The sequence below is a fragment of the Photinus pyralis genome, unplaced genomic scaffold (assembly GCF_008802855.1).
Source record: "Photinus pyralis isolate 1611_PpyrPB1 unplaced genomic scaffold, Ppyr1.3 Ppyr1.4_LG2, whole genome shotgun sequence".
NCBI classification, from domain to species: domain Eukaryota; kingdom Metazoa; phylum Arthropoda; class Insecta; order Coleoptera; family Lampyridae; genus Photinus; species Photinus pyralis.
The window spans coordinates 44,305,789-44,377,064 of record NW_022170403.1 but is presented as its reverse complement, the minus strand read 5'-3'; the positions used below and the strand labels follow the sequence as shown (position 1 = coordinate 44,377,064).

General features: G+C 35.2%; 5 protein-coding genes, 1 long non-coding RNA gene and 2 other non-coding genes across 18 annotated transcripts in view; 4 read left to right on the top strand and 4 right to left on the bottom strand.

Annotated features, from left to right (window-relative positions):
* The window catches only part of LOC116163323 (RUN and FYVE domain-containing protein 2-like), a 13,225-nt gene extending 1,837 nt beyond the window's left edge, over window positions 1–11,388 (top strand). The window contains exons 1-12 of one of the 6 annotated variants that reach the window (XR_004143721.1): window positions 905–1,219; window positions 1,286–1,464; window positions 1,672–1,781; window positions 1,837–2,044; window positions 5,853–6,016; window positions 6,063–6,375; window positions 6,433–6,573; window positions 6,747–6,782; window positions 7,341–7,438; window positions 10,534–10,750; window positions 10,793–11,024; window positions 11,069–11,206. Coding sequence is in view for 4 of the 6 variants with exons in the window: in XM_031477206.1 (XP_031333066.1) it covers window positions 1,006–1,219; window positions 1,286–1,464; window positions 1,672–1,781; window positions 1,837–2,044; window positions 5,853–6,016; window positions 6,063–6,375; window positions 6,433–6,573; window positions 6,747–6,782; window positions 7,341–7,438; window positions 10,534–10,750; window positions 10,803–11,024; window positions 11,069–11,206 (2,040 nt within the window). In the remaining 2 variants the exon portion in view is untranslated. Of the gene's footprint in view, window positions 1–904; window positions 1,220–1,285; window positions 1,465–1,671; window positions 1,782–1,836; window positions 2,045–5,852; window positions 6,017–6,062; window positions 6,376–6,432; window positions 6,574–6,746; window positions 7,745–10,533; window positions 10,751–10,792; window positions 11,025–11,068 lie in introns of those variants that run through there. The other 5 variants (XM_031477206.1, XM_031477207.1, XM_031477208.1 and 2 more) reach the window with 5 other exon arrangements.
* Window positions 11,389–14,573: 3,185 nt separating this feature from the next.
* LOC116163735 lies at window positions 14,574–15,674 on the bottom strand. The gene is made up of 4 exons (XM_031477828.1): window positions 15,509–15,674; window positions 15,282–15,419; window positions 15,082–15,235; window positions 14,574–15,028 (listed from the first exon to the last, which is right to left on the bottom strand). Exons 1-4 carry the CDS (start codon window positions 15,558–15,560, stop codon window positions 14,902–14,904), a joined length of 471 nt encoding a protein of 156 aa, XP_031333688.1. The 5' UTR covers window positions 15,561–15,674; the 3' UTR covers window positions 14,574–14,901.
* Window positions 15,675–16,620: 946 nt separating this feature from the next.
* LOC116164897 (forkhead box protein N4-like) lies at window positions 16,621–38,926 on the bottom strand. The gene is made up of 9 exons (XM_031479147.1): window positions 38,673–38,926; window positions 38,338–38,602; window positions 38,006–38,115; window positions 31,566–31,747; window positions 19,140–19,302; window positions 18,967–19,092; window positions 18,833–18,914; window positions 17,311–17,319; window positions 16,621–17,221 (listed from the first exon to the last, which is right to left on the bottom strand). Exons 1-9 carry the CDS (start codon window positions 38,901–38,903, stop codon window positions 17,034–17,036), a joined length of 1,356 nt encoding a protein of 451 aa, XP_031335007.1. The 5' UTR covers window positions 38,904–38,926; the 3' UTR covers window positions 16,621–17,033.
* On the top strand, window positions 23,142–23,764 carry LOC116164898. Its single transcript, XM_031479148.1, has 3 exons — window positions 23,142–23,300; window positions 23,360–23,480; window positions 23,539–23,764. Exons 1-3 carry the CDS (start codon window positions 23,210–23,212, stop codon window positions 23,639–23,641), a joined length of 315 nt encoding a protein of 104 aa, XP_031335008.1. The 5' UTR covers window positions 23,142–23,209; the 3' UTR covers window positions 23,642–23,764.
* Trnag-gcc lies at window positions 26,139–26,209 on the top strand. The gene has a single exon. It is a non-coding gene; the product is annotated as a tRNA-Gly (tRNA).
* On the bottom strand, window positions 28,452–28,522 carry Trnag-gcc. The gene has a single exon. It is a non-coding gene; the product is annotated as a tRNA-Gly (tRNA).
* A 1,824-nt stretch (window positions 38,927–40,750) lies between the features above and the next one.
* LOC116164966 (protein ILRUN-like) lies at window positions 40,751–41,955 on the top strand. Of its 6 annotated transcripts, XM_031479227.1 has the most exons (7): window positions 40,751–40,908; window positions 40,962–41,059; window positions 41,115–41,168; window positions 41,217–41,414; window positions 41,465–41,584; window positions 41,638–41,864; window positions 41,918–41,955. In XM_031479227.1, the coding sequence occupies exons 4-7, from the start codon at window positions 41,233–41,235 to the stop codon at window positions 41,938–41,940; spliced, it is 552 nt and encodes a 183-aa protein (XP_031335087.1). In that variant the 5' UTR covers window positions 40,751–40,908; window positions 40,962–41,059; window positions 41,115–41,168; window positions 41,217–41,232; the 3' UTR covers window positions 41,941–41,955. The 6 variants fall into 6 exon arrangements, with proteins under 6 accessions (XP_031335087.1, XP_031335089.1, XP_031335088.1 ...); XM_031479229.1 differs by lacking the exon at window positions 40,962–41,059 and having other exon boundaries at window positions 41,129–41,168; XM_031479228.1 differs by lacking the exon at window positions 40,962–41,059.
* Window positions 41,956–49,836: 7,881 nt separating this feature from the next.
* On the bottom strand, window positions 49,837–50,590 carry LOC116164382. The gene is made up of 2 exons (XR_004143885.1): window positions 50,302–50,590; window positions 49,837–50,259 (listed from the first exon to the last, which is right to left on the bottom strand). It is a non-coding gene; the product is annotated as an uncharacterized LOC116164382 (long non-coding RNA).
* Between the last annotated feature and the right edge of the window lie 20,686 nt (window positions 50,591–71,276).

The following is a 71,276-nucleotide window of genomic DNA, read 5'->3' as shown; positions in this document are numbered from 1 at the left end:
AAAAGTGTAATTTAAATGCTTTGATAAATAAGAAAGTTGGCAGTGCACAAGCGCAAAATCAAACTTTGATATGGGGATAGAGTTGCTTTTATTCCAAGTGCCTATGTATCATATTTCATTTAAATGCTTTTGTAAATAAGAAAGTTCGCACTGCGCATGCGCAAAACAATATTTAAAAATCGTCGTTTGTTTTACTTATATTCGTAGTGTTACATACAGTGTGTCAATTTAAAAACACGTCAACTTTATTTTAAAGGGAGACATTTTATAGGCTGGTCATACATGAAATTTGATCAACCCTCTAATAGGGGTAGTAGTATAAACCTAACGTAGGCTTTGCAACTAGAAAAGTGATAGACAGAGTTGAGAGCAGTCATAGGAGTAGTACTGGTGTAAACTTCGAAAATGTATTAGGAATTTTTCCAAGGCTATAGTTTCGAAATTAAGGTTTGGGGGCAGAAAACTATTTGTTTTAACATGTAACCGAAAAAATATAAAAATCTTTGTAATTGTAGTGTAAGTATTGTAACTACATGCTTTATCAATTAATACCACAACTGCAGTTGGTAAGTTATGATTCTAACATTTTTTCTTGCTCACTTTTGGTTAATCTACATGTGGTGGTCAAGGCTTTGTTGAGAATTGGTACTATATAAAGTAAAAGAGTAAAAGGTTATTCAATGAAATGGCCAAGTATAAAAACAGCATAAAATGTGTCCTTTAAAGGAATAATAATTAGTGCTTTTGCACTAATGGTGAAGGCAGATTCCTAATGGTGTTTTAAAATTAAGGGTACTGGTGTTAAATCTCCTAGATGGCATTGTGTTGACATTGAAGTCAAGGTATTGATTTTTAACCCCCCACCTTATCTCGAAAATTACCTATTGCTCAATATTTGGTTGTTTTTAAGGTGGCTTGTTATTGCCAATACGCATTACTGTGCAGATAAACAATGTTCCTTTCAGACTTGGTCTTTGAAGTTAATACTTAATAAGTTATGCATCTATGAAATCGCTTAATATGATAGAAGGTGGTGAATCTGCCATGGAACAAGACATGGCAGGTGCACAAGATACCATCTATTTGTGCAATTTTCGAGTTTCTGTGGACGGCGAATGGCTATGTCTTAAAGAACTTCACGATGTTGAATTTAATATGCAAGATTCTTTCCCACGACCACTTTCAACACCGTCACCTGAAATCTCCCCATATCCTTTTGGTAATTCTAACCTTTTTTAGTTTACCTTTCCCGATTGTTGTTTTATTTGATTTTGTTGTGTTGCAGGACGAGACCCGGTAGTCATAGAAAGAAGCAACTTAGTTAACATAAGTAAACTAGTCGTAAAAGAATTAATTGAGCAGTCCTTACGATATGGCCGAATGTTGGACTCGGATCATATGCCTTTGCAACATTTTTTTATTGTGCTAGAGCATGTTTTACGTCATGGATTGAGGCCAAAAAAGGTATGCAACAACTCGTTAGTTGAAATTATTGTTCCTTGCTTTGTATTGTCAAACTATAATCTTAAATAAATAACATTTTTTGTGGCAAGCAGTTTACAGTCCCAAGTTTCATAATCTGGCTTAGTTGAATCAAAACCCTCACTGGCGGAACTACAAGAAAATTGTACACCTAATTATCAAGATTCGTATAAGATGTTTTTATTTCAGGGTTTACTTGGTCCAAAAAAGGAACTATGGGATATATTGCAATTGGTTGAGAAGTTCACCTCCGAGGCACAGGACATCACAGCCAGTGTGCGTGACTTACCAACCGTACGGTAAAATTTAACATTATTTCTAAGTTTCAACATCATTAACAATGTCTGCTTTTAGCACACATTTGGGCAGAGCAAGAGCGTGGTTGAGGTTAGCTCTAATGCAGAAAAAACTGGCAGATTATTTAAAAATCTTATTGGATCATAAAGATGAGGCTTTAGCCGAGTATTTCGAGCCAGATGCACTGATGCTTAGTGATGAAGCCATAGTTATCATAGGATTATTGGTTGGCCTGAATGTCATCGACTGCAATTTATGCGTTAAAGTAGGTCACTCGTGTTTAATTAAATGAGAATGCATTTACTTGCAAACCATCTAAGAATGTTAGTGGTTTTATGACAGTGTGAACTTACAAATGTTGAAGTGGACATTTTTTAATAAGGAAGCATTTTGCACTGTTGTACTGGGTGAGGGGCTACAGCTCAGAAAGTAGCGAAGATAGGGTTTTTTGGGGTAACATTTTTCTGTGAAATATGACTAGGAGGAAACGCTACTTTGAGTTTAATGCAATAATCAAGGGGCCGGAACATGTATTCCAAAATAGAAAAACAGCATTTTCTCTAAAACATGACAAAGTGCTTTCTATATCTTGTAAAATAGGGAGTGGAGGACAATTAGGTGTGATTATTAAAGAACTTTTAGTTGTTATTTGTTATTTATTCAGATTTATTTGTCTTCTCCTATATAGGTAGATGTTGGTGTATTTCTCCAAAATACTTCCAAAAATGTGAACTCCACTTATCATGAACACGAATAATTTTATGAAACCAGGTAATTTTTTGACTTTAATTTTGAAATAGTTGAACTATCGTTGGATCACACTTTACATTCATCACAAGTATAAATTGTGCACAACTCTTGTGCAGATAAAGCTCATTTTTTTAAACTGAAATAGCTTAGTAAATGGTTGGGTTATAAGGTAGTAGCATGCTATCGATGTTTACTTTCTTGGTAGATGATTAATGGAGAGGAGGCTCTTATACATAAACATTTAAAGGCCGCCTGGCATACATTCAAAATCCTCCAACTCTCCATTCTGCAGATATTTGCACTGAAAGCTTTAATATCACCAATAGATATGTCTTGTCCTGACATTCCACTTGCCTTTTTTGAGTACCTCTTCCGACACATCATTGTCAAGGTATTTGCTTTGACTTCACAAAAGATATGTATCGTCCGGTCGATTCATTTTGCCTTGGAGAGTACTTTCCTCTGAGAAACCGTTTTTGAGATATTCGCTGTTAAAAGTTGTGACATGATCAATGGATATATTTCTTTCAGACCTTCGCCCTTTGTGAGTGCCCTCTACAAGACAATCCGTTGTAGATATATAATGGCATCACGATAAGGGGTCGAGGAGGAGGACTATGGTTGGTAGAAATTAATTCCTTTCATTGAGACCTTACATTAGAGTACCATGAAGGATAAAATAAGTTCCACCCCCACCCCCTCTTTTGATAGTAGGTCAGAAAGAAGGACGGTAGTTGATTTGACTTAGACAGGCCAAGTTTTTCCTCTACCACATTACCTCAAATTGAATGAAAGGGAAATGGCATAAATTTAGTTCCTTCCCATGAAATCAAAATGTCCAAACCTTTGCACATGAAATTTGTGACTAAATGAAGTTTTTGCTTTACCACTTAATCTCAAATTTAATCAAAGGGATGGCATAAAATTTAGTTCCCTCCTATGAAATCAAAGTGTCCTGCCGTTTTTCCCTTGAAATTTGTGAATAAATGAAGTTTTTGCTTTACCACTTAACCTCAAATTGAATAAAAGAGAAATTGAGTTTATAATTATAAAGATGAATTGGTATAGTTTTAGGTGTGGTCCACTGTGATAGGTAAGCTTTGGCATGTCCTTGCTCAGCTGCGTGTTGGAAGTGCACCATTATTCTGGTGTCGGCTTCTTCGTGCTGGCTTGGAGACATAGTTGATATACCTTTTCTATTGCTTAACATTTGATTATCCTGTGTCGTGAACAGTTCCATGAAGAGTGTCCACTGCAGTTGTCACAAACACTTTCCTTTTGCTGTAGATACAATGACTATCTTCATGCCACCGTTTACAGACAGCATGTGCAAACTGCTTCCTAACTTCCATAACACGATCATATGAAGCTGAAATGCCCATAGCATGTAATGTTCGGATATGTTCTTTCTGCCTGTCATTGAAATGAAGCTTCAAACCCAACTAACGGGTAAAGGGTGTTTCTCTGTCCTTTTGCTGATACAGAGTGATTGCTTGACTGGATTAGGTTCGTTGTTGCTACAGATCAACTGAGAAATGGTGCACGCCCCCTGAACTATAATTATACTGGAACGCGCGCTCCGTCGGCCAGCGCGATCCGAGAGAGATGGCCACCAGGGGGATCTCTGTCCTACTCTCGCGCATGCACAGAGCAGCCCATTTGATATGGTTTGAATTTATATTAATGGTCAGTTTCTCAATGAGTGACAGTGACAGAAATCCCCCTTGCACTATCTCTCTCGGCGCGCTACGTTTCTATGGCAGAGACCGGCAATTTTTAAATGACGCTTTATTATTAGTCAATTAAGAAAATACCGTTCTGGCAGACATCTCGCGGTTATGTCATCATCTTTTAAATGTTTGAAGTTTACAATGTATTTCTTATGGCAATAATTCCATGGCTGATTGTGATTGAAACCAATTTTCAGTCGTTTATTGTCTCGTATAGTCACCATCGACACATGTCTAACACAGAAAAACAAACATTCTACCTGGATTTCTAATTGGGATTCAAATTGATATAATGAATTGATAAAAAGAAATTGCAAGAATATATTCTAACACACATCATAAAAAGAAAATCAAATGCAAAGAATCCTGTATGAAAAATTTAAGTGCCTTTTGAATACAAAACACCCCGTTTGCAAAACGGTCTAACGGAAAATAATTTAATATATCTCAAAAAGTGCTCACAGTTTTGTTAATAATAATCCAAATAGACTGTCAGAACAAAAATGCATGATGATCGGTAAAACACTCACTTTCACACGAATCTGACAGATTCTTAGCAAAGAAAAACTTACTTTTAATACGCCAAAACTGGCTTGAAGTCACAAAACACTTAAATTTGTGACTGCAAGGATGATAATACTTGTCCTATATTACAACAATTATTTCTTAATTCTTGATACACACAGACTGTACGCTTTCTTTCAAAATAACCCGAGACAGCCGCCTTCGCCTCAACAGCCCCCTTTACTCTCCATTCTTGCTATTTATGCTTCCCCTAATACATTCAACATCGTTGTTCCTCGGCAACACTCAGAATTTCGCATTGTCGCCAGACAGATAGACACATGCGTTGCTTATCTCGCACGTGGCATTGTTTATCTCAAAATCAATTAATTTTTGTCTGATAAAAACTTTTTACTAACATCTGACTTTACCGTTAAATGTTTCCTTATTTATGCATTTTAAATTTTTTATACAAACTAAATACAAGAAATAGAATTAAACAAATTAAACAATTACCTACTAAATTTACAATAAGAAACTAATATTAAAAATTAAAATTCAGCAAATTTTTCCCATTCTGTGTCCATGTGAAATAATAAAATTTCCCAGTCCAGGGTTATGCTCGAAATTGGAAATAGAAAATGTGTAAGGTTATGTTACTGCTTTGAGTCTTTACGACACTGTTAAATTGTATCTTGTGAAAGTGTAAAATATACAGCAACTAATAGGACGTTTTAGATTATGCATTATTATTATTATCCTGGGCAAGGTGACCTTGGTAAGTAGAAAGGTTCGCTGGTTACTTGAAAAGCCCTCTGTGAGCGGCCGTTTAGTAGTTTAAGGTTGCCAATCTAGGTACATATAAAATAAAATTAAAATTTACTGCAAGGTCAGTTTTGAATCACTTGTTAACCACAGTGCAGGTAATTAACAATCTCTGAACTTGGTTTGATTACTTTCCTAGCTCAAAACTAGGGGGCAAGTGTTCAGGGCTAGAATGGACCCTTATGACTAATTCTATTTTTAAATTTAGACTATAATGTTCTCAAATATGCCTATGAAAACTAAAACATTGACATCTCTTTTCAGGAGGAAGATTTGGATTGTCCACAAGGCGTGATAGATTTCTCTCTGTATCTTCGTTCGTCCAATCAATTATCTGGTGAACAAATGGATGAGCAACTAGGGGAAGATAATATGACCACGGTTTTGGACCAAAAGAATTACATAGAGGAATTAAATAGACATTTAAAGTGAGTTGTTGATGTTAACTGCTGATATCAGAACCGATAATTTTAGTGCGACAGTAACGAACCTTCAAACCAAGGTGGAATCTCTTACAACAACTAATGCTTTAATGAAGGAGGATTTAGCGATTGCTAAAAATAGTCTTCTAGCCTTGTATGATGAAAATCAACAATTGCGAAGAGAACTTGGAAGAGAGGAAGTTACCAATAGCGATTCGTCTAAAGACCACATTTTAAGTAAAGCAGTTCGAGAAGATGGCGGTGAAGGTATAAAACCTTTTAGTGGAGATGCATCAGAGCTTCAACAAAGACTAGACGAAGAGCGTAGACTAAGACAGGAGGCAGACAAAGAGCTGGAGTTACAAGTAATATTAGATTGTTTGTTAACATTTTTAATAGTTACAATGACATTGTTTGTTTAGTTATGCATTAAGGCCGAAATGGAGGTCGCAATGAAACTCCTTGAAAAAGACATCCACGAGAAGCAAGATACCATAATATCACTAAGAAGGCAATTGGACGACATTAAGTTAATTAATTTAGAAATGTACAAAAAATTGCAGGTAAGTCGATAATTTCAGTTGTGTTTAAATTATATCGTTCTTTCTAAAACTTAGTTATAGCACCCATTACTAAATCACGGCACAAGTAGTCATAGTTGATCATGTGTGGACAATTTTAAGTGCATGATTGATTTATTTATTTGAATTCTTGTTAATTTTACTCCAAATTATAGGAATGTGAAATGGAGTTAACTCAGAAAGGAGAAGTGGTGAGTCGCCTTCAAGCCAAAGCTGGTCAGATCGGCAAAATCCTCAATAATTTAGAGAAATATAATCATTTGATTAATGAGACTAATCGTGACAAGAAATCTTTTGAAAAACGACCCTCGTCCTTTGACAAAAAATTTACATCATCCACTTCCAAAAATTTTATGAAAAATACAAAGAGCCAGGAGTTCTCTAAAGGTGGTACAAGTGAAAGTACTACAATTGATGAAGCTGATGCCAAAGCTATGAGCATGAGTCATTCAGAGAGTATTGAACAAAATTTCGAAATTGTCGATCAGGCGGAAATAACTTAAATGTCTTGCAAAACAATTTACTTGTCGTGACACAAATGCTCTATATCACAACTGTTTAAATTTATTTTGAATACTTTAAGGAGTGCATATTCAATTACGCTTGCTCCTTCATCGGCAACTATTAGGGGGGATGGGGGTGTTGTAAATTTTTTGTTATACGAGATAGTATGTTAGTTAAGTGGTAGTAATGAAAGAATTAGGAACCATAGGAAGACTGAGGATTGTGTATAAAGTGGCTTATTTCAGGAAAACGAGGGGTCCCTTAAATATAAGACCGAACTGATTTCCAAGCTAGAGGTTAAAACGCAGTCTATGTCAGATACTATCCAAACACTTGAAGAAAAGTAGGTAAATTCTTTTGTTACACATTTCGGCTTTAAATAATCAGAATATACCACATGTCGTGAAATATGGTCACTTTAGCTGTGAAAACAAGTTGAGATTTTACTCTTAATAACTAAGCATAGTGATTTCGTTAGTGTGGTTCCAATGCAACTTAGTGCAATTAAGCTTTGGAGAAGACTTACAAATAAGAATTAAACCAGGAATTAAATCTGAATTTCAGTTGGATATGTTACCGTTGATGTGCTGAAGACAGTTAAAAGTTCAGATTATCACGTGTTTGTATTGCTCTTCTTAATATTTCTTCGCACTTTTGTGTTAATGTGCATATTATTAACTAGGTAATTGACAGATTGCTACCAATTTAAAGCAAATTTCGCACTTTAACGGATCAAAATCGTTAATCTGCAGATTAATCTGTTAATGCGTACATTAACGTTTTTCTAACATTACCGGTAACAGATATACTACTCTCCTCCGAAGTTGAATAATATTGCACTTAGTAAATATATCACTTTATAAAAGCCATTAAACAATTTGTTAATGACCAAATATATTTTTATTACAAATAGGATTTCCACTGCATTTTATAAGTTATGGTTGTGCTTTTAATGTGGCTATCGAACTTATATGAATGTAGCTTTAGGTGATTAGCGGAAGTATTGGCAAACCTTCACTACAACAGCTGCTATTAGAAATTATATTGGAAATTATTTATTCGTAGTTAAGTACATTATACAATTGTAATACTATTGTTAATTCAAAATTTTTTTGTTAATTTTATATTGCCATTTGGCCTTAATATTGTAAGCAATTTCTGCTGTTTTGACATTTATTAAACCTTTTTTATAATAAAATTATTTAAACATGTTCAGGTATTTTATTGTCTTAATGCCCTATTATTAGGTTTTAAATGTTTTTATAGTTTTCACTTTTTTGTAGTTTGTAGGTTTGCCATTATTTTCGTCTAATTTTATGAATTTTATTCCTGGTTTAGTTTTGCATGCGTATTTATATTATTTAATTTTTTGTTTAATTGTACTTTTGTTGCGGTGTGTGGGTGCATGGTATTGTAATTTTTTGCTTTACAGTTGGTGTTGCAGTCAAAAATTGTGGTGTAAAAAGGTTGCAAGTGAATCATTACTACTTTCATTTTTTTATCAACATCAAATGCCATTATTATTATTATTTTTCAGCAGCAATACAAATCATATAGAGACAAGTGCAAATTCTGATGCTATTGTTAAACACAGTTTCTTACCCCATTACTTTTTATGGATTTGTTTATGGAAACTTCCGTAACTAGTCTGAATTTACCCAATGTAACAGCAGCATTATGTGCTTTAAAATACACGAAAAAGGGCGATAAATAGTTAATTTGTTAACCTGAGACCCTATTTAACTGGTACAACAAATTTATCTAAATGATTGCCTTTAAATTAAAAGTAAACGTCTTGAAAGAAAGAAATGTTTATACTCAATTGTGAATTGAGTACTGAGTAAATTGCTGGGTTAAAGATGAATATTGCAATAAAAACAATGTTCGATAAATAAGCTCAAAAAGTAAAAATGCAGTCTCAAAATGTTGGTGGTGACGAAATGCAAAATTCAAAAGAATTAATCACGTGCAGATGCGCGCCATGTACTGGTTTTAAGTCAATTTCTGCTTTGTATGAATTTATTTTCCCATCGAAGGGTCTCCTTCCCATAAGTGGAATAGTACCCTGTTTAATAGAAATAAGACTGTTCAGCATACCTATTATTAAGCAAAGAACAGATCTTCTTGACAGAAACATGTCTGTTGAACAGCTTTGCTCAGAAACGCAAATCTGTCACATCCACGAACTTATAAATTAAGATGGACTGCTGATCAAACAGTTGCATAGAGGTAGAAATGGCCCTAGAATGGGCGCGGCCATGATGTGCACGTTTTAGTTATTTTCTAGAGGAATTTTCCTAGTGCTCAAGTTTTGAGATTATTGCAGCCTTGGAAGATGACATGTGTCACAGTAATTTATTTAGAAAACGTGAGGTAAATGCTTGTTTATTAGTTGATTTGAATTTCGCGCCAATGAGTGCCCCCATGTAGGTGTCATTTGTCAATTCAGCATTAGCAGTCCATCTTAATTTATAAGTTCGTGGTCACAAATAATAGTGGCCTGTCTCTGTGACCATTTCTGTCGCACGTTTTATCTTTATCCTACTTAGTTTTAGATGGATGATGCTAATTCCCGTTTGGGGTTTCCAGAAAGACATGGTTCTGAACAATGTTTGCAGTGCTCTTTAGTGAGTTTTGCCTGAATTTCCTTTTTGGCTGTCTAATTAATTCTCTTCCGATATTAAACCAATGAGCCTTTTTAGAGCCAACTTTTTTTGCTTTTTGTCGTCTTTCTCTCCAGCTGACATCTTTCCTCTTTAGTATTTTGAACAGTTTTTCTCAGTTTGCCCAATCGAATGCCTTTATAATGTCAACAAACGCTACAAAGCAGGTCCTTCGTTTTTTCAAATATCTTTTGCTGATTATTCTCACCACTCCCATTGCATCTCTCATGCCCATTCCTCTTTTGAAACCAAACTGCTGCTGTCCTGTATTTTCCTCCATCACGTTGAGCACTTCTATTCAATATTTCTATATTCTGAACATGACCACTTTTATTTCTCTTCTATTTTACATTTTTACATTTCTTATTTTACTTACATTTACATGCTGTTTCATCCTTGTCCAATTCTTTCAACTTTTGGAAATTCCATTTTTTACTATCAGCAGCTTTCCTCACGCTTTTCGGTTTTGTCTCTAAATTTGCAGCTAGGAGAATATTAATACCCTGATAGCCCACAAACTGTATACAGTTGTGTATATTCTAAAAGAGGTGCATGAGTGAGTTGCATTTTGAAGCTTCATTATTGTTATTTTGCAACTGTTTCAGTTTCAGAAGAATTATTTGCATTCTGATTATTTTTAGTTTCGTTTTGCTACCGTTTTTAAATATTCACGGTTGTTATCGAAGTTTAATACTATGATTCGATGTGAAATTGTAATTAACTGTACTTAACGTTGATTTTTAAATAGAAACTATGTCAGATGTATATCTTCTAGGTATCGTGAAAGTGAAATTGAAAGATCAAATGCCGAACAAAAAAGACGAGAGTTAGATATACAGGCGACGCTCAATGAAGAACAGGCAACAACAGTAGAGGGCGATTTGAAAGTAGAAAGAGAGTGGCGAGTTGCCCTACAGGAAAACATGCAACAGGATAGGGAACGTATATCGCAATTACAAATCGAATTAACCCATTTAAAGGCAATCGCACAAGTAATTTAATATGACATTTGGCGCTTATTGGCTTTAATCTAGTTTCTTTTAGAAATATGCCTCACTTCAGGAAGATTATTACACTTTGAAGGAAAGATGGTTGGAACAGGAACAGACATTAGAAGAATTAGGTGCCCAGTTAAGTGTTAGTAAGCTTCAAATATCTGATTTAAAAGAGGAAGCAGGTCGTAAGGTAGAGGGTGCTTGGGCGGATGATAGTAGTGCAACGAACTGTAAAGGTTGCTCCAAAGAGTTTAATATGACTAGGCGGAAGGTATGAATCGTTGTTAATATACGTTTTAACTAGGTTTTTTTTAGCATCACTGTCGTAATTGTGGCGAAATATTTTGTAATGCTTGCTCGGATAACTCTATGCCTTTACCTTCGTCTGCAAAACCAGTCCGTGTTTGTGACGACTGTCATGTGCAATTAGTCGGTCGATTTTCTGTGATGTAATTTTTAATAAGGTGATAAAAAATTGATGCTTCTATTGTATAGAATGTTTTAATTGTAGATATATACATATATTTTGTATTACATTTGCACATTTTTATGTGTAATGCATTTTTAATGAAGTTGTGTGAAGTGTAGTAATAGAAAGGTGAAAATATAAGATACTGCTGTATTTGTTTTTTTCATGCGAGCACATACTTATTTCTAATAATTTAAAGACACTAGGGTTTAACGTATATAGATATGTATTCTTTCCTGATTTTTTTTCAGTTGTCACACAGAGAAATATGGCACTAACGGTTTTACTACTTGCGGAAGTGGGAGCGGGGGTACAGATTATCCAATCTTTTCGTAACTAAATTCAGGCACTCCCATGCTTCATTTTCTACAAACCGAAATATTCGCCCTATTTTAAATTAATCAGCACGATATCAATGTGGCCATTAATAACTTGCTTTGTATGTATTGTAAATACAATGGTTGTATCTATACCTTTAAGAAAATTCAAAACCAGCATTAAAAGCTAGCAAGGTCGCTGTAGCATGCAGTTTAGGCAGATGACAAAGACCCTGCATTTACAATAGAGCTGGGTCGTTCATGAACGAATCGTTCATTTTGAACGACTCATGTACATGAATGAATGAATCGATTCATGTGCGGCGCTGCGAATCGTTCAGACGTTCATCATAAAATCGTGATTCGTGCGCCACTGCGAATTTCGAAGCCGAACGAAAACGAATCGTTTGAAATGAATCGCTGCCACCGTAAATTGTATAGGTCTAGGTGTAGGTGTACACATCCTGTCGTATACGGTTACGGTATAAGATAATAAGATGAGTCAGAGGGTAAGGTTTCATTTTCAACCTTCCGTCGACGGCAACGCGACATAAAAAAGTGTTATATTAGTTTCCTCAACACAACACCCAATTGTTTGAATGTGAAAATGTCGGTCATGAACAGTAAAATACGATTTGGTATGTAAGATTAACTTATTCAGCGATTCAGTCGCATATTTCCAATTCGGTAAAAAGAATCGCCACGATTCATGAACGAATCGTATGAATCGATGCACACGTTAAAAAAGAACGATATGAATCGATTCATTCAAATGAATCGGATTGCCCACCTCTAATTTACAACCTATGACGATGCATATATTTTTGAGAGCTGGCAACCACGCAATTTTTTGAACCAGAAAAGTTCTCTGCGCCATCTGGTTTTTTAATGGCGGTCACAAAAGCATCGCTCAGTAAATGTTTGTTGTTTTTTTGTATTACTTAATGCAGGTAGCATTTCTTTATAATGTATTTGTGTTTTGTATGCTGCCATGTATATTTTTCGTGAGTTTCAAACTGTGATTTTGGAGTTAACTGTATTCAACCTTAATGCAGGTTCATGTGTTTGATACCGCGTTCATTTTTGGTGTTATTCTTTTCTAAATTTTTTTTATGTTTCGATTGCATGGTCTTGACTCCAACTTAGATGTATATTTATATGTGATCATTCTTTTAAACATGGAAATTATCGTATTGTTTGATGTCTGTATGGGTATACTAGCTTGTTGTTTGTAAACTAACATTTACGCCGTGAAGAGTCAGTCACACGGGTGGTACAAAATTGTAACCAAGTGAGTTACAACACTCAATGCTGGGATTGCTCCTGAGTGTCAACTATAGGCTGGGAAATCCTGATCAAGGGCCTATAATTTGTTACCTAGCCGAGATTCTGCTAAAAAAATTCTTCGGTTAGGATCTATGTGTAACATATGAGCTGCGATTCACTGATTTCTACATATTTTGTTATAACATTGAATTTGTCCAACAACGCCATGTTATTTTCCATCTTACTCTTAACAGAAGGATCAAAGATGAGTCCCATCCTTAGTATTTCACCCTTTCTTTGAATGTTTGCGACCTGCCCCAGAACAAACCACTACCTGGTTAGGTATCCTCTAAACTTGTTTTTAACTTTGACTTCAACCATCTTGGATTTATCAAGGTCAAGATTGTTGAATATTAATAATATACTGACATTGTACTATGCGATCAAAAATGTACGAAGGCGTAGAGAAGAGACATCAATTAAAATTTTTCTTTCCTACCACAATATTATTTATTTCGTGTTACTATCTCGATATTAATATTTATTTTGTGCTATATCTCGAAATTCACATTTATTTTGTGTTACTAGCTCGATATTAATATTTATTTCGTGTTACTATTTCGATATTAATATTTATTTTGTGTTATATCTCGAAATTAACGTTTATTTAGTCATACTATCTCTATTTTAATATTTATTTTGTGTTATATTTCGAAATTAATATTTATGTCGTGTTATATCTCGAAATGAATATTATTTTCTGTCGATATTGCGTAATTCATCTGGGACTCAACTACATCCTGTTTTTTTACATATTAATTAACTACTGTTCATATACCATAATAAAATTTGAAGGGATTTGGTTGAGTAATTTTATTTTCAAGGAAGTTTAAACTTGGCTGTGTGGCAAGACCTAAAAAAAAAACGGTCAGTTTTAAGCATTCTCACACTGAAATCATACTTTTAAATGTTATTTAAAAAAATATTTATTAGGCTTAAATGACGTAGAATTAAACAGGCTTTAATTTGATACCCGCGGTTTTGAAATCTCAACTGCAGTTGCAGGTAAAAGTGCAAGTAAGCGGCCTGTACGCCAGATATATTTATGTGTGCGCGTTTGTTTTTATGTTCCTTAGAAAAGAGCCACCTTGCGGATACCCTATTGCTAATCTGGTGAACCACTCGCTCAACTACCACTTCACAATAAGTAAAATCAGAAGCGATATACCTATAAGCGCTACTTATGAGCGGTAAGCGTATACTTGGAGCCCTTCAGTCTGAACGCGACAAACGTTAAAACAGAGATCATACCGTTACTATGGAAACTATTCCATTTTTGTCGCAATTTTCCTTCGTTTTTATCATATTATGATATTTTTATTAAATATAACAAGCCAAAGCCAGTATGATTATGAGGTTTATTTTGTGAAATTTAATTTTCTAGTTTGTCTTCTCCAATGCTGGATAATACATGCGTGGCGCCCGTATCAAATTGTGCAAAGCGGTCCCTACCTTGAAAATATCACCAGTAATCTTTATACACGAATTTTTTTTTTAGATATAATGGTTTGAAATTTAAATGATTTGAGATAGGATCGTGGTTTGTTTTCCTTAAGTAAAAAAATCACTTTGCTACTTCCCTTTGCAATCCAGCTGGTCATTTACAATAAATGTTGTTGCAGTACATTTAGCTATGGATTTTGGAACATTAGATTCACCTTAAGTTTTCAAAATTATCTTGAAAAATTTAAATTAAAACAAATGTAGGTATAAAATACTTTTATATTAATATTGTACTTTAAAAGCTACAATTGAATGGACGTCATAATAGAGTATAACTGTGTATAATTACTAATAAGGTACATGTCACGATCGATCAATACTGAATAAACACCAATATAAAAACTGGATACTACAACAATGGACGGATGTATCAGTATCACAATATTAAAATACTTAATGCCTATATTGGATATAGCCAATTTAAGAGGCAGCTTCAAAACTTGGAAGCATTCTGTATGTACAATTAAAAATTTGTCAGAGTAGCTGTAAAGCTACAGTGATTTTGTTAGATTTAAGTATAAAAATATCAAGTTTCAATGTAAAAAATAGACACTAAGTACACTAAAAACTATTAAAATAATGGACGCAATCATCGAACCAGATCCATTACACCAATTATCCAAGAAACAAAAACAGAATGTAGTAGAGTCGTAGTGGTTTCTAGAACAAAATCTCAATTAATTTATGTAAGGCTTAAGGCTGTAAGTACATACCGATAAATATCAAGTTCTTTAATGGAATTATTAACATAATTTCCTAGAATACTCTGCTTGGCAGCTGGACGACATCCTTCGTAATGGTCAGCAGGGATATCTTTACGTAAACCCTTCAATGAGCTTAGACATGTTCTTGTTATTACGACGTCGGCTGTAAATGTTTCGTTAAAAATGGATAACATTCAAATGGCCAGTACCGTCTTTAGTTTCCAAAATTTTTACACACACATCGTCTTGCTCAGGGCACACCCGTGTCCAATGCCACAGCCAATTTAATTTTTCTCCACATCCCGGCTGTGTACTTATGCATTCATAACACCATAGAGAGCAAAATGCTAAAAGATTTATGGTTAAATGATGTCCAGAGACCCTAAGAGCTAGATAGCCACACCCACCTGTTAAGTTAGTTATTATAAAGACCTACCTGAAGAGATATAACTGGTAAATACAAACAAACATATAAATATTTTATACATTATTCCAAAGGCACGAGAATTAGGATCTTAAGAAGTTATTTAAATTAACATTATTTTACAAGACATGAGTCACTTTTACATTTTAGGTTAATTAATAACAATAACAAATGCAGGTGCAATGCGCAAGCGCCTACACTTCTTGGTTATGTGGGGCAATATCGATATACAGCATGGACCATTTGTAACTGTGTTCTCACTTCTGCCAGCTCTTTCAGAAATAATCATTTTTTAATAGAAGACACGTCGACTTTCTTTTAGAGATAAGAGTATATTGTAGTCTTTGCTATATTTTTTAGTGGTGACTGATCGCTCATTGAACAGAAACATTAAAAAAATTACTGATGATGGCGTGAGGATGTGAAAGAATCTGATTTCTACCAAGGTCGTTTTTTGAACGTCAAAATAATAAATCGTAAATTAGTTTTTTAAAATCAGACAAAGATAATAAGTTAAATTCTGAACTAAGGAAACGCAGGTGGTCGACTTTGATACTATATACCTGTAAGACTGTACTAATTAGATAGTAGGTAGTAGTAGTTATTTTAATGGCGCTTTGAATGTGAGTGCATAGTATCTTTTTCGACATCGGTCGCGCACATAGAAAAAATGTAATTTGTTTGTTTTACAATATCCTGATCCCGGATCCCGCTTGTTTTTTTCAAACCACGGTGTGGGAATGGTCGGCGTTGTATGCCTTGCCCACTTATTGTCGATGATGTGGGCACGGTCGGCGTAGTGTCCCTAGTCGGCGATATGGACCATCAAAAAATAGTGTCGACGTTATGGGTATTCGGCGAAGTGTCTCGGCCCCGGGCGAGATAGAGTTAAATATATAATAGCATAATTTGTGTACAACTCACAGGCGACCAGTTTTGCGGTGGGCGACTATTTGCGATAATTGCAGGCGGTACTGTTTTTATACTAGAAGAGCAATAGGTAGGCATACAAATACAATAGAACTTATTAAATTATTTAATAAAACTGTAAGATTATAATTGTAATGGAATGGATATAATAGATATTATTGCAGGCACTACGGCGTATAACTAAACTAGATTAGTAAATACCGTAATGTACAAAAATACTTTAAATCTATTTTCGACAACAATTTTTACTATTAAAGATCATATACCACAATACAATACGATTTCATTGTGTCATTTCCAAATGAGCTGTAAATTTATACAATGGACGGACTTGACTTACCTACCATTTGACAGTTGACTTAGGTACCTACCTCCTTATGTCTAGGTCTACTAAGTACACTTTTGAAGGGTCTACATTAACATATCTTACGTTTAATACATTTTCTCTAATCGAATGCCACGCTTCATTAGATAAACTGACTAGACCATTTTTCTTCTCTGGGACTTGGTAGTACAAAGCATACAATAGAGATAATATGTGTGAGTTAAAAATTACACTTCCCAGATGAAAACATACGATTTGTAAAAACATTTGGCTAAAATTTATTTAGTGATCATTCTGTAATTCGTAGCACTGAAAGTTTAAGTCATCGTACAGATTTCCATTGGTAATGATTTCGGCGTCAGTTAAATTTATGCCCAGTGTATTTGGATTTAAATCTGTTATTAAATAGTTTCCACTAAGTCCGCACTCTTCAACCATTTGTTCTTTCGACACAGGAGGACAGAGGAAATCTGAAATTTATTTTTATTACTTAAACGGTACAATCATCAATTATCAGTTACACAAAGTATATATGGAAAGCAGTGATTTACAAACATACCCAATGAGACTTGGTATCGACATAGAATAAAAAGAAATATTCTCATTAGTACTACAGTTGTACCTACTCTGATGATAAGGTTATTGAGTCCTTTGTATTATTTATACGCGTATGTCAATGTTACAGGTACCGGCGGGTGATCAAAAAAGAATTGACGTCGAGTCACCTTTGGAAGTTCAAGTTAAGTAAATATGATTTCCCATGTAAGTAAACAAAAATTCGCCAAAAGTGACTCGACAGTAACTCTTAGTATTTACCAATGGTTATCTGTGTGGCAGTTGAGCCTACATATATATAATTAGGGTAATGAATTCTGTCTATATGAAATTGAATCATGGATAGGTACTTGCATCCGGGACACTTACGTAAATTTGAGTAGCGATTTTATTGGAATTTACGGAATTTGATTGAGGCCTCCGTAACTTCTAAGTTTATAATAGTTTTATCTGTGTGTTAAAATGTAGAAACATCTGGTCAATTTGCTTGCATTACAAAAGTTTTTATCTGGTTATTTTGCGCTAATAGTTTGTATCGGACGTAGTTTAATTAACGTACGTCTTTTGGTGCTAATAACAAGAGAGACAGGTGTACAGCGTTGTGCGCATTCCTTCGAAGCTGGCGTTATCAAGCTTTGTTGTAATTACGCATTATTTCTAAATACTGGAAGAAGGAGCTGTTTGTTTGGTGGAGGGTGTTTCGTTAAATACTGCAGGCAACGAAAAAACCGGGCTGGTTCGCGACGGTTGGATAAGAGAGTATACGTCTTTTTACGTTATTTATTCGGGTTGTCCACCCGATTTGATTGATTGAAGACGCAGTTCGTCATTAATTTTGTAATATTTCTGTGAAAAGTTAAAAGCGTGTTCCGTTTTACGGAAAAAGGTAGTCAAGTTGAAGTTAAAAAAATAAACAATCAATTTAGTACACCGTTAAGACCATCGGTCAAGGTTCTTTTTTAATAAAGTTAAAAGTTTAAACCCTTCGCACAGCCTCCGATAAATTTTTGTCATCGTCTTCAACAAACCAGTTCGTTTAGCAGTTTGTGCGTGTTGTGAGGAAAGTACGCTCCCGTCATTTAGATTTATATAATGACTTTTTAAATTGTGTATATCTATGCGCGTTCCTCTGGCGGAAATATCTCAATCCATTTTAAATGACAACTTTCAATAATATGTTTTACTAACTAAATCTCCTAAGTTTGTCGGATTGAGTTGAAGTCTAGGTTGAAGGTTGAAGTCTTGGATCCGATCGAATTTCAACCCTGCATCGTTTATACCTTATATGTCAATCGGATCTGCAAAAACCGGATAGAACCTCTCCACTAAGTAGGTACGTTCATGCGGCGTAAACGCAGTCTGTGATTCGAAATTGCTGAGAGTGTACAGGTAGGTACCTATCGGCTATCTTTATCTTTCTGACAATGTATAAGTATTTTATTCCGGGTGGTATTAGGTATATTCATTTCAAATAGAATCGTAGAGATCATTATTATACTCCCTTATAGGTAAGTGTTAATAAATACCTTCAAGTCCACTTGTGACATCGATGACATTCACATATTCAATTTCAATATTTTGCTCCGTATGCTCCGTTGACAAAGATCTCTAAAATAGTAATAAACCAATAAATTGTTTAGACTAAAGCAAATTGTTTTACGTGGCAATCATCGACATTCTCTGGAAGAATACTAGCTGTGGCCGTTTCTAGTTCCAAATCTCTTTGCTGATTTTTGTTATAATCGTTCAAGGAGGTCTGTATAAACTGTTGCATTCGTTGCTTTTTCTATAAAAAAATTGTGTACAGATTTAACAATTCGAATGTAGCCTTACGATATTCCACGTTTTTCTATCTTCGCGCTGAGCTATAGTCCACAGATGTCCCGCTCCGTGGACCGCCTTACTGCCTTTTCTAAAGTGAGGATTGATAGATAAATTATGTCTAACGGAATTCTTCCACCTGTCATCGTTTTGCTTGTAGAAAGGAAAATGGTCTCTAAAAAAGAAAATGATAGAGATTAATCATTTTATTGTAGGTAGGTAAATTCTTTCGAGAAATGCTTAAAACGCAAATCAGACATCATTTCCTGAATTGTTGTTGTCCACGTATTTGGGGAGTCGTGCCAGGTACCTAAAAAGGACGTGTAGAAAATTCAAATTTTACGAGTTATACCCGGATATGTATTTGATAGGGATAACTGTTCACATAATTTTACAACAGCCACCTGTGTGTAACGATCCGTGTCTTACGCACACGATGTGATAATAGGCTAGCAATTATTATAATTGTTTTTGATGGTTGATATAGTCATGGTACATTTCACGGTTTGCTGAAGTTAAAGGGGGTTTTATTTACGATCAAGGGGGCGTTTTGTTAATTTTAGCTTTGGGAACTAAAAACGTGATTCTTTATTCAAATGATTAATCGTTGTGACATTGATTTATTTTATCCAATTTTGAGAAATGCAATTATAAAGCTTTTACTGTTATTAATGACACGAATAATTTAAAAGTATTTTTTTGGCGATTTTTGGCCAAAATTGTGCATACATTAGGTAGGTACCTATATTATGTTTTGCTATTTTGTCCCTTTCGTCCAGAGTGGCTGTATAGACATCACACCATACAATAAATTATTATTATTAATTAGGAATAAAATACAATGGTATAATAGGTATGTACCGTGATCATCATCTTTCATAGGGTGTAAATGTTATACGAGGATATACGGATATACAGTGCTATTTATTAAGAAGTAGACATAGGGATTTATGCTAGGATTTATGTGGTCATTTAAAAGTCGACATAGGGAAAAAGAATACACATAAATCCCTATGTCTACTTCTTAATAAACGGCACTGTATAGTGCATTCGAGATAAGATGATCATCTCCTCAACATCTCTTTTATTTGGTGAGATACGAAAAATTTGTTAAATATCCAATATGACGTGTATATGTGACATTACAATCTATCCAATCGCATATTGGAACTTCCGGTATCACGTTCGGTTAAATCGGAAATCGATGCAACTTTTGTTTTTCAAATGCAACGCCTATGTTTGTTTAAGCTATTTGAAAAGGGCAAGCAATATGCTATACGACAGCATAAAATATACATATGGTTGATATACTCAAAATGGAGAAATTCGTGATTTAATATTTAGAAGACTTATGAAATCTAGCATGTCATGTCACACAGGTGAAAAGGAAAGACCTACATCAACTTGTAGAATTGAAATTTTTCATGATGACATAAAATACACTGTTGACCCTTTATTTTCAATCAGTGGTTAAACTTGGTACTGACGTGGAAAGACTAAAATTTATATCTTTCAATTAGAATTACGTATTACCTATCTGAAAAATGTGATGTTGTTTTGGTTTTTAATTCAAGATTTGGATTCAGCAGAAAAACAATTTTTACCTTTACAACTAAGAAAATTAGAAATAGAGCCAACTTAATTGGAAACAGACTGTATATCCTACCAAGTGGTGCCAACAATTGTCGCTCATTCTCGGAAGGTTAAGGGAAAATTTGCGAGTCTCAAATACAGGCCCGTAGCTGTTGGTATTGACACCTACGTGAAATACATCTGGAGGCGCTCCCCTCCCTTCCATTACGATAAGATCTACCTATACACAAAAACTTTAGGAAATAGTATTTCATAAAACAAAAAACTAATTTTACTATCATTTCGGGATTTATTACTTCTTATCTAATACAATTTTTAATAATGAAAATTACAGGTCTTGTAATCTTTTTATTATACAGGGTGTCAATTTTAAAACTTGCACTATTTTCCAAACTAAAGAAGATATTGAAAATCGCGAAAAACCGTTTCGAGGGTATCGAGGGGGAACCAGAATGACGTTATGAGTGACACCCCCACCCCCCTTAACCCCCCAGCCCCACCTCGTAGAAAATCCTAAATGGCAACCCCATACTTGTGACATATCGTTGGAAAGCTACTGAAAAATGCTTTCCAGTGGTACCAATAAAGTCAATATTCATTAAGACAATTTAACAAAAATTTAATAAGGCCATGGTCTAGTCTACAAATGAGAATGGGAGTCTGTTATTACTATTAGGTCGGTACTGGTTAGGACCCGTATTTGGATTATTATGTTTAATTTTTATTATGTGAGATGGAAAAAACTATTCGAAAACAAAAAAATATTTCATTGATTTTTCCTACCCCAAAATCTGATTTCGACGAAACTTGATACCTACATGTGGATTAAAATTCAAGAACAATTTTCAATAGCAATCAATTCTTGCATTGCATGTTCGCATTTACTTAGCATAACTTTATATTATTATAAATAAATAATAAAAATCACGACAACGCTTAAATTAGACAAATTTATAGGGTATTTCGATGAACGGATAAGCGTGGTCCGAATAGATCAGGGTAGGCGGTGTGTTGGAACATACGATCGGTAGCTAAATTGAAAGATTGAAAGGTACCTAGTAAGAGCTAAATTCTGTCTCCAAGGAGGGTACCGTTCGTTTCGTCACGGCAAGTAAACCAACAAGACGCTTAAAGTGAACTTAATGGCTAGAACACATTCACTCGGAAGTTATAAGATCCAGTTCTGACGAACTGCAAGGAATACTTGCTCATGGACCATGAAACATACGTGAAGATGGATTTTGGGCTAAAATTTTATTTGGCTACAGCACGTGGTGATGTTCGCGCCAAATTTGTTTATTTCCGTAGATAGGTAAATTTGCACAAAAACTTCTCCAAGGTTTTCGTCACGAACAAGACAATGGAGTCGAAGGCGTACAAACAAGAGTGTCGCTGGCAAAATGCATTGTATCGTTCATTAGGGCCCTGTGAAAGTTTGGCCAGATTTGCGAAACTGCCACTACAGTCAGCAGATACTTGAGTAGTACCATGATAACGCAGCCAATCGAAAAGAATTGGAACATTATCAAGAGGAAGAGGAAGCGAAATGCTATACCTACATAGGTATAGATAGCCAGATAATGGAACAAAGATGTTGAGTTTAACTAGCAGCGTGCGCAACAGATGATGGCCAAAGAAAAAAAAACAATGAAGAAGAAGAACTATGACTAATTTCCAATGAAAATAATTACCAAACAGCAACTTCTCCATAAAATGTATAGGAATTGCCAAGATCAAACAATTAGTAACAAGTTAAAAACGTGGCCGCACGCGTCCGACGAAAGCGCAGATCAGTAATAACTCGGGAAGGAAGTGACCAGTCCAAATAAACTTTTGTCGTTCTGGTCACCGGGCTGTATTACACCGTATAAGAAAGAAACGAAACGAAAAAGCTTAAACTTCAATATTAAAAAGTAATTATAAAGATTCTGTTTTCACGAGTTTTTAGTCTAAGTAGCCATGGACTATCTTTTATCATAGTCCATGGCTACTTAGACTAAAAACTCGTGAAACAGAATCTTTATAATTAATTTTTTCGCGTATAAGAAGAGGTAGAATAATCGTTTCACATGACTTAGATGCAGAATTTATATCTCTATAACTTTTATTTGAAGTATTTTTGCGTAAAATAATTAGGAAACGTTTGCGCAAAAAAAAGTAATTTCCCATGTTAAACGCCTATGTTCCACTTTTCGATTTACACCCTGTACCTACCTATCTTAGGTAAAAAACCTACCCTAGAACACTATGCTTAATTACAAATTACTTAATCTATGCAGTTATTATTAAGCACTCTTTATTATCGTTTAATTTTTAATGTCCTTGATATGTACATATTACCTAAGCAATGAAATCTCTTAATTCTGGTTCAAAAAAACATACGAGAGGTTATCAGATCTGTTCTGAATATAAGAAGTGTACGTACTTATACTTGTTGATCAGTTTGTTTCACACTATCTTAGAAGAAGTACACAGAACAATCTATCAAAATGAAATTATTAGCAATTTTGTTATTCATATTCGGTATCTGCCTTATGGCGCACGGATGGACCTCCAGGGCACATGTAGAGATGGATCCAGGTAATTGAAAAGAAAATGCGTTTTTTAATTATAATTACACGTACTAATGTGGATTTCAGAGGACCCAGAAGTTTGTTTGTATGAGAAAGTTGGAAAATTTAGAGTTGGAGAGTCCGTATCATTACATCCAAATACATGTGCAGAAGCAACATGTGGACATGGAATCGTAACAACACACGGGTAATTCACTATTAATATAATGTTTTAAGTCATGGTAGTATCACAAATGACTTTCTAGATGCGGAGTCGTTGATGCCAAGCCGCCGTGTATCGTCAGGCGTGAAAATCTCAGTAAACCATACCCCGATTGCTGCCCAACAATTAATTGCCCACAAAACTAACAATTTAGTGATGTTAGCGACATAAATATTTCTCCCGATGTGATTTAATCCGATTTATAGGCTAAATGTGTTTTGTTTATTATGATTTATCTAGCAAAATAAAATGTTCGAAGTTGACAATAACGAATTTTGTTTAATAATTTTTGATGGAAATTGTTTTCAAGAAAAGCTTGTTGACAGCACACCTCCACATTCATACCACTCAAATGCAAAAGACTCAGTGTATGTAAGCTATTTTACTGTTTTTCATTTGAGTTGCGATTGATAAAGTAGGCAAATTAATAAGCCTAACGAAAATTTGCACCCCCTTAAACTCGGAAAAATGAATGTTTTGACACCCAAAAACTGGTCGATTTTTGTAAACGATATGGTGAAAGGAGTAAGAGGTATGTACGTTCAGTTCAGTTCACACGGTTATGTGTGACTAGATTAATGAGCATTCTTGAACGTTGTTGAAATCTATGCACAGTTTTTTGCGTTTTTTTCAAAATTTTTCCGATGCAATTCACATGTTTTAATATAAAATGCTCTAGTAAATAAAAGAATTGCTTGTCATTAAAAATTTAAAAATCCATGTGATGAGAAATTAAATATCAAATAACTTATTTCGACTTATTTAAAACATTTTTCGATAAAATGGATATTTACAACGATACTTTTCCGACACCTTGTGAGTATGTTACATACAAAAAAAAAGTAGGACCATACTGGAAAGTACCGTTACAGGGATTGTTATGAAAAAATAAATATTGCTACGTTGACTCTGTGCTAGGGGTTTAAACGAAAGGCCAAATAAGCTACAATTTGGAAGGGATTTGCATTACACTCTTATTACATGAATGATTTTTATCTCTTGGAAGAGCGCAGTTTAAAATATTAATCGACGTGTTCGAGCATATTTCCAAGAAAAAAAAACTTTCTTTAAGTTATACGAAATGTATTCCAAGTTAGAGACTCGCACTGTATACCTACCTACACTGTGTCCAAGATGAGAATATCTATCATTGACATCTCGGAAACTATAGAAATCAAAGTTGCGCAATCAAAGAATTATCATGCCGTAAAGAAAACCAGAAAACACCAATTACTTCTGAAGAAAATTTGCCGATTTCGTTTTAATTTTTGTTATTTGAACAGATACAAAAAAATAAAGAGAACACTTTCTCATTATCACTATTGGAGCTCTACAAGACACCGTTAGAGTATACAACATTTCGTTTCGAATAAATCATCATCAACTTTATTTTTGTATGTGTAAATACTGTATTGAGTAGCATTTTTTTATTACGAATACAACGATGTACAGGCACACAGAAACACAAGAGTTGGAAACTGCCATTTTCAACAGTATGGTGCACTCGCACACAGCGGCCTAATCGTGCGAGCATATAGGTACCAATCGCAGAAATTTTTCATTTTCCAAGAAATTTGTCTTCTCTCTAATTTGACCATCGTCGTATCTTCTATGGTTTCGGAGATACCCATGATAGACATAGTGTATATTCAAAAAAAATCAATATCGTGATTCGTGAACCGATTGAAGGACGGGATAAATACCTACCTATTGTTTGTTTTTTTCCGTGGCAATATAACGATTAAGTAATCCTACTGATCAAGACCACAGCCACCACAGGTTATAGATAAATGTTTATCTTGTTGACAGTTTGGTTTCTCATCTGTTTTTGAAGAAGGTTAATGATTATTATAATTACAACTTATTTAATTCATTGCCATTTCCTTGTGATATGATAATACAGAAGCAGCAGCGATTGTAGTTCTTTATATAATGCACGATAACATATAACCTTGTCAGCATAGTATTGCCAATTTGTTTGTGCGACATGTCGGTAGTATGGGGGAAGGTCAGCTTTGGTACTAGCTTTGATATTATTTGAATTTTGCAAAAAGAAACTGGGCTGCAGGACAAATTTTAATTAAAACATTACTTTTTTAAATGAACTCTTTTTTGGGGAATTTTTCGAAAGAAATTCCCCTTATGTGATGGTTTTGTCCGTCCATCTGTCCGTCTGTCTCTTGGTATATTCCTCGTCTAAATCGAGATCGAGTAGAGATACTCAGACAGCGACGTCAAACCTTCGCGCCAATCGATTTTTACGAGTTCAAGAATCCGTGCTATTGAATATCGAATATGAGCCGGATTAAAAGTTGAGTTTCCGAATGTGAGTTGAGTGTCAAAAAATTCTCCTAGCGAAAATCGTATACGATTCTTCGTAGGTATCTTGTTTCCTGTTCACCAATGAATTCTACAATTGAAATGAACAGAAGGGTAGCTTCTCATTACATCCCCTTCCCCCTCTAAAAAGAACGGTTTTTGTAGAAAGGGGAGTGGACATTTGATAATGGTTACTTATTTGTTAATAGGATCCTTTATTTTATTTTCTTTAAATTATATTAGTTATTTAAAATTCTGTATCTCAGGGGCAAACTTTGTTAGGTCTTTTACTAAATAAGTTTAAAAAGCTCTCTTTGTAAGAAAGCATCGGTGGTTCAGTGGTAGAATGCTCGCCTGCCACGCGGGCGGCCCGGGTTCGATTCCCGGCCGATGCAGTTCTTTTTATATATGCAAGAAGTGTTTCTATAGCCCCAGTGTTTTACTTTTTATTGTACGATTTGTGCTTTGGTGGTAGTGCAACTGAAATTTTGTTAATTATTAAGAGCTAAGAAGTACTTTTTGAAACTGCACCAATGCCTGTCTGTGACCCATCCATCCGTGCGATAACTCTTAAACGGAAGGTCCCATAGGATTGAAACTTGGTGTATAGGTTTCTCATGGTTCACCGGAAGAAGCCTATAACTCTCGCCAGGAAAGATTGCCGGTCACAGAACACTTGATCCCGATTTACAGTCTCTGTTTTTCGTAAGGTGCTAGCGACGTCCGGGATAGTATCGTCATTGAATTTTTCAATGGTACGTGGCAATGTTGAACGAAAAGACTTTTTGTTCAACATTAGCATGATCCTATTCCAGAAGTCGCTCGCATCTGAATAAAAACATAGATTGTAAATTGACACAAGGTGTGCTGTGACCGGCAATCTTTCCTGGCGAGAGTTATATCTAATGTATGGTCCCTATGTCTAAGGTCCAGTCTCATAATCACGCAAAAGTCTCCTTTACCTAAAGTCCACTTTCAAGATCAAGATCAAGGTAGGACTATTGATTTTCAGGAAGCGGGTCCAATAGGAACCAAAGTTATAGAAGGAGTGATTCAGGAACGGGAAAAACGGTCGAGTCACCTTTGGAATTTTTGTTTACATGGGAAATCATATTTAACTTGTACTTCCAAAGGCGACTCGACGTCACCCTTTTTGATCGCCCGTTACACGGTAAACTTCTAGATAACAATGGTAAGACTGGTTTTATAATTTTTTTTTCTATCGGGATTCGGGTGACGTAAAAGTTCAATATGGGATTCATAAGAAATAAGAAAGTTGATCTTATTCACTCCAAACCCACAAGTCATTTTATGACTTTATTTTAGCACCATCAGAAAGCTGAGAAAAAATTACTAAGCATTTGATGTTAAAGTTTTTTTTTGATATTTTGAAAATAAACCAACTCCCATGCATTTTCCAATATGAAATTTTTCGTTTTTTTTTACATAACTTCGCTATTTGAAAAATTGATTTGCAGTTTTAATTCCACCATCAGTAAGATCTGGTCGGGGGCTACCACTTTCTTTTTGTGGGTACCCATTTCCGACGTACCGTTCACTCGCAATTCACCTTTGAAGTTTTGCCTCCACCATCAGTCATATCCTGTCGGGGGCTACCAGATTTCCTTTTTCGGTAGCCACTTCCGACGACCCGTTCACTCGCAATTCGCGTTAGAAGTTATGACTTCACCACCGCTAAAGACTCTCCACATATAGTACTCCATTTTTTGGGGCACTTCTCATAGCTCGAGCTGCTATCGGCGACACGAGAAAGAGAGACCGCGATTCGAGTTTTAAGCAACTTATTAAAACCGCGTGATATATAATTTCCAGCAGAAGATGCCTTTTGGGCGCCCGAAGTCGCCTACGCTTCGAAGATGCGCGCCTTGCAAAAGGTGGTTAATTTCGCCCATAAAAAACAATCGGACCAAAACTTTAGAAGTAGGTAGGAAAAAACTGAAAAATGTCCAGGTTAGAATAACATAACCGTTGAGTTCACTCAAGGGATGGCCAGCAGGCCAAAGTGAGCCAAAGTAGATTAAAAGCTACTTTTTCTGCAAAAATGGGCTAAAAACTCGCCGTGTATGTTATTTGTTTAAAAGTTCCCAAAGGTATATTCCACAGGCCTCTGCCGCCTATGAACTATGAGTATGTATTGACATTTGTGCGAGAATTATAGTTGAAAACGCACGAATATTGTCCCATATATAGTCATCCCCAGTTGTAGAGAGAGGAGAAGTTAACAATCATAAAATTTGAATTTTGATTTGCTTCAAAAATAGCGAAGGAAAATTATGAAATTCGACTAAATTAGTAGGTAGCTTTAATATAATAATAGCTTACATTTGTTAGTCTTTATCTTCGTTGGTCAAACTCAAACTACTCCTTCAATTTTGCAGATATCTAAATGCGATTTTTGAAACTATCAGAGATTTACGGTTCGGGGTGGGGGTTTTGGGAAATTCCCGGGAGGCGAATTTATACAACGGGCAAAATAAATTTCAAAGAAATTAGCACTAGATTTTCTACGCTCTAATCTAGATTCTTGTTTAAATTCCCGCTCCCCGCCTTCTTGTTTATTATCTAAATAGCCTCTCATAAAAATGGAATGCAATGCGAAATTGGTATAAAAAGTTTTGCATCGGCCGGGAATCGAACCCGGGCCGCCCGCGTGGCAGGCGAGCATTCTACCACTGAACCACCGATGCTTACAAATCCATAGTTGTTACCTATTGCTCCAGAGGGTCATCGATAAAATACCCTTTTTAGCTGTGTTCCTACCTAAATATGATATAAATACGGAAGGAGCTAATTCTTTGACTTATTCTATGACTAAAAGTCGCTTCGTTACTGATTTAAATAGTAAGTAAATTAAATAGGTATACTTTGTTTCACTGGTGCTGAACCTGACGTCATAAATGCGATTCTCTCTTCATTACATTTAAATCGATTGAGACAAAAAAATTACGTCATTAACGTAAGTCGTGACAAATAAACCAATTATTGATCTGTCAATAATATCAATCCGTCAAACGATTTTCGTTAGATTTCCAGTGTTTTGAGACTTCCTCCATATCACTGCGAGTATAATCCAATCGAAATGGTATGGTCAGAATGCAAACGGCATTACGATGCAAGGATCGGTTCAATTCAGCCTGTCACACACAGAGTCGTTTTGTCTTTATGGAATGAGGCACTGCACAAAGTAACCTCTTTATATGCTGTTTTGTGAAACAGTACTTAATAACTTTAATGTTTAGGTTACACCGGAAAAATGGAAAAGATATTTTGATCATACAAGAGGCATTATAAACCAGGCCTGGGAACGGGAACAACATATTGATACATCAGATATCTTACCTGTGATTGTCAACTTGGACGAATCTGATAGTGACGAAGATTATTATGGTGATTATATTCATGAGACAGAAGAGAATGAGCGTGTTTAAGAATATTATTTTGGGCCGTTTATACATATATACTTGTGGTGTAGTGTCGTTTTTTCTTTTGTACATACGATTTGAATATGAACATTTGAGTTTTTTCAGGAATAAATATCTTCACTACCTGTTTTCTCTCACAATTGCGTTTTTTTTAAATAAATCGGATCAGAAGATATTCAAGATCCTTATGCGAATATCTCGAGTGTGTGGCAAAAGAACAGAAACTGTATGTATGCTTGTTATTTCAATGAGCCTGTGGTACGAGTATAATGCCTACGCTTTATCTCAAATTTGTAAGATATATAAATGCGAAAGGCCTACCGACAAACCATGGCCTATACGACTTCTGCAAATGGCTAGTTAAGGATCATTAAAATTCGCGCAACTTAACCTGTTCTGTCCGTTAGCCACCCTGAGAGACCCCTTGGTGTGAAGAGTACATCCTATTCCACTCCTTTCCGGTTCCTCAAATCATTTCTCAATAAGTGTACAGGTTTAGACTAGGTCCAAATAAACACATGAGCTGCTGGCTAATGAACTTTTGTTTAAGGGCGATAAAAAAAAACGCGTATTCTTCACATTGGTAGCATACTTAATTTCACATCAACATTATGTAAACAAAATATTAATTTACGAACTGCCTAAAGACAAACTTTAAGTTACAAATGTTCCTATGCGTTTTCTGTAACCATCATACACTTCATCTCAAAGAGTTTCTGATGCTCTGGCAGTATCCATTTCGACTGTAGGTGCAAAGAATCGGTTACATGAGGTGATTACAAACGGTGGAAAAAGTTTCATCTCGAGTTTAATTCATACCAACGGAGTTCCTCTACATAAAATACATGACCATATAGCCATTATAAAACTTGGGGACAGGAAAAAACCTATCAGGACCAGATGCCTTACAAGTGATTGTCAACTTGGACGGTCTGATAATAATGAACGATAGTGACACCTTAATAAATAAGTTAAAACGTCAATGTGACAATATGTAAACCAACTACTAATTTACGACCTGCCTTAATTTTGCTATGACGTCAGATAGTGTGACGAAAGGTTCAGCACCCTTGAAACAAAGTATACCGTACTATCTTGTTATCCGCGGGCGAGATCAAAATCACGAGTGTGTGTAGCAAATAGCAATAAGTTGTAAAGAAGCCTGGACTGGAGTAGTATTTTTCTAAATATTCACAAAAACGAACAAAACCCTATTACCCTAAATGGCCTATTGAGTAACTTATTTTTTTTTAAGTCTCTTCATTTCGCAAATACGCATTCGAACTCATAGATTATGATTCTCATAAGAAAAGGGGTTGTGAAGCTCGGCTCCTCGGGTTCAGAATTTATCTATACGTCAGCCACGGACAAAAGTAATGTTATTCGTATTCCTATACGATATAGGTACGTTTGCAGTTTATGACCCAGTTCACAACTTCACAATTTTATGGATGTACCTATTATTAACGAATCTGAACTGAAGTAGAACGAAGGGTTGGGGAAACTGATGGTAGGTAGGTTGGTTACTCGTTGAGCTATGCAAGGGTACGTAGGTAATTATTTTTGTCTGTGACCGTAATTAATTCAGAAATGATATCCTAAGACGTGGATTAAATTAATTAAATGAATGTTAAATTGAACATTATAATATAATAATGCAGCAATTTATTGTCATGCAATGCATTGTCAGTTCGGAAAGTCTTCTAGTAGCGATTAACGCATCTGGAGTAATAATCGATGAACACAAAGCAATGAATTTTAATCTAATCTGTGTTTATACTGTATGAAAATATTTCCTGATGCAATAGGGGAAATATGTGGTAATCGCCACCTGCTGCAGTCCCAAAATTGAATGGGAACGTACGCGTCAAAAACCGCTGAGGTCCACCGATGCGTGTAAGCTATTAAATAACGTAATTGCGATTGGAATAAAACAAAAAATAGAGGCGACCCTGCAACCCCTTCGGTCAGGAGGATTGCAGAGTTCCAAATTGTGCGATGGAGACCGCGACTTATTCGTACCTGGTACTGAATATCGATAATCTCTGGGGAACGATTCACGACGTGGTTTAACCCCCTGCCATCTCTTCAAATATATTTTAATGCAGTGATTTACCACATGCAAATTCATCGACTATTATTGGGGGAAAAAGAAATGATGTTGTGTTTATATATTGAGCACGTGATAGTTTCCGTTTTTTACTTGAGTGGTAATTTTCGGAAAACTATATCTTTATGCGCAAATTGCAAATCGGCAAAATATACCCATTTGCAAGTACTACAATAAGAATTAATATTGGGGACTTACGAAATCCACTGATAAATTCCAGATACAGTAAGCTCTCCTTTTTCATTTAACGCGTGTTCTATTAATTCTGTGTAGGTGAAGGGAGGTTTTTTCGGTCCTGTATGGCTGTCGCAGTTCCCGTGAACCTTATTCGTAGTTTCTTCTTTGGATAATTTTTCTGATATGATCCTAGATAACTGAATCTGAAAAAACAGAGTGTTTATTATAAAACTTTTTTTATTATACCTGAATCACACTCTCCGTTTTAAACACTCAAATGCGTGCGAAAAAAGGCCTTTAAAACACACGTGCTTTAAAGTTGCTAAGTAACGATACTTCAAGTATGACTTTTGAAACTGTCATTTGGGTGAAATAAAAAATCTTCCTAAGTCGCTTTCTGTAAATGCAGAACATTTCTTTGGCCTACCTATCCTTTGGTTGAAGCTTTTACAAACGCGCGTAATTTAGGGTATGCTGCCAAATCTGTTCCACTTTTTAGTCCCAGCAATAAGAAAAGTTTTGAATGAATGCACCAAAAGATAGAAGATTTAAATACCTTTGACATTTCCTTCATATATGCCAGCATTATCGATGCATTTAAGACTTTATTCGTAAGTATAACTTCCTATTCATCCATGGAAACAACTTTTCATATTCTTTATAATAGACTTAACTGGATTTGGATTTTATACCTACCAGCGTTTGTTTATATTTTACAACAGGCTATTTAATGGACGGTGTATTCCTTTTCAACGGAAATCGTTTTATTCACAAAGACGACGATTTTTATAAGCAAACGTCAAGTGACATTTCCATGGCAATCGTGAAATTACGAACACCCAGCCCACTTAATTAGACATGTATTCGAGTATAACGTCAATATGACTTCATTGTATTTCCTATTTTTAAATTATACTGCAGGTATAATAAAAAATACTATAAGATACACGTGTATAATTGGTCTTTAAAGCACTTGCAACGTTAAAGGCACTCCGCTTTGCGTCGTGCCCTTAAACTCGTTGCGCGTGCTTTAAAGACTTGATTATACACTTGTATCTTAATATACTATTTAATGAAGTAGGTATATCCAAATGAGAAAGTCAGTTATACGGGTTATAATTATAAGTATGTCAAAGAATTGGTATATAACTTTCAGACATCGAGATCAACGTGGGGTGAAACATTTAATAAATCAAGAACTTTGGATGAGCGTGTGAATTAAAAGTGTTCAGTACATTTGTTACAAGTCTTACGTTATCCATTCCAACAGTTTCTAAACTGACAAATGTCTCTAGTGAATATCAGTTCACATAAGTTTAAAAGATTAAGTTTTTCCTATATAAGAGATGCCAGTTTTACAAGACTTGATGATGATGACTATCAATAAAATCAAAGGACTGAACTCTGGAATAAAAAAAGATCCTTTTTACCAAAAATATCTGCTTTAGTGAGAAATGCTCTCTTTCTGAATGGGTTTGTTAAGAAATACATCTGCAGTTACTGGCATTGAATAAGTAAATTACTTATTAATGTGAATGTAGACTGTATTATTGCCTAGGCACTGATGGTTGAACTCATTTTAAGCAATTAATAAAATAAATTAGTACCTAACCATTCAGTTACCGGGGAGGACTTTTTTAAACTGTCGTTTTTCTTTAGAAAACTGGGTAGTATAGTAGGTACCACATGATGCCTCATTAATTGTTGCCGATTTTGCGATTTCGTTTTGTGAAGCTAATGCTGGATGTTAGCGGGAGTTCCAGACGTCTGGAAATTATCCTTAACCCTAGTTTACTGGCCACTAAAACTTTCAAGTTTACGGGCGTGGGGTGGAACGAACCCCAGATAGAAAAGACTAAACTTGAAAGGTACTCGAGCTCCCAGGCCAAAATATTGAAAGAAAAAAAACTTATGGACATTGAAAGTGGCTGTAGGGTGCGATCCACCCCAGACCTGAAAATTAGGGTTAATATAGATAATAGAAGAACAAGTACTAAGTACTAGAGAATGCGCGTGCGCTATCAGGTCTACCTTCATGTTTGATTACCGCCTTCGTAAATCGAGTTGATTAGGTAGGTACTCGTCAGTTCGTCCATCGAAAAAACCGCATGGATGCCATGAAAAGCAACCGTCGCGTCGCCGCGAACGCTGCTTGTGCCTCAACAATATGTTCCGAAAGCAAAGCAGCCACCAAGATTACCGGAACTACAACCGTCGTATGTACAATCTGATACCAAAAATATGCCGTTGCATTTATCAAAATTAGTGTATGGGCCAACTGGCTAAATTTAAAGAAATGGTATAATTTGGGGGTACCAATTTTCCTTTTTACCACGGTTAAACCCGTATCTTAGGACGAGTCTTAAGATGTAAAAAAACCATGATTTCCATCTCAAAGATGGTAGCTAATAGAAATGGCGGCCAATCCAAGATGGCGGATGTTGAGTTTTATAAAATCATCTATAAGTATTTCTAGAACTACTGGTCCGACATCATCATTTTCTTAAATGAAAGCTTTTGTGTGTGCTACAATATTGTCATAACTACTTTTTCGTTAAAGTAACTAATGCATGAAGTAAACTAACGAAAATTTAATTTAATGAAAACTAAAACAACCCCTTCGTCACTTTCAAAAGTTTCATATACACTAAAATCTGCTACTTCTTCCTCGTCTTCAGTGACGTTTTACACTTTAAGTTATTAGCATTACACAATGGTAGTTGTTTTGAACAAGAGCAGCTTGGTAATTCTACGTGAGATGATATGGAAGTCAAACTTAGGGTTATCTTTCATCTTCTTTCCTGCTTCCGGAATAGCATCTTTTTGATTTTGACGTACAATTTTCCAATGTATTTTTTGTTTTCACATAATCTATGACAAATTATCTGGCACAATATACACCTTTCCATCAATATTAACAAACTCTTTGCTTCCGTTATAGCTAAAAGCCGTATTTGATCGTATTTATTGCAAAACAGTCAATCTTGTCAGTTGTAAAGTTCTTGTTTAAGCGGAAGCGTGTTTCACGTTTTGCAAAGAAGTTAGTCGAAGTGCTGTGTTTATCGAGCAGGCGTCGCTTATGTGAAGCCTTTTTTCCCCAGTACTCGTTAAAGAGAGTTTTTCCACCATTAAAGAGCCAATTTTACATCTGTAATTACAACGAACCCAGTGTCGTTTATTTTTGGTTGTACTCGTATGAGATGTTGTTTATTTTCGATTTGCAACATTTGCGATTAAACCAAATTTATTTTTGCATATATATTTTGATATTCTTTGCATTTACATGATAGACTTGCATACTTTGCATATTTTAAGATGTTGTTAGATTTAATCGATTTTAATTGTATTTTTAATACATTTTTGCGGATGTTTATAACGGATGCGATCATGAAGCATACTACAATAGCTGGAAGGAAGATTTATTGATTTAATTCATGTTTAATTTCATCATTTCCAAACTATTTTATTTTTCCCTTTCTCTACGATGTTGATGGGTGATATTGTGGAAGATTTGGAAATTGCTCCAAATAGTTTGTAGTTTTCTAACGCGCCTATTACTTTTGTTGATGTAGAGAGACGTTTCTCTGCTTAGTGCTTATAAACTAATTCTTAGCGACAGGAGGCAATCATTTCGTGCAGAAAACTTAGAGAAACATCTTACTGCTAGTGTTTATCGTAATTCCATTTTTACTAAAAATTATGCAACATATATAATTTTGCATATGTGTGCATATGCATCAAAACTGTTTTATCAAAACTGGCATATTTTTCACTAATATTCTGCATATTTTACCATTTATTGTGTATTAATACAGGTGGTAAAGAAAATTTGGAAAACAATTTTAAAAAACAGTTTTTTTAAATTACTTATTAACACTTGCTTTTATCGAAAAAGTACTTATAACAATAATTATAGCACATATAAAGAGCATGGAGCAATACAACGCGCAAGAACTTGCAGAAAGAAATTGCAAGGTCAAATTCTTGCATGCAATAAGCATTGCATGGTATTTGACATGGTGCAATTCTATTTCAATTGCCACATGTCTGCCAACAGAAGAAACATATGGATTTGTCAACAAAGTAGTTAACCTCAAATGAAAATTAAATTTTGATTGCTTGAAGAAACATGAAAATTACAAGAATAAATAAGATTAATAAAAACAAGTAATGAGTGCGTCTCTCAGCATCATAGTTGCCGCCGCTGTATTTTACTAGGTTGGTGACACAAAAACAACTAGATTTATCCCTAGAATTGCACGATTCATGCAAGAAAAATAGCACCGGTCCTATAAAAATTGCATGCAAGTCTCTTGCAGCAATTGATCAGCTGGCTTTGAACTGCGATGCCTTTCGCAATTTTTCTTGCAACTTGCATGCAATTGCAATTTTTATTGCTCCATGTCAAGCGGGCTTTACAAAAAAAGAATAATCAAATTGGATGAATAATTCCAGTTAGTTAATTTTATAAAACTCAACATCCGCCATCTTTGATTGACCGCCATTTCTATTAGCTACCGCTTTGAGATGGCAATCATGGTTTTTTGGTATCCTAATAAACCTGTATAACCACTGTAAAAAGGAAAATTGGTACCCCCAAATTATACCGTCATGTTGACTGGCCCATGGACTAAATTGCCAGATCAGCCGAAACACTCGATTTCACTTGCTACAGCCCCGGAATCATCAAATAATGTTTCATCGGATTCAGCTTTGCCTGACTTTTCTGAAAATGTAGAATAATGACCTACTTTCTTCAGTCACTTTGGCGGGTCTACAAAATCTATCGGTTTCACAGACTCTGGAAACATTCAACGGTTGCAGAAATCTTTCCGAGGGGAAACAATCAGATATTGCCTAGCTTTGTAGTCCGAAGAATGTTAAACGAATCATTGAAAATGTAAGTCGAACTTGATTATTGAAACCACGGTAGACAAGACACGAAGTTTGAAACCTGCCAAAGAAGATGATGCCGGGCGCTCGGCCTGAAGATGACCAATGGTGGAAAGTGATAGCCGCACCAGAAACTAAATAAACGTGTTTACAAAAATTTCTCTTTACTCCTTCCTAATTATTTATATTCGAGCATTATCGTGTGGGGGAGTATAAACGGGGTATTTTATCAAGCGGGGTTTGTAAACTGGTACTGTTTATACTTGAGAATATTTCGTATTTACGGGAAGGGTGAAGAACGTTCACTAATTTTTGTGTGATTTTATCTGATACTAATTATAATAAACCAATACTTCTTTCGTCATTTTGGATGATTACTTTCCCTTGTAGCTTCTCACATTCATACAGCGAGAGTCGATAATACAGACTGGGTGGCGCTCAACTTTGGGTAAGTTTTCAAAAACGCCTCTGGTACCGCTATTAGCCTGGACTGCGTACAACCAATGATCATCATCGGAGCGAACAATGCCCACTTGATCGTGACACGAGATGTTATTGAAGCTGGTTCAAATACCTCTGTACTCTCTCGTATGTTGGTTGGGATATTCATGAAATTCCGGCCTAGAACGTGACCGCGTCGGCGTCGACCCAATTTTTCTATACCACACTTACGATTGTGACGCAGAGTTTCATCGCATGGCCAAAGAATATTTTTCCGTCGAGTCTCTTGGTCTCAAGCTCTTGTCAAAATTATGTTCAAACGAACTAATGAAACAAATTACTAAAAAGAAGGCTAATCGTTGAGATACTTGTCTGTCGCCAAAGAACAAAGCACTTCCCTTGCGACGATTACGTCACTTGGAGCAACAGATGGACAAAGATCACACCTTTGCAGCAGGATCTTTTCCGCAAAGGGTATGCCGTTACCAGTAATTGTCATGCACAAGAAGGCAAAATCTGGTATCTACTGCATTTTCCGGTTGTCAACCCTATGAACCCAGGCAAAATACGACCTGTCTTCGGTGCTGCATCACGTTACGAGGGAATAAGCTTAAATGATTGTATGTTGAGAGGCGGAGACTTACCTACTGTGCAATATTGGCCCATATGAATAAAAGGGGGCATATGCTTATACTTCCAAAATTTAAAGTAAATACTCGTAAGTGCCCCTTCACACTGATGGGCGACTTAGCAGCACTGCTGAGCAGTGCAGCGCTTACGAGTATTTACTTTGAATTTTGTAAGTATAAGCATATATTCCCTTTTATTCATATGGGCCATTGTCTTAGTATTGTTCAAGTTTCGTCAATTTGCAATTGATTTGAGCGGAGATATTCGAGAGATGCGTTTACAAGTAGTAAGCTTGTCACACCTTTGGGTAAATTTTTGAAGAGAATGGAAGTGATTTAACATCTCTCCTTTGGGACTCGAACAACCTGCTGTTATATTGTTATAAAACACCTCGTACGCTTTATCGCGAAAAAAGATTTATTGTTTAAGGTTTTGCTTTTATCGAAAAATTAATGTGCAATGTTTACATGAAAGTCACATATCAAACTTTTACTTACATTTTGTTGGTCGAAGTACTGCTTGGACATTGTTTCAGAAATGTACACTTGGCCATCTTTGCCATTTTCCAATCCACTTGACAAAGTATACTGTTCCGTTGTTGTACAATCTGGTGGAAAAGAAGAATCTCAGCGTACAAAAAATCAAGCAACATTTAATTTGCAACCGTTATGTACTAAAATGATTACTAGGTGATTGTAGGTAGTTAAAACAGGTGAAGATGTAAATAAGTGTCTAAACAAACGAACTTGTTTCTAAATAAACGTGCGGTAGAGGGTGGTTGTTCGCAGTGACTTGTGACCAAATTTTGCATAAATTGAAAGTAAAATACCTGGTACCGGTGGTAATTCGTGAATTCTGTAGTTCAAGAGCCAAGATAAATTCCCATCGGAACAGTCTCCTTCGATGCCGCTATCCGACCCTCTGGGACTGGCCGCTATGCACGACGTCATATCAATATTTTCAGGTGATTTCGCAAACTTTTTAGCCCAAGTGTTTTGAATCACCTCTAACTCTTCCATATTTACATTATGCATTTCAGCGACAATGTGCGGAATTTCATTCGAGGTATCCCAACGGCCGTTTAAAAGGACTACCTAAAATTATAACGTGGTATTCACCCTTCACCGCAATGTCAAAACTTGAAGAAATAATAGCACTAGGTACCTCTTTGTTAAACTGATCCACATTTTTTCTTTTAATAGCACTAGTACGAGGTGAAGGATGGTTCCTTTGGGTAATGGCTGTCTTTTGAATACGCGACGGAAGCGTCGAACGCGTAAATGTGGAATTTTCACCATTTGCGTTAAATTCCTTCCATTTTATAGTAACGCCGTTTCGTTTATTGTAAAACTGCGCCGGTTGAAAGTTTCGGTCTCTAACAATTAAATGACTCATGAAGATGTTTAATTTAAGAAGAACGGCTGCCGCGAATTAATTTTTGTATTCAAATGACAGCTTTCTGAACAAAAGACGTACGAAATCAGAAGTTGTCAGCGCGTTTCCCGCAAAAATTTAATTTATAGAAGCACTTACCAATGACGCATTGCTTTGATAATAATGTGCGCATCACCAACTTTATTGACACACTTCTGAAATTATTAAAAGGAATGCATAGTTTAAACTGGCGCATTTTGGTCATGGGGAAACTTCTTATTGAAGTTAAACTTTCAACGACGCAAGCGCATCTACCCCTAAATTTAAGTTTTGCACCCCCTTTTCTTAGTTAGATATAAATGCAAACTGATATTGTTGTTAAATATTGATTTGGATTTCTGTATTGCTATAAAAGTTCGTTGAGCAAATGAAATATTTTAAGTGGCATTGTAACTGTAGCCCCAGTAAGGGGGCATAGATTTTTTCCATTTTGTATTCATCACATGTGGGCTGATTAAGATAATTTGTCCAGTTTCAATTTCAACGAATTTAAAGGAAGGCTATGTCTTTTTTATACCTTCTGATAGTTTTGTCCACTGGTATCTATTAATATACAATTAAAGTACCTAGCGTAATTTCTCGTAATCCTTTAGAAACGTTTATTTTTCAACCGATCTAAAGGCACATCGACTTTTGATTAATTTCAGAGACAAGGCAGGTTTTGCTAAATTTTCTTAGTTTGTTTACTGTATGTCTACCTATCTAATTAACGCAAAACATCGCAATTTTGCTTACCTTTTTCAACTCTTCAGGCCATACCCTTTCAGAAATATTTATTTGGCGGTCGATGTTCAATGAATTTTAGAAGCAAGATTATAGGCTTTGTTATATTTTTTAGTAGCCAGACCACTACAACTTCCTTTTAATATCATTAATCAAAGTATAAAGTAATTTTTCTCATTTCCGTCAGCTATTTTGGTTATAGGTACCTATGAATTAGATATTCAACTTTCATTCGATCTAAGACAAGCCAACTGTTTATGAATTTTAGAAGCAAGTGTCCAGAGCTGGGCAAGGATTCGGTGTTGTAAAAACTTTTTAGTACCTATTCAATTACTTTAAAGTATTCAACGCTCTGTAAACAAAGACTTTTATGGAAGCAGCACTTGCATTTTTAACTCAAATACAATACTTTACAGATCTTTAGTACCTATTCGGATACTTTGCGTATTCAAATATTTATTAAGGTTTCAATACAATTTCAATACTCTGTAAAGTACCTACTATGCGATCAAAATGTTGACATGGGAAACTTGAACTTCCAAAGGCGACTCGCGACTGCCACCAACTCATTTTTGATCGCCCGTTATTTAAACACTATTAAAATCAAAAACAACGTTCAAAATGTTTAAATACTTTAAACTGAAACTGAAACTTTTCAAACTGTTTTGGTAGCTATACTGTTTTCCCAAAGTCTAAAATGAAATTTCCAAACTTCTAATAATCGAAATGAAAGCTCTGGAATGATAATGTGGGCATTGAACTTGCTAAACTATAAAACGAGTAATGAATAATGATAGGTATCTATTGGTTGATTCCTCATATTGGACTCACGGAAGATTCTTTTCATAATTATGTTTTAAGAGCATGTTATCAGTAGCTTGTTTGGAAAATGGCCAGTATTTTTAATCCCGTGCTTCCGGATCGGCCTGAATAAAAATACAGCGAATAATGAACCACCCTATAGATAGGTAAACCAGCAGTGCTTAGTCAACGCACTTCAAGATGCACAGTTGTGTATGATTGGTTGTCTATATATCCATTTGTTTATCGTATGGAATTATTGCTCCTGTTGATTAATAGTATGTTTATTCAGTGCTTTGTCATGTTAGTTTTGTTGTAAAATATTGCAAATCATCTAAAGGTACACGCGTTATTGCTTTTAAATATTATTCGGATTGGATTGCTTTTCTGATTTGTGGAAGGTTCACAATTGTCAAAGGATCAGATGTGTGTATGCGATTAGGTACGTCTGTCAATTTTTGGTTACTAAATACAAAGTATCTCTTTGTGTTGTAGATCAAATTTTAATCATTTGTAACAATTTTTCAAAATGAAATTTTATTTGTACCATTTTTGAAATTCCTACTGGTAGTTTTGATGTAAACTAGAGGAAGGTCAATCAAATTGTAAAATATAGGTTAATCTGACATTGAAAATATTTACTTTTAGCTCATTAATTACAGACATGCATTAATTTGTTGTGATTTTACTATTGAACCAAAGGTGATTATCAAACTGATCAGTTATCAACAAATCAAGTATACTTTTTAGGACAAACTATATTAAAATGGACGTGGATAACAGTCAATCTGAAGGGCCTGGAAGTTTAGAAATAGAACAGTCCTTATTACAACAATTTAGTTGTATGGGCACTACAGATAAAGAAGAGCTTGTGCAACAATTACAAAAACTCTTAGGGAGCCAAATGAACCACTCAACAGCGGCATTTTTTTTAGATATGAATAATTGGTAGTTTTAAATTTCTCATAATGTGCCTTAGTTAATGTGTATCCTTTTAGGAATTTACAGGCCGCAGTTTGTTCTTATTTTGATATCGAATCTCCGGCAAAACTACCTTCTATGGCGCTAGTATCTGATCCCGTGGCTAATGAGAGTGAAAGTGTTGAACCATGTGTGAGGTAAGATCACGAACAAAATAAGAGAGTTCTTGGAATTTTCTATTGTATTTCAGCTTCAGAAAAGTTTGGCATGTATTAAATAATGGAGCGGAAGTGTGGCCCTTAGGTTGTCATCTAAGATGTGCCTCTGGCGTCAGTTTAGGAGCAGAACCGGTTCAAGTACCCTGTCTTCAACCTGGTGCCGGAACATTTCTTAATCTTCGTATGACTAGCCCTGCTGTACCTGGAATGTATCAAAGTAAATGGAGGTTGTGTACACCTACTGGTTCTTACTTTGGAGGTTGGTATTTTGACAACTTGCGATTGATAAGTCAACCAAGGGGGAAATCACAGTAGATTTCCAGGGTGCACGGTAGTAGATATTCGAGGATGTCCCCACATATTTAAAGATTTCAATGGATATCCAAGGAGATCCTGTAGATATTTGAAGATATTCTCTTCAGTATAGCTTATACTATTATTTATTACTAAATCAGAATCCTGTGCGGGTTTAATTCAAAGTTTCATTGCAATCAGATGAACCGTTTAAGAAGGCATAAGTGACATACAAACATTCATTTTTATTTATATAGATTGGCTTTATTGGACCGCTGTGTATAGTGACTGATATCATTGAATAATAAATCTGAATAGAAAGACAACGCAATGCTTTTTGAAGGGTCCACTTTAACGGAGTTTCTCCGTAGGTTGCCCTCTGGGACAAACTCCGCTTATTAAAAGTAACTAAATTTTAATCGAGGTTTTATACCACCTACTCAACTGAATCAAAGTGATTAGATTTCTTTAGATGACGCTACTTTCGCGTACTTATCTCGTAGACTGCGTGGGAGTTATAACAGCAGGTGAAGATCGTATTGCAATATTATCTCTGTATTTACAAACTTATGCTTACGTAATACATGTTATTATTTGCACACCTCTTTAGGAAATGACGTCAAAGTTATCAACTTACAAGTAAATCTTGATTCCAACGATCTTACCTTATGTAGACTTTAAGATCGAAATTAAACTTTACTATTATTGTACCTATAGACAATGTTTTGGGATATTTCAGAATATGCAATACTGTCAGTCTCAGTTGGGCGAGCATTTACAGATATTGTTTAATTGCTGTTTCCGTATATAAATGCACAAATAACATGTTTTTGAGACAAAATTTGGAATTAAGTACTACTTTAAAGAACAACTTTAAAATTCAAATGAGAGAAGTGCAATATAATCTATTATGATGTGAAACGAAAGGTTTTTTAAATCGGCTTCATGAAAGAAATTGTATTGCACTTTTACGAAACGAAGACTCGAAAACGCCATGCCGGCACGTTTGCTACTAAACCTTTTTCTACGTCTCTCTTGCAACATATTTTTGATATTTTTTAAATATTAATAATTACGGCACCTGAAAATACCATAAATATCAAGTACTTCTACAATTATTTATGCAAAATTCGAGTATTAAATCAAAAATCTGTTACAATAGAGGCATAGATGTGTCCTTTATCTTTACATCGGCACCTAACAACACGGTATAGAATCCAATTTACTCAAAATGTTATACTAAGTCCCACACCTAGACACGCTATTCGACCCATATAATTTCTATTGAAGCGCTTTCCTAGTCGTATGCAGAGAACGGCCTCTTAAGTTCTCGAGTTTACGGATCGAATAAGAAATTTCAAAGCTATTATGAATTTCCATAGCAAGAGAAAAGACGCAGTCGTCAATCGCATTCAATGGAATGTTTTTTACCGTCAAAAAATAAATCAAGAGAACATACATCATAGGGTCCGTTCACTTAGCCCCCCATTAGCCCAAAAATGAACCGTGTCCTTTCATTCTTCAATCGCTTCCCTAATAGTCTGGATGCCAAACTGGGATTTTTGGCTTAACCTGGAAGTGAGGTACAGTGAAGATTTTTTGACGGTTTTTGTTCGTAAGGATGTCTACTTTGAGAATGCCACCTTGACACCCTTGAGCATTTTGAGAAATTCAAGATGGCGGCCAAAAAAATACAAAAATTAAAGTTTTAAAAAATATGGGCATATAACACGTCGATTTTAGGGTTTTTAAGCCTTCTGAATTTAAATTTTTAGTTAAAAATATTTTTGGGGGTGTTTTGGCGGATTGGGGTGGTGTTTTTAAGGGGTTGGTTTTTATATTTTTTCAATATTAACTTGTCGTACATCGATTTATATGTTTTTATGGATAAGGATCCCGAATTCCATATCAAAATGGAGGTACAGCAAGTTATTCAATGTTAAAAAAGTAGAACGACGCCGACAGACGGCCCGAAAATAACATAAAACGCACGGTACGCCTCGCCCGCGCTGCACGACATCATTTTAATAAAAAGATAATAATTATAACAAGTGCAATACGTCTTTTTATAGGTTTCTTGGGGTGGAGATTACAATTTTGATGTCAAAGTATGATTTTTGAATAAATCCTAGAAAGATATACAAGATAGCGTCAAAATTATTATCTTTTTATTAAAATGATGTCGTGCAGCGCGGGCGAGGCGTACCGCGCGTTTTATGTTATTTTCGGGCCGTCTGTCGGCGTCGTTCTACTTTTTTAACATTGAATAACTTGCTGTACCTCCATTTTGATATGGAATTCGGGATCCTTATCCATAAAAACATATAAATCGATGTACGACACGTTAATATTGAAAAAATATAAAAACCCACCCCTTAAAAACACCCCCCACTCCTCCAAAACGCCCCCAAAAACATTTTTAACTAAAAATTTAAATTCAGAAAACTTCAAAACCCTAAAATCGATGTGCTACATGCCCATATTTTTAAAAAATTTAATTTTTGTATTTTTTGCAGACATTTTTGGGCGGATTCTTAAAATAGACCTACTTAGTGACCTAAAACCGCAAAAAAATTTTCACCGTACCTGAAACAATCACTACACAACAGTTACAATGATAAGTGACACGTTTTTAATTAGGTTTTCGGGTATGCCCTTTCCGATTTTGAAAAAAAATTTCAAATTTCCTATCACGGAAGGGCGCACCCCTGCTTCGACGAAATTTGGTGCCTGGCGGTTTTTGAACATAAAAATCACGAATCTGGAATTAGTTTTTGAAAATTCGAAAAAAAAGTTCCACTGCAATTCTTGGCCGGACAACGATAATGGAGAGAATTCCACGAAATTGGTTGTGTACATACTGGATGAGTTAAGGAACAAAATTTTAAAATAACTTTTCAAACAAAAGTTATAGGTACTCGTTTGGAGAATGGGCCTTGGGGTTACAAAGCGTCTCTCGCCTACTACTATAGTGAATGATCTAATTTCGTATGTAAAATAACGATTTAAGTTGCCCCCATTTGATTTGTCCTATTATCTCCAAAACCAAAAAGGCACAAACGGTGCGCATAAATGCACTATTGAGCACAAATGATTATTGAGGCACAATACGTAAAAAAAATTAGTTCATTTTTGGCTAAGTGAACGGACCCTTTATCATATTATCATAGCATATTGTTGTCTAATTATCTTGTATCCAATAATTGACTTTTTACGTTCTGCAACAACGCTGTTATTATTATTGAATTAAGAACTTATAACTTGTTAAAACATTAAGTCGGATATTCATCTGAAAACTATATTTAGACGATCGTTGTATCAAAGGTATCCAGTTACCGACGTGCGTAAGTTTATCAATGGCATGATGTCACCGTAGTCAAAACATTCTCTCTCACCTCTCTACTCATGTTGAAGTGAGTATCTCGGCTATATTGTATGAATTAAAAAATGTTAAAGAGTTTCCTTTAATCACGTTTTGTTACTTGCCGTACGATACCAGCACATTCTAGATAATGAATACTGGCCACCTTTTCTCCTATCTCACTGACCTTCTATTCAGATTTATTATTCAATGCTGATATACAGAGTGTAAATATTAAGTATGTCAAAAAAATGTGGTGTTAGAGGGGACCAAAGCAAACATTTATTCCGACCAAGTAGACCCAGCGAACTTCATACCACATATCAGTCCCCTTCCCAGATAGGTCATAAGCTTGGTTTTGGCAGCTACGCCGCAGTGGATCTCGCTAAAGCGCCAATTACTGCTTAGTTATGTATTGTTATATTTGTATTGATATTTCAAAAGGAATACAAGATGAAAAGTCTACCCAAATGTGGAACTGTTGCACATTTTGATACTTTGACTACTCTATTATAATTTGTACTTGACACCCTATGAAGTCCCAATTTCCATGTTCCTACAGGAAAAACTTTTATTCGTAGGAGTATTGGGTTTTGGTTCTGAGATTCTTCACTCAGTTTTCTAAAAAAACACGCCGTTTTTAAAAATGCGACTAATTAGATTTTGGAAGATATGCCACTTGTTTTTAAAAATATTGAAAAAACACAAGACATAGAAGGTATTTTTACTTGAATTTTAAATTACATTTTTTTTTACTTTTAAGCGTTTTTAGCGCATTTCCACAAAAATTTAAAAAAAATGCGCTATTGTGGCCACTTTGTCCGTCCGTCCGTCCGCTCGTTTTGCGACGCTACTAGTTCTTTATCTTAAGAGCTATTGTTCTACTTTTTCGCTATTTGGTTCGTTATGGTGTCGAGTCTTGTACCAAGGAAGGAATTTTTTCTGTACCGCTTACAAAAAAAGTTATTGTAAAAAAACAAAAAACCGTTTTTTACATGTTCCATAATTTTACACTTTTGCCGTTTATTAACGATCCTAGAGATCGTTTATAGCTTTGCATTGCTATCTGTCGTCTGCCTGTTGGTTTGTCCGTCTGTTCCTTTGTCTGTCTGTCCATCTATCTGTCCGTGTGAACGATAACTTTGTTTAGAAATGTTCGATCGCTTTTACATCTCCGTTAGTTATGAACTGAATTGCATGAAATTCAATATGGGCATAGCTTTAGCCATATAATACGCAATGCCAAAAGTTGAATCGAATCGATTCAAAATTCACAGTGCCCTTTTCGCATCTCGACCATTTATAAACCGAATTGCAAACTTTTTTACTTATAAAAGTATTTGAATGAAATTTGATACATAGGCACTTGGAATAAAGGAAAATCAAACGCCAATTTCAAAATTTGGTTTTGCGCATGCGCAGTGCCAACTTTTTATTTATGGAAGAATTTAAATGAAATTTGATACATAGGCACTTGGAATAAAGGAAAATCTAGCGCCAGTTTCAAAATTTTATTTTGCGCATGCGCAGTGCCAACTTTTTTATCTATGGAAGCATTTAAGTGAAATTTGATACTTAGGCGCTTGGAACAAAGGAAAATCTAACATTAGTTTCAAAATTTAGGTTTGCGCATGCGCAGTTCCAACTTTCTTATTTAGAAAAGTATTGAAATGAAATTCTTCTCATAAACTGAAATTGAAGTAGCACGTCAAAAATGGATTGCCCATGTGCAACGCTATCTTTCATATTTGTGGCCGGATTTTTACGATTTTAATAGAAGTTGCATTTTACAAATGGGAAATGAATGCAAGTGGAAATGCGCTTTATGTAAATCGTTTACGATTACTTTTTAACTTGTTAGAGCTACGAGGAATTTTGAAACGGAAGATTAATTAGCATAAAGTTATCCATAACTTTGCCTACTTAAGCGACTTTGTTTCTCTTACGGTTTACGAGATCCTCATAGTGAAATTGAAAATCAAGTGCCAAATTCTTGACAGAACAGCTTCCTAGCTCAACCCAGATATTAAAAAAAAACCTTTTTAACAGTCTTTACATCCTTTATGTCTAATGAACCCTGCCAAGATTTTAACGAAATCAAAATGACGTCTTATCGAAAAAAAATGTGTTAAATAACTCCGTTTTTTTTAAACAAAACCTACCAGTTGTACACAGAACAAGAAAATGTTTCGAATAGTTTAACTGAAATTTTGCGTTGCTATTTGAAAGATAACGTTCGCGGCCTTTACGGCGATCCAACATTTTTTTTCAAAATCCAGTCCGTTGTTTTTCGTTTCCGTCTGCTTAATACACAGATCCAAAATTTGAACAAATCCGTTATATCGGAACGAAAATTTTATTCTCTAAAAGTTGCTTAAAATGATGACATTTGATGAAATTTACTTGTCCAAAAAGCGGTGATCGTAATAGCCACCTAGCTCCAGTTAGGAAGCTGAAAACTTTACCCTGTATAAATAAAGAAAACGAGTGTTAAAAATTAACAAAGATCTCAATATTTTGGTACTGTATTACAGTCGTTACTAAACGCTCTGTAAAATATACTTTTGAGATCATGAATTTTTAAAATATTCCAATGGCGATCCAATATTAGAATTAGTAGTTTTGTGTAAGCTCCAATAGGAACACTATTGGTGTAAGAATTTGTGAAGAATACACTGCACCTTATATTACAATCAGTACATGATAGAGCTTTTTTTTAGCTCAGAAGTTATAAATAATAAATTTATCGTGTAATTTTCGCTAAATCTTGGGATATAAAAATAATCTAGAAACTAGGGCCTAGTTTACAATAATCATGCTAATAAGGGGAAAAACTGTTTTAATGAAGACGATAGAACACAAATCAAAGTTGCAATTTCATTGTTAGAATAATTGTAATTATATATGTACCTAATTTCGAAGTAGAGTACCGAATTTGTAAATCCGCCACTGGTATTTTAGCATACTATCAAAGAGAACGCTGAGATCTGCTATTTCCGATTTTCTTTCGAGTTCTATACCACTCACTTGTATTTGTAATTAGTGTCAGTATAGTATTTCTAGTGAAGTCCATAAATTGTTTAAATCTCGTTAAAGTACATTCTACCAGAAAATATTCTTTTCCATATTTTTAAATTATCAGCATAGAGCATTTGAGTCAAAAACAATACTGGACCGCGGTTCAAACCTTGAGCTATGCCACGGCACGGCAATTAAGGAGCTTTACTCGAATTGTGGACACTAGTGGAATAGATAAAGCTACATCAAGAAAGAGTTCCAATTGCGTTAGTAGGGCGGAAAAATCTGGTTGGTCCAACGACATTGCAGTTTGATCTACGTTTTACCCTTAAATCAACGTTAACTAAAGCGTTGGTACAACCGGCACTAATATTTTGTTATGACTTGTGAAAAGCTTTACTTCTGCCAGTAGGTAACGCGCTGGTAACATCCCTAAAACAGCACTTGCAGTACCTGATAATATGTTGAATTTATTTAAATTTTTAACAGATTAACTAAACGAACGTTCCAAGCCGATGTACGAATATTCAGGTGCGGATTTACAAAGAATTATATCAGAAACATTATATTATGATCACCGAATTTTGATTTGATACAATTGTTTTAAGATAAGTGTGTACGTCGTTTATGCAGTCAATTGGGAATATTTTGTTATGCTGGCATTATTCCTAATTGGAAGGAATCAATCCCAGATGACAGATTTGAGATAAGTTGAAGAAGGTGCCACTGCAACATGTAGTAAACCGTATAGGAACATTTAATATGTGGCTAAAAATTGATAGTTGCTGACGTCTTAAAGTCAAACTAAAGGCAAATGAGTTTGGTAACAAAGAATACGAATAGCTTTCGTTAAAATTTACCACTCAAATACTTAAACTATTTTTACATATGAATAAATATAAAATGAAATAATGTACATGCAGCATAAAATTTGATGGTAGACTTTCATTTTGACGGAAGCACTAAGATCAAAAAGCTTACTGTACTTCCGGTCGTAACTTTTTCTAACCCTCATCGCTATTTTGCTATTGGGGCATATTGCGCATGCTGTTACTAAAACTGGTAGTTCTTAATGTAGGGTGTCACCGCTCTTTCAATTCCGTAGACTAGGGGAAGGAGCAACCTTAATCAATAGTTTAATGCATGCGCTTCAGTTGGGACAGATTTCTAAAAGAAACATGTATATATAAAGTACAACCACCTATTCTATTTTCGGTGAACCGAGTAGATTGCTGTACAAAAAACGAAATCAATGAAACGCTTATACTATACACTACAAATAAAGTGGAAATATATCAAAAAGTGCAGTAAATATGATTTAATGTCAATATTCAATTTCGAGTTATTGGGAATAATAGAATTTCCAATTTTTGTTTCCACGTGCCGTCGTGTAATTTTGTTAACGGTTCCATCAATTTTGGCCAGTAATATCAATTCTTGTAGACGCTTTATTTCCTTAATTGAAAATATACTTTCACTTTCTGTGTTGTGCTTTCTCAATTACGATAAGTACTTTCAGGAAAAAGGAAAAATACTTCTATATAAGACACTTAAACAATTAAAGTTTTCCCATTTATATTAAAATTCTTCAATTCCTACACAATTTCCTTACGTAGGTACCATTTTAAATGGACCACATCAAAATATGACATCATTTTAAGTATGACTTAAAATTTATAATTTGAGGCTTATGCTTATGAATTAAATATAACTATACATGCAAAGGTGCAAATTAACCTTTATTCAACGCAAAGGGAAAAAGTTAAATTCACTCTTCTGCGACATAAATAATTCTTGCACTCATTTTCCTAAGTAGGCGCTGATATCGATATATCAGAAAAAGTGGTTCATATTGGTATAATTTATCCGAGTTCGTACCTCCGATAATAAGAAAACTTTGTGCGTAATAAACCCATTTGTTGTTCTTATTTTCATTTTATAGAGATATGTTGTTCTCTTTTCAATCGTTGAGTGAATTGCCCTATTAGAACTGTTAATACGATTTCATACTACGTCTACATACCCATGATCGTTGATTCGTTGTTTATACGTTGACAAAATTAAATGCCTCTGTAAAATTGAAATTTTCTTTTTATGTTGACACCAATTTAGTTTTGGTACCTATAGGAAACTCTCATTTTTTTCTTTGTATGTACCTACATACATATAATATACCGTTGGCGTCCATCTGTCTGGGTGAAACCAAAACCCATAACCCAAAAAATACACTCACGAATTCAACGAAACTTGGTATGCAGATTTTAGTATACTGCCTAAGCTAACACTAATTCCAAGAGACTTTGGAACTCAGAGGTCAGCAAGTATCAACTGAGTTGTAGATTACATATAAAGACCTCTCTCTTGAAACCTATTCGCTTTCTTATTTATTGTCAATGTTGCCATCTTATTAATTTTTATATAGTTCCCCATAAGCAAGCCTCACTATTATGCATTGTATAGCGACCTTGTTTTTTAAAATTAAGAATTTGACCAACCATGTTAATCCGAGTAAAGGGTAACACTTTGATAATGAGCAGCTAAGTACAGGTCGGTGTAGCCAATGAAATGGTAAATTTTCCGAACTTCAAAGTGCCATAACAATGTTTTTTCTATCAGAACTACCACTACTTTATTTCGCTATTCGATAGTCTTTTGTATCGTCTTCAATTTTCATAAGGGACATCCTGATGTCTAAACCTCGTAGTTTTCAGGTTATTCAATAATTGACACAAATTAATCCTAATGAAAATTTCGACAGTTTTTTAGATAATTTTGTCAAAATTCTCGATCTACTCGCCTGAACCAGAAGTCACCTTGGTGGAAGGGGTTTCTACGACGGCGGCAAACACTTGCAAATATCTTGCACACAATGGATGCGTTTTTCAGGGTGGAAAAGTCTTGCAGTTCTCACACTGAATAAATCGACGAATGACATTAGATGAAGTATCTTGCCAAAAATTGCACTTGCGAACCACTCTATATGTCATGCATTTATTCGTATTGTTAACACACGCGTGTAATAAACAATTTCGTGTCCGTTCGACCGGTTTCAGGTTTGATGGAATAACAGCAAAGCTTTAAGGAATGGAACAATTACAAAATAAAATAGGCACGCAACAATACCAACGTTGACATCCAACACAGTGGACATAGTAACATAGTGTGCTGCTTAGAGATTAACTAAATCAATTATAAAGCATAGCAACCACTGAAATCTTCTTCATCCACTTTTACTGAAATCCATCAAAATATCCAGTGCATTAGAAATATGATGGAAGCTCTTGAGTGTTAGATGACCTTAAAGTTGATGTACTGTGTCTTTCCAGAAACGTGGTTGAAACACAGTGAACTTGATATGCGATAAATTTTTCAGAATGTGTTTCTTTCCTGCATACAATCATGTAAACAGGGTCATGTACTAATTCTTGGAAAAAATACTTTTTTTATGTGTACAAAAACTTTGAGGGTAGACTTCTATGTTTTATATTATTTTTGCATTTGTTTATTGAATATGGATAGCAGTATTTTTTGGCAACAACTAGAAAGTGATAACTACCCGCGTGTTGCCGTACGCGATTTATAAACATATTGGGGGTGGATTTCTATGTGACGCAAGGGGTTCCAAGAAATTATTTTTGCATTTGTTTATTGGATATGTATAGCAGTATTTTTCTGCACAAACTAGAAAGTGATAACTACCCGCGTTTTGCCGTATTCAATTTATAAACAATTTATAAGCAAGGGGTTGCAAGAAATTATATTTGCATTTGTTTATTGGATATGTATTGCAGTAATTTTTTGCACAAACTAGAAAGTGATAACTACCTGCGTTTTGCCGTATTCGATTTATAAACACATTGGGGGTGGATTTCTATGTGACCTAAGGGGTTGCAAGAAATTATTTTTGCATTTGTTTATTGGATATGTATAGCAGTATTTTTCTGCAAAAACTAGAAAGTGATAACTATACCCGCGTTTTGCCGTATTCGATTTATAAAAACATTGGGAGTGGATTTCTATGTGACGCAAGGGGTTACAAGAAATTATATTTGCATTTGTTTATTGGATATGTATAGCAGCATTTTCTGTATAAACTAGAAAGTGATAACTACCCCCGTTTTGCCGTATTCGATTTATAAACACATTGGGGGTGAATTACTATGTGACGAAAGGGGTTGCAAAAAATTATTTTTGCCTTTGTTTATTGGATATGTATAGCAGTATTTTCTGCACAAACTAGAAAGTGATAACTACCCGCGTTTTGCCGTATTCGATTTATAAACACATTTGGGGTGGATTTCTATGTGACGCAAGGGGTTGCAAGAAATTATTTTTGCATTTGTTTATTGGATATGTATAGCAGTATTTTCTGCACAAACTAGAAAGTGATAACTACCCGCGTTTTGCCGTATTCGATTTATAAACACATTGGGGGTGGATTTCTATGTGACGCAAGGGGTTGCAAGAAATTATTTTTGCATCTGTTTATTGGATATGTATAGTAGTATTTTTCTGCACAAACTAGAAAGTGATAACTACCCGCGTTTTGCCGTATTTGATTTATAAACACATTGGGGGTGGATTTCTATGTGACGCAAGGGGTTGCAAGAAATTATATTTCCATCTGTTTATTGGATATGTATAGCAGTATTTTTTGGCACAAACTAGAAAGTGATAACTTCTCGCGCATTGCTTGTTTGTAAAGGTGGGCGTAATTTTTTTTTATTTCTGTGGTATTCTGGCATCTTCGGAGAAACGGTCGGTATCTTTGGTTGGTTGCTGTCTTCACGCAGGCCTCCGAACAGTTCCAATGCTCATTTTGTGCAAACTCCAAAAGCGATAATAAAAAAATCTGCTCCCTGAAAAATATTCATATCTTGAATTCTTGAAACATTTTGATACTGAATGTACTGTAAATTTCGGTTTTAAGGAACTTAGTTTTACTCAAGTCGGTTTTCCTGCAGTTTTCCTAATTTATAAGGTAAATACCGGGTACAGTGCTCCAGCATTGCTTATAACTTTAATTTCACCGACATTATAATAGTCAACTATAGGAATTAGAGCTTTCGTAAATGCTGAATGAAGCATGTCTGTGAAGTTGGCCTGGATAAAATAGCCCGGCAGCATCGCATCATGCTAGATCGTTAGTGCTTTGTTAGTGCTCGTTAGTGCCTCATAACACACAATTTGTAAATCGTTAGTGCTTGGTCCGTGCTTGTTGGTGCTTCATAATTTAACGTTACGACCCGAACAGTTTTCTCAGAATACATTTTTTATTGATTCGAGCCAACTTCACGTTTTCCCGGACAACGACTCCAATTTGCATCAAATTTTATAAATCGTTAGTGCTTCGTTAGTGCTTTAGAATTCAACGTTAGATCCCAAACCGCTTTCTTAAAATACATTTTCCTGTTGGGGACAAACTCGGACGTAGCTCTTTTCACATTGGCAGCACCACTTCACTTTTGCTCGAGCAGTACCTTTCCAATAAATTAAATTGTACCTATACATAATATATCGTACGATTAAATAAATTAAGGTATTGGCATTTGTATCCCAATACAAGAAAGACATAAAGATGAAAAGATGCAAAACTAAAATGGTTAATGTGAAGAGCAAAATAGAGGTAATAATTTCAGGAATTAGTGAAATTATAGTCTATTTTATGCTCCAAATATAGAATTCTACAAAATAATTTTACCTAACATAAATAGATAATGTGTACCTAATTAATAACATATCGATATAAAACAACAGAAGCAAATACAAGTATAATTACAATTGAAACAATCTAAGAGTATCTCCATTAATGAAAAGTGTTGTGGCAGTGGTCAAAGTGGCCTGATCAGTGCCAACTCCCGTTGTCGAACGGGGGGGAGGGGGGGGCGCAAAACACCGCCGAACATTAGGACACAGATCCTAGGCTAGGACTACACGTTAGAGCGCATACACAGATGAAATAAGTAAAATAACATTGGTTTACTTGTTATACCTTTTATTGTCCTACCTGCGATCTAATCTCTGCTTTGTATGGTGATCTACATGATGCTTGCGTTCTAATGTCCGCGTCTCTATGTCCGCGTCCCAAAGTCTGCATCCTAATATCCGCGTCCCGTTGTCCGCGTCTCAATGTCTGCGTCCTAATGTCCACGGCCTATCGTTTGCGGTCTATTCCCTTTGCGGTCTACAGTCTTGCGGTCCAATGTCCGCGTCCTAATGTCTTGCAGTCCATTGCCATAGCGGCGGAATTTCGTTTCAAAGGTAAAAATTTGTTTGGTAAATTTTAGAGCAAACCGTCTTTTTCATAATTTTTACGTTTTGCGTTTTTATTCAGTACTTGCCTTACATGATATGTAGCAAAATATGTTGTTAATAGTTTTCATCATTTGAAATCACTTAATGGAACTTTCTCGGAGCACGGAGTGTACCGCGTCGTTCTAAAGGCTTTCTATTGGCCAATTTGAATTATTTTGAATATATAATTCTCAACTATTACAATTAGCAAAATAATTAATTCTACTGCTGTTTTAATTAATTTTATATACATTCGTCTTCGTCCTATAAAAGGAATAATTCTTATCACCCAACAATGCTGTTTGTATGTTACGACACTGGCAGGCATGTCTTGGTGACAAATGGTCACAGTTTTATTGAAAGTATTACCTGTCCTCTCTCTTTTCTAGTCTAAGGCTATAGACATATTCAGGCTGCACTACAGCACTTGATTAAGAAAGCAGACTCGTCCGCCATTTTGGAGCCCACTGACAGTCTGTAAGATATTACGCTGTGTTGTTTGATCGTTATGTTGTGTTATGTTGCCAAGGTAACTTACTGTCATGAGAAGCACGTGTTTTGCAAGCGTCAATTGTCAGTGGGCTCCAAAATGGCGGACGAGTCAGTTGTGGTGTATATAGTAGCTATAGACTACACAGTTACGTCACCGTCCGGCCCGTCAAAATTTGTAAACGAGAATATTTTATGTTTCGTTGACGGTGCGGTAACGGAACGGTGACGGTACGTATAGATGAATCGCGCTGCATGCCAATGTGAAAAGAACTACGTCAAAAATGAAGTTTGTCCCCAACAGGAAAATGTATTTTAAGAAAGCGGTTTGGGTTCTAACGTTGAATTCGAAAGCACTAACAAAGCACTAACGATTTATAAAATTTGATGCAAATTGGAGTCATTGTCCGGGCAAACGTGAAGTTAGCCCGAACAAATAAAAAAGGTATTATGAGAAAACGGTTTGAGTCCTAACGTTGAATTATGAAGCACTAATAAGCACTAACAAAGCACTAACGATCTACAAAATTTGATGCAAATTGGAGTCATTGTCCGGGCAAACGTGAAGTTGACCCAAACAAAAAAAAATTTTATTTTGAGAAAACGGTTTGAGCCCTTATGTTAACTTGTGAGGCACTAACGAGCACTAACAAAGCACTAACGATCTAGCATGGTGCGATGCTGCCGGGCTATTTTATCCAGGCCAACTTCACAGACATGAATGAAGCTACACTTTAACTCAACTTTATTTATACCATTCACAGTATTCCTGAAAATTGAGTACATTATACACCGAATCTAAGAACACAATTGAAAAATAGAACCAGAAGGTTCTGTCTACGAAGGGACTTATTTGCCAGAAATATAAGTTTAGAACGATGACTCTTATTCTCAGGGTGGACTTGGTCTTTGTTCGTCTGTGCACCAGTTAAGAGGGGTGTTCACGATTTGGTGAAAACTATACTTCTCTTAATCTTTTCCGAATTTTTGGTGTTGTAGTCACCTAATACCATCTACACCCCTCTCCCTTCTACATCGTGTTGAACTAAATGCATTTTTAATCATAGGTCGTTGTAAATCATGGTCATAGATGTTCATTACATTTAATTTTCATGAGATAAGTAGAAATGTTGTACGGGATGCTGATTAGTAAAAAGTTTACGCGCTAATTTTACCTATAGCTACTATGTATAAAGCTGATCGCGTAATTACTGCACACATAATGATCCCAAGCCCTATCGCCACTATGAACAGTAAAGGAAAAGTTTGCGTTTACTTCCAACGAAAACGAATTTGAATATTTGACGGTCATGTTGACATACACACCGTTTCTATACGAGTATAATTAACAATTGTTTTCAACAATAGTAAATATTCGTGCAAGAAGGTTTCAATGGAGACCTTCACGGACAAAATATTTTTTTAATTTTCACGGTTGCGTCAACGGAAGGCTGTCATTAAATGACAGATTGTCGTAAGACGTGGTTTTTTTTCTTTGTTCCTTGCATGCCGACTTCTCGGCATTTCGTGTCAATGCTTTATGTAATCGCCATCAGAAAAGAAATTTCTAGATCGTAAACTTTTATACCGTGCGCATATTTTGCGTTTAGGTACTATTATTTGACGATTCCATTTTTATGTAACAATGTTTTAATTAGAGACTGATCCATCAGTTTTAAGCAATAATTATATTCAAAAGTTTGGCAGATCCAAACCCAGTCCAAGAAGATTTTAGTCCTCTGTGTTTTTATCTAAACAAATCTAGTTTTGAAAAATTATTGTAATTTTGCCATTAGTTTAAACCATATACAATCAAATTCATAGCTTTACGTGTGAGAGTCCGATTACCCATTTCAACAATGATGACATCTTTGCCCATCGACTACTGTTGCTTCTAAAACACTTGGCTAGTAATAACTACCTTATAGTCTATTGATTTATTGTATTTATAATCGAATATTTTGTTCTCTGTTTCTGTTTTAAATTGTATGTTCTACTTGCAGCGGTTCTAAGGATCGAATAAATGCAAAAGGACTTCATCACCAGAGAAAATACGTAACCACCTGCCTTCTTTTCTCAAAGACACTAAAATGTACTCAGTCCGTAAGCTTAATACGATTTAATTGTTTAATTGTATTGAAGATTCAAGTGTGCAACTGTTACTCATTCATTCACAAATTAAAGGCGAACTCTCGAGTCTTTTATGCGCCCTTCGAGCTTCAACCCTTAACCACCATTATATTTACCTACTTCAGATTAAAGGCGGATAGTGCGAGAAGGTCCCATCATTTAGGTACGTCTGATAGGTTTGATTCTACTCCCTCAATAAAACTTAAATTATTGCGGTGCCATTCGATTGCATGTTCATGTTCAAGTAAAGAAGGATTTTCCTTAGCGCGCGCAAGTCACCAATTCTGTTTTTTGGGGAATATTATAATGCCAACGTATTAACAAAATTAAAAAAATCGTTTTGAAATTACATGTTTATGCAAGACTAATCAATGCGTTTCGTAAAATATAAGTTCTTGAGGCAGAGTTGTGCGTTATTTAAAAAATAAAACCAAAAATCTTTACTCAAAAGGAGTTTTCATTTGTTTTCAGGTTACCTGTCAATCGTTTACATTGTGACACGTTAAATTTGTTTTGTTTTCATTATTTTATCGCGTTTTGATACATTAGCCGATAAAAAATCCGTTGGTTTCATAACGAACAATTATAGACGCATAACTTCCGTATGTCTCACTGCGATATTCTACGCCAAAAGTTGTGTAACCCAAAAATGCCATCGGGTTTACCAAGAAAAAGTAAGCAATTTATTTCTAATCATATTCCTTATTCTGAGCGAGAAAGAGGTCCATCTTTACCAGTCAGAGCAGTAAGAGAGATGAGTGGTTACTTTAGTAATATAAGAATTCGTATACCTAACAAGTTTCATTTCACAAAGATTTGCGGATGCATTAAATATTACCCTGCGAACAGTGACCTCTATTTCACAAATTTCTGAATCGGGAAAACCTCTAGAGAATCCTAAAAAACAAGGCAAACCCGATAGCGATGATGATGGTTTCACACAAGTAGAGATTAGCAAACTAAGGCGTATTTAATGGATTCAAAAGTTCTTGCGAATTTTGGTGCCCGCTATCAAAAAGGTAACCCAAGAAAAGTGTTAATGAAGTTACCCAATTATTGTACTATGAAGAGTCCATTATTTAGATGCGTATGTAAAAATTATGCCATCTGAGACTCGACGCCAATGTGTCTCTTTGGGTGAGACGTGGGTATCTGAAAATGGAACAATAGGAGTTATGGTAAGACGACAATGCAGCAAGGGTAAGGAAAATTAAACCCGAGAGACACACTGTTTAAGTATGTGGTCTTAGATGCCGGAAACAGAATGGTTTTATTATGTGACAAAAACAAATGATGCACATTACCATGAGAAAATGGACAGTAAGTGGTTCTGGGACCATTTGCCACCAAATTTAGAAGAACCATCGCTAATTATTATGAATAATGCTAGTCGTCACAGTAGTTTACTGGAAAACTTGACAAATTCTAACTGGACTACAGGACAACTACAGGCGTGACTACAGCAGTAGAGTTTCCGAATGATGCATTAAAAGTGGAATTTCTGGAGATTATTGCAAGGTTGGTTCCTTAAATTCCATGTGGCATGGCCTATTCACAGAGATACTTTTAAGAATAATATTATTCCTCAACTGTTTTACATGACGGTAAGTATATTTACAAACATTAACACAAATTAATAAGCAAACAGCCAAGCCATATAAGGCGTAGAGGAAAAAAACTCGAGTACGTAATATATACATAAATAAGCTGCAATGTTCAGAATAAAATAGTAGGTGAACTTGGGAGATATTTACAAAAAAAAATAAAAAAATGAGGAATTATATTAACAGGTTACATTTAAAAAAAACCCATCTAAAACTACTTTTGTTTTAGTCACGATTTAAGTTTGCTTTTGAATTTATTCATAGACTCTAAATTTATAATATATGAAGGCAACTTATTGAATATTTTTGAGCCCTGGTATATCGGAAAATGTTGTAATTGTGTACTATGTACCTTAGGTAAACGTTTGATCTAGTTTTGTGCTCATGTACATCTGACGCCTTAATATGGCTATGTTTATTATTAGAACTTTGTAGAGATATTCTGTAAATGTAGATTTGTTAACGTAAAAACTTGTATTAAACAAAACTTTCCGATGTTGAAAAACGGTTTATACTGGCCTCTTTGGATGTTATTTGGCTACTTTCCCATAAATAAAAAGTCATATCATTTCATTTGATTTTTTTAGGATTTTGGGTCATGGTGTCAAAACTAGCCTCCCGGCGGAGAAGGATTCAACTAAATTAACTATATTTTCAACGATACCAAATTTGTTAAAATCGGTCAAGCCGTTAAGAAGTTAAAGCAGGTTATTGCAAAAGAGGGACAGTGTTATTGGTCACCCGGTACATGAACACTACACAGCCCCGAAACAAACAACGCATTTATATGATGTCACCACCAGCCCACATAGCAGACCTATATACATTGCATATACCATGTACATTCCACGTGGGATATTGTACATCCATAGAATGTGGAAAAGTATGTCGCAAATGTCCGATGTATGTGCATGGGATATAAGTTTGGCAGACTTCACATAATACATGGCATATACGTTTTGGATGTCTTATGTATATGCATGTATATGCATCAGACTATGCTATGTATATTAGTATACTGACAACTGGATATACCAGGAATATTCCTGTAATATGCAAAAGATGTTCAATAGGATATTCTATGTATGTTGTATACATTCAGAATGGATGTTCTATAGAGATTCCTCTAACATTCGGGAAGTTTACTAGCGTCTATACGAGAGCTGGGCAGTATTCGATTTTGTAAATACTTTTTAGTATTCAAATCCTTTAAAGTATTCAAATACTTTGTAATTAAATACTTTTATGGAAGCAGTATTTGCATTTGTAACTCAAATACTTTCACAAATATTTAGTATTCGAATACTTCGCATAGTATTTGAATACTTAACCTTCCCTTTTTACCAAAAATCGACTACTCCAAAATTTCTCGGGAAAACACTTTTTCTTATTAATTTTGGTGCGTAGAATCCAAAACAATTCGTACTTTTTCGATCAGACTTCTCAATCAAAAGTTATAGACTAGAAACCAATTTCGAAAGAAAATTCAAAGGGCTGTAACTTTTGAACTATAGCCCAATCTTCAACTGTTTGAAATTATGGATTCTACAGGGCACATTCTATAAGAAAAATTTTTTTCCGGTCGATCTGAGACAATTTTTTTTCGGGGCTCAAAAAAAGGCAGTGTATAACCTTCCATTTTTTACCAAAAATCGACTACACCAAAATTTCTTGCGAAACCACTTTTTCATATTAATTTTGGGGCGTAGAATCCAAAACAATTCGTACTTTTTCGATTAGACTTCTCAATCAAAAGTTATAGACTAGAAACCAATTTCGAAAAAAAATTCAAAGGGCCGTAACTTTTGAACTAGTAGCCCAATCTTGGAACTGTTTGAAATTATGGATTCTACAGGCCACATTCTATAAGAAAATTTTTTTTCCGGGCCGATCTGAGACAATTTTTTTTTCGGGGCTCAAAAAAAGGCAGTGTATAACCTTCCTTTTTTACCAAAAATCGACTACACCAAAAATTCTCGGGAAAACACTTTTTCTTATTAATTTTGGTGCGTAGAATCCAAAACAATTCGTACTTTTTCGATCAGACTTCTCAATCAAAAGTTAGACTAGAAACCAATTTAGAAATAAAATTGAAAGGGCTATAACTTTTGAACTAGTAGCCCAATCTTGGAACTGTTTGAAATTATGGATTCTACAGGCCACATTCTATAAGAAAAAATTTTTTCCGGGCCGATCTGAGACAATTTTTTTTTCGCGCCTCAAAAAAAGGCAGTGTATTACCTTCCTTTTTGCCAAAAATCGACTGCACCAAAATTCTCGGGAAAACACTTTTTCTTATTAATTTTGGTGCGTAGAATCCAAAACAATTCGTACTTTTTCGATCAGACTTCTCAATCAAAAGTTAGACTAGAAACCAATTTAGAAATAAAATTGAAAGGGCTATAACTTTTGAACTAGTAGCCCAATCTTGGAACTGTTTGAAATTATGGATTCTACAAGCCACATTCTATAAGAAAAATTTTTTTCCGGGTCGATCTGAGACAATTTTTTTTTCGGGCCTCAAAAAAAGGTAGTGTATAACCTTCTTTTTTTACCACAACTCGACTGCACCAAAATGTCTCGGGAAAACACTTTTTCTTATTAATTTTGGTGCGTAGAATCCAAAACAATTCGTACTTTTACGATCAGACTTCTCAATCAAAAGTTATAGACTAGAAACCAATTTCGAAAGAAAATTCAAAGGGCTGTAACTTTTGAACTAGTAGCCCAATCTTGGAACTGTTTGAAATTATGGATTCTACAGGCCACATTCTATAAGAAAATTTTTTTCCGGGTCGATCTGAGACAATTTTTTTTTCGGGGCTAAAAAAAAGGCAGTGTATAACCTTCCTTTTTTACCAAAAATCGACTACACCAAAATTTCTCGGGAAAACACTTTTTCTGATTAATTTTGGTGCGTAGAATCCAAAACAATTCGTACTTTTTCGATCAGACTTCTCAATCAAAAGTTATAGACTAGAAACCAATTTCGAAAAAAAATTCAAAAGGGCTGTAACTTTTGAACTAGTAGCCCAATCTTGGAACTGTTTGAAATTATGGATTCTACAGGCCTCATTCTATAAGAAAAATTTTTTTCCGGATCGATCTGAGACAATTTTTTTTACGGGCCTCAAAAAAAGGCAGTGTATAACCTTCTTTTTTTACCAAACATCGACTACACCAAAATTTCTCGGGAAAACACTTTTTCTTATTAATTTTGGTGCGTAGAATCCAAAACAATTCGTACTTTTTCGATCGAACTTCTCAATCAAAAGTTATGGACTAGAAACCAATTTCGAAAGAAAATTCAAAGGGCTGTAACTTTTGAACTAGTAGCCCAATCTTGGAACTGTTTGAAATTATGGACTCTCGATCGATCTCGATCTCAGACATTTTTTTTCCGGCCTCAAAAAAAGGCAGTACTTTTAAGTTATTCAAATATTTGAGAACAATTTAGGAATGTTTAGGGAAAGTTTCCATTGTCACAAAATCAAATATAAAAATCCTATACAACTGAATACCGAACGATCCTGGAGAGAACCTTTTTGACTGGATAGTCTACGTAACTTAAAAACAATAGGGACCTTTCTTATATCCTTAAAACCATGTGTACCAATTTTCAAAGCGATCGCACGTTTCTAAACAAGTTATCATGCACACAGACAAACGGATGGTCAAAAATGGATCTGTTCCAAAATCGCTAGGATTAATTTCAGAAAGGCGTACGTATCATGTGCACGACGTACGATCGCTTTGAAAACTGGTACACGTATTCTTAAGGATATATCTGGTATAAGAAAGGTCCTTTTACTCCCCTTAAATTTGTATATAACAATACAAATATAAAAAATGCTAACCCCATACAAAGTATAACTTGATTTTTTAAGTAGTATTAAGACTTTTATCTAGTATACTATTTTAAATTTTTATAGTATTTGAGTGACAAGTATTTGAATACTTTTTACTGTATTCGAATACTTTTCAAAGTAAGTTAAGGAAATACTTTTCAAAGTATTCGAATACTTTTTATAGTATTCGAATACCTTTGAAAGTATTCGAATGTGAGAGTAGTCGTAAGCTCAGATATCATAGTGAATCTATCAAATGTACATGTTTCTTTCGTTTTGTCTTCATCATATTCCCCATTTGCACATTAAGTAGGTACATCGATAGATATTAGGTAATCCTCGAATTTCAGCTATTTAATTTTTGGAAAGTGAAATGAACCCATAAAGATTAAATGCTGTTGAGTGCCGTTGGTTGGTCGAAAATGAAAGCACAAATGCGCCTTTTTATTACTTAAAACGTTAAACTAAATTCTGTTGAATTGAAATCTTTGGTATAATCTAAACATATAAAAAGCTTCTGCCCATTTTCATTTTTCCTGTATGGCAAATTGGCGTTTCAACAGACATTTCCATTTGTACCGCCGTAAAACACATCTTTCCAATTAGTAAATGTTTACCTTTCGGGCTGTTCCCAGAAAAATGCTTCATCCCTAGAAATTTACAGAAATCATCAATCACCCTTTCTCTCCCTTCCGTTTGCGGGCGGCCACATCTCCCTTCTTTCTCGCGGTACATTTCGAACTTCTCCTTTTTCTATAATCCCGAACACCTTATTTGTCATAATTTTTCAATTCTGTCGAAGTCGCAGTTTAAATTTATAAAAATTTTAAGCAAATACAAAGTTAGGGCATTCGCAAAGTTATATCAATCATTCCTATCGTACCACCCCTGAATTCTATCTGAATAAATTAGAGAAAATCAAATCATATATGCTAATCTGGGTAACGTCGTGTTTTTTTTACTTGAAATTCGGAGGAAGACGAAGAAAAAATGCCGAAGGAGAAATGTCTCGTTTTACATAAATTAAAAGCTCGCGCGTTTAATTCTATACAGATGTAATAATATCATTAAGATCAAGTAACGTTTAATTAAGCTTTAAAAATCACTAGACGATAAACAGAGTTTCTCTTATATATAATTCCCTATTTTCCAAATCTTATAAATCCCGATAATTTCCTCGTTCTTCACGTTTAGTATTCCAGCGAGCGGAGATAACCGTGTAAATTAAACAAGTTTCATCGCTGCCGAGGCACAGAAATACAACTAACGAATGCGATTAAGGTGCTTATTAAATTTAGTGCAATGGACTGTGCGCGCTGTCCATATTTTTGAGAGTCTCATCGAGAGGAAAACGTTTCTCAAATTTGATTAAGTGTAATGCTATGCGAGATTAGGCGTCTAAATTCAATTTAAATTATTAAGGGGACATTAAAAACGAAAGAATTTTTGACGACATTTAATGTACCCTGACTGGGGCACAAAGCGCACTAATTTGTCTTCATAGATAGTCAGTTGTGATTTAGAATTCCACCATGAAAGTGTTTTAGTGTTTAGCGTTTCACAAGTAGGGATCCGCCTACTGTACCCTTCTAGTCGAGGTCACCATAGGACCAAAATACGTAACCTCTTATCCTTGCTCTACCTGAAGTAAGGATAATATAAATACACAATTGGTTTTCAGGTTTTGGTTCTTACCACGCCTGACTCAAGTCAAAGCACACCTACGCCAGGATAAGAAATTTAGTAGCATCACAGCACTGTCGTCGTTAAATTTAAATTAGAGAACTAAAAATACTTATTCAAGATAAAAGTTACTGAAAAGCAATGGTAACAATAATTGATTTTTATCGCTAAACCACAAAATCACCTCGCGAAAAACTTGATTGATGCTTAAATTTCCTTACACTGACACGACTTCAATTAGTTAAAGCACGCTCGATACAGTTGCATTAAGCTTCCGAAGAGATTTCAGTTAAAGTTTGATCCATGTTGCATGATGTAAAGAGTTGACTATTTTCTTTACGCCCTTAAGTACTTAGTTTTAACTTGTCTCGTTAGTGTACGTAAAGGTTATAGCTGAGTCTACACGAACAATAACCCAAGGGAAACATTTAAGCTTTGTTTGCTTTATCAAACTCTCGAGTTCCTTCGTTTTTGGCTTTTCTTTATTTAAAAGGCACAAGCGGAATTCAAACCAAACTCTTGTTTTAAAATGCGGCAACAACTTTCCACTCCGAAATGGTGGAATGCATCAAACAATGACTAACGTTATTTTGCTGTTTCAATGCGAAAAGCCTTTTATGCAAAGCTAAAATTCGTGTATAGGGATAACGTTTCAAATTTTCGAATAAATTACGACCGATGTAATTCGCGATGTTTTCAGATAATGGCGTTAATGTAAATTCACGGTAAAAGAATCCAATTATCTTTATTTAAAAACTTTATATCACTTTTATGGAACAGATTTAATTTTCCGTAAGGAGTGAGTGCACGCCGGTCCGGAAAAGAAGAGGTATTTAATATTTCTAAATTTACCGAAGAATAATTCCAGCTTTTTCCTCGCACTTGAAGTTCTAATTATGCTTATTAAGTTTTCGTGTTAAATGGAATAAGTTTACTTTAACCATAAATAATTTTTTAACGGACCGATGAATATTTTTGTTAAGCACTCGCAATTTACAAAAAAAACTTTTCGACAATTTCTCATTTTTTCCTCCACTTTAATTGAATTTTCTCACAGTTGGATGGGCACTTTTCAATAAAAAAAAAAGATATACTTTAGCACTAGAATAGCTTTTCCCTTTGTGTATGACAACAAATTGACCAGCTACTCAGGGAGGAGTAGGTATCCCAGTGAAACAATCCGAAGTGAATGAAAATTCGTATAGGGTGGCCCTGGCCGCCAGATAGGCACAAAATCCTGGCAAAACGAAACTAAAAATAAAACAAAAATGAATGATCCAACGACCCACTAGGAGGGTCTGACTTCTTGTCTGAATAATTATAAATAAATAAATTAAATAAATAAAAAAATAAATAAAAAAAATAAATAAATAAATCTGTGATAATATCAATACTATAACACTGAAGCATATACTATCAAAAACCCTGTCAAAAAGCTTTCCTACCTTTCGGTGTAAGGGGTAAACTTTTTTACAGTTCATAAGTTACAGAAATACGTACTTCATATTATTGATACACAAAATCAACTCATCTTCTTGTTTTTTGCAAGTGCTCTCGCTTGTTGCCAGGTTTTTCCTCAATTTTCAATAATTTTTTCTGAAATTACTTTAGAAACGACTACTTTCATCTCTAAAAAGGATGAAGAAAATGTGATTTTCCTCTCTAGTGAGGAATGTAAAAACAATTGCTGCTTTAATCTTAATATTGACAATTAAAATTGAAACATACCCGCATCTAGATGGCTATGTGCCAAACTTCATTATTGCATTCGATAATTTATTTAATTTTGATTGTAGTTTCAGAAAAATAACTATTATTCACTGCTCCGTCCCAGTTTTCTCTCGGTCTTCTCTCACCTTTGCTTCCCACGCCTGTCGTACCTGTTTTCTGTGATTCATTCTCTCATGTCCGAATCATTTTAGATGGTTATTTTCAATTGTTTTCAAAATCGGTGTTATGTTCTTTATGTCTTCGTTTCGGATTTCGTCCATCCTAGTAATCCCCTTTACTTTGCGTAGACACTTCATTTCCAATGCCTGTATTTTGCTTTTCAGTTTCTCTGTTAAAATCCAGGTTTCGCTTCCAAATGTCAACACAGATCGTCTTATATACAGTCATTTTTGTTGTTTCGCCCACTTCTTTTTTACCTAAGGTAGCAACCCTTAAAGCAAGAGTGCCTTTTCAGTTCGATTTTGCTATGTGCGAAGATTACGAGGTCATCTGCGAATTCTCTTCGTTATTTTTAAGTGTCTTCGCAATTTGTTTAAGTGTGAAGGTGCGGTCTTGAATACTATATCCCTTTTGAATCCACTTTGGGATTATTCGAGCTGCTGTTCGGATATTTCTTTCAGGACTGCTTCGTAAATCTTCGCCGCCGTGCTCAGTAGTGTGATTACTCTTTTTTGACTTATCACTCTCACATTTTAGTCTTTCGGCACCTCCCTTCTTTCCAGACTTTTGTGCATATTGCTAGAAACAACCTAAGCCCATTTTCTCCCAGACATTTGATCATTTCTGGTTTGGTTCCATCGTGTCCTCCTGCCTTCCCGCTCTTCAATGCACCGTAATGGCGCGGTTATGTTACAATGGTTTTTTTAGCGTAACACAACGAAGTTGAGGTAAAGCTTATGTGCTCGTGTTTCCGTCCGTCCGTCCGTCCTTCCGTCCGTTCCATCGAGATCTCGGCCCTTGGGCCACCTAGAGACTTCGGGGTTTCGCTAATTGAAAGCTGTTATGGTCTATATTTGCCCATTTCGATCAGTTTCATTTAACTCCATATTTTGCGCAGACTGCGCAATGCCAACTTTCATATTTATGGAGATATTTCTTTGAAATTATAACCACAGATGCTTCTAGTAAAGGCAATCATTTCGCACATGGTAAAAATTATGTGGGCATGCGCAGTGATTGCACAGACTGCTCATAGACAACTTTCTTATGTTTGGTTTGAAACATTATTTTACTTATTTAACCCCTCTCTTTCTCTGGACGTGGACGTACTTCAATATGCAGATTCGACACTTTGTGTGCTTTCGATGACGATGCATCGTTTCAATACTTTGTGTTACGCGGCAATACCCACGAGTGGGTTTTGGAACATTTTTTTACTTTGGGTCATACTCAAGAATATTTCAAGATTTCTTCAGATTAGGGCATTTAAATAATGTAATTCTAATCGCGATTATAATGAAACTAATTGTCGTAATCCCTACGATTAAGGTATACAACAAGAAGAGCACGTTTTATTCCATAAAATAGCCCAACTAATATAAAAATCATCGCGAACTCGTGACACAGAAATGTTAAAAGGCATTTAATTAAAGTATCGAACGGGACCGGGAGCTTTTAATTGAATTTTCATGTTCAAAATTGATAGCAACACTATTGACTTTTTTCCCGATGAAAAGTTAGGCGTGAAGGGGCCAAACTTCCAACTTCCTATATTACCCACGACAAATTAATCTAATTAGTAACCCAACCTTATAATAAAAGGGCAGAAAAAATATGAAAGACTGGAATGCAATAGACTTCGATATACCGAACCTTTTAATGCCATACACAGGCGCTAATGCAATTAAGGGATGTGATAGCGTGTTGCTTTGTGTCGTCAGCTGCTATGTAATTCAATCACGTGTGTAATTTTCACTCTAAGATAGGAAGCGTAAAGTCTCCCTGTTTCCTTCAGATTACGTACATCACTATTATAATAACATTTTACTTATCGCTAATTGATTCTCAATAGTAATGTAATATGACATGCATTAACTAGGTACATTTTACCAACTAGCGCTTTTATTGTGACTACGTTTATCGTAAATCGTCTTTTATAAATTTTGCGTATTGTCATGTTTGTCTTCCACATGGAGAACTTGTAACATGCCATTTAATAATCATTGAGTTCCATTTATCTATTCCGTTTTCCTTCTCAATTATATTATGATACTTGTTGGGAATCCGGATGTGACCTCTTTAGGAGCAGTCTTTGGACTTTCTTCGCAATCTCTAATTTGTTGAAACCGGAGCCTTCCACATAGCTTTCTGCCACTGCAGGAGATTTTCAACCACCGTGATGTTTGAGGGTCATAAGATGACCGCCTGCATTTGGACCTCCCCATATAATTTCTTCTTCTGGAGCTACTTTTAAAAATCTCTCCATCTGTCCTCTGTCCAGAGTCTTCTCTTTTCTAGCACATTTCCTCCTAAAACTAAGAAGTTTGGCTTTAGTTTCTGATGTATGCTAACAATTCGGTTTTATAGCAATCATCTTCAGTGAAAATTTCAGAGAAAAATGGTTTACAAATAAAAAATTAATGTCCTGTGCATTCACAATTCATTTTTTAAGACGTAACTTCAATGTAATCTAATAGCATCTTCCCTTGAAATTTCGGAAGAATTGGATCACAAATAACAAATCTCAATCTGTACCTTTTAGGCTGCGGAAGTACAGTCTATTTTTTGTACGTTTAATTTACCTTTTTAGGAAGCACATTTCTTTAACATTTCAGAAAAATCCTCCTATAGATAATGGCACAGTTCCCTAGTCTTTTGTAAGAGAAACGGTTTTAGTAAAGGAACAACTACAAAAGGTAGCGCGTTTGTTTGTGGAGTGTAACGATTAATTTTCTCCACTTACCCGCAAATTTAAAAATAAATTTCAACATTTCTGTTATTAGTAGCAATAGCCATGACTTTTGTTGTTTTATGAATTGCTACTAATAACAGAAATGTTGAAATTAATTTTTAAATTTGCGGGTATACCAAAAGCTTAATAAAACATGTAAAAACAGTTTTGTATGCACCTTTTAATTCTGAACAACTTTAAACTCTACAGTTTTTCTGTAAAATCTGCAGGAGGGCAGGATATTGCATAAAATCAATTTCCCATGTTAAATCCCTATGTTCTTACTTTCCGTGCAGCACCCGGTATATCACTGAATTCAGAATAAAATTTTCTATGGAAGGAAATAAAATATAGATCCATTAAAAAGAACCAAGTTCACAGTTTGTGAACCACTGGTTGGAAAAAATGTTGTGTTTGTACAAAGAAATTGTTTGCTAATTTAACCGACCGGGTAGCGCTTATAATAGTTCTCGAGATAGCAATAGTGGTCAATACAAAATGAACACCTTGTTTAAAAGTTGATTTTAAATCTATTGGGATTATTTGATCCAGGTTTAATTTATGTGTCCATAAATATTGTAAAGTTAACTTAGCTTTCTTTTTCGCACCGCTGTTGAAGGGTGGGCCATCTTGAACTAGAACTTTTGGGAAAATTAGTTGCCATTCAAAGTTATATAAATAGTACGGAAAACCCAATGGAAAAGTTCAAATCTCAATGCCGTTTGGTACACTTTTAAGTGTTTGTGGTGCGCATTTATGATGACAAAAGCCTCGTGCCATTGTTAAAACAAACTTTCTCTGTGGTTTATTCGTGAATGCGACGTTTTAAATACCAAACGCAAAAAATGTATCTTTCCCCGTAATAAACTGTACGCATTAAATTATGCCATCAAACAGTTGGTTTTATGGAAATAAATTTCGAAAGTGGGAAGGAATGGAAGCGGAAAGTTTTAATCGGCTATAAAATTTGTACTTCAATAAATCGATATCCCCTAATATTGTTAAGTTCTGTTCATGACTGCAACGGCTTAATGCCTCCACTTTAATTTATTTTTAATTAGTGCGGCAGTTGTGTGGATGGCAAGGAGCCAGGAGTGTGTCGAAGGCCCCGCTGAATTCCACTGCGACTTCGGCTTCAGGAAATCCTAATACTTCGACGGAACTCCACCTCCCTTCGAAGTTTAGCAATTACGCGAAAAGGCTGTCGTTTTTAGACTCTCGTGTCAACAAAACCCCCACCTATAGAATTAGCGAATTCTCTCTCTGCTTCGGTTATGTGACGAAAATGGGACGACAGTTTTCTGAATTTCCTTTCCATTTTATCGAACTTTGGTCACTTTTACTTAATTTCATTTCGTTTGTCATTGTTCCTGATTTATTATTGTACGTCTTCAGGCGCAAGAAGAATAGATTTTACGTATACATACCTACTCATTTTGTCTTATTTAAAATGTGTATGATGCACACACGTCTTGTTTATCCTGTAGGATAATCGTGAATTGCAGAAATATGTTTCTTTATTTAGTTTTGGATGCCCCAATGAGAAATAAGTACCTATATGAGAAGGTTTCCTCGAGCCATTGGAGGCTGCAACGACCTCCTAGTGGACTTAACCCAAATTAATGTCAGCGTTGTAGAAGCACTGGCGGAAAGTACGACAGAGGGTACCTTTCAAAATCTCATTCCTAACTGCAATGCCATTATGCACGACTAGGGAATGCAATACCGGGATTGCGGGATCCCGAAATACCGGGATCCCGCAGCATTTTTGCGAGATTAATCCCGCACATAAATGGAGCGGGATCCCGCGGGATTAGCGGGACTGAGGAATTTGTCGACCAAGGGGACGACACTGTTTACTTTGTTAATGAAACTGATAACGGCGAATTATTTCTTAAATAATTGTTAAACTTTTTTCGTTAAAAATGTACTATTTTTTCGTTAAAAATGTACTATGATTTTTGAGGCACTTTAGAAGACTTTTTGTGCTTTACAGGTAAGTTTTTTTTGAGTTCTAAGTTAGGCCGAAGGTACTTTTTTGTTAAATATTGTGATAATTAGCGATTTATTTTAATACAGAAGTTAACCGCACAGAATTGCTTATTTCCCAATTTATTTAAAGTTTTGCGAGATCCCGCAAATTCCGGGATCCCGCGGGATTAACATCTAACAGTCCCGCAAATACCGGGATTGAGATTTTGCTGCGGGATTGCATTCCCTACTAGAAACCAATTTCGAAAGAAAATTCAAAGGGCTGTAACTTTTGAACTAGTAGCCCAATCTTGGAACTGTTTGAAATTATGGATTCTACAGGCCACATTCTATAAGA

What these genes read in the sequence shown, in the direction of transcription:
- LOC116163735 (XM_031477828.1), bottom strand. Translation starts at nt 15,560, where the DNA reads ATGTATAAAATATTTATATGTTTGTTTGTATTTACCAGTTATATCTCT. An exon ending in TACCAGTTATATCTCTTCAG is followed by an intron (nt 15,420 to 15,508) that starts GTAGGTCTTTAT and finishes TAAATCTTTTAG; the next exon opens with CATTTTGCTCTCTATGGTGT. An exon ending in AATTTTGGAAACTAAAGACG is followed by an intron (nt 15,236 to 15,281) that starts GTACTGGCCATT and finishes AAACATTTACAG; the next exon opens with CCGACGTCGTAATAACAAGA.
- LOC116164898 (XM_031479148.1), top strand. Translation starts at nt 23,210, where the DNA reads ATGAAATTATTAGCAATTTTGTTATTCATATTCGGTATCTGCCTTATG. An exon ending in ACATGTAGAGATGGATCCAG is followed by an intron (nt 23,301 to 23,359) that starts GTAATTGAAAAG and finishes TGTGGATTTCAG; the next exon opens with AGGACCCAGAAGTTTGTTTG. An exon ending in GGAATCGTAACAACACACGG is followed by an intron (nt 23,481 to 23,538) that starts GTAATTCACTAT and finishes ATGACTTTCTAG; the next exon opens with ATGCGGAGTCGTTGATGCCA.
- LOC116164897 (XM_031479147.1), bottom strand. Translation starts at nt 38,903, where the DNA reads ATGAGTCATTTAATTGTTAGAGACCGAAACTTTCAACCGGCGCAGTTT. An exon ending in TGGATCAGTTTAACAAAGAG is followed by an intron (nt 38,603 to 38,672) that starts GTACCTAGTGCT and finishes TTATAATTTTAG; the next exon opens with GTAGTCCTTTTAAACGGCCG. An exon ending in AGAATGTCGATGATTGCCAC is followed by an intron (nt 18,915 to 18,966) that starts GTAAAACAATTT and finishes TTACTATTTTAG; the next exon opens with AGATCTTTGTCAACGGAGCA.
- LOC116164966 (XM_031479230.1), top strand. Translation starts at nt 41,233, where the DNA reads ATGGACGTGGATAACAGTCAATCTGAAGGGCCTGGAAGTTTAGAAATA. An exon ending in TTTTTAGATATGAATAATTG is followed by an intron (nt 41,415 to 41,464) that starts GTAGTTTTAAAT and finishes GTATCCTTTTAG; the next exon opens with GAATTTACAGGCCGCAGTTT. An exon ending in AGTGTTGAACCATGTGTGAG is followed by an intron (nt 41,585 to 41,637) that starts GTAAGATCACGA and finishes ATTGTATTTCAG; the next exon opens with CTTCAGAAAAGTTTGGCATG.